The sequence below is a fragment of the Corvus kubaryi genome, unplaced genomic scaffold (assembly GCF_017639235.1).
Source record: "Corvus kubaryi isolate FWS band 111438036 unplaced genomic scaffold, C.kubaryi_AGA036_p1.0 37385, whole genome shotgun sequence".
Classification (NCBI taxonomy): domain Eukaryota; kingdom Metazoa; phylum Chordata; class Aves; order Passeriformes; family Corvidae; genus Corvus; species Corvus kubaryi.
The window spans coordinates 21,340,611-21,412,699 of record NW_024581127.1 but is presented as its reverse complement, the minus strand read 5'-3'; the positions used below and the strand labels follow the sequence as shown (position 1 = coordinate 21,412,699).

At 36.3% G+C, this 72,089-nt stretch overlaps 1 long non-coding RNA gene across 1 annotated transcript; it reads right to left on the bottom strand.

The window, feature by feature from the left end:
• Positions 1–17,355: 17,355 nt before the first annotated feature.
• LOC121668515 lies at positions 17,356–45,095 on the bottom strand. The gene is made up of 3 exons (XR_006017418.1): positions 45,084–45,095; positions 39,590–39,593; positions 17,356–17,435 (listed from the first exon to the last, which is right to left on the bottom strand). It is a non-coding gene; the product is annotated as an uncharacterized LOC121668515 (long non-coding RNA).
• Between the last annotated feature and the right edge of the window lie 26,994 nt (positions 45,096–72,089).

Sequence of the window (72,089 nt, the reverse complement as noted above, 5' to 3'; positions counted from 1 at the left end):
AGGTGAAGATGACTATCAGAGAGTTTAGACTATTTTGGGTATTACATTGAGACTTTAGAAATTAAGCATGATTGAGCTGGAAAAGATATATAGAAATGGCATGAGAATGCACAAAGTTTTAAGTTGTAAAATTTGTGAGGGAGAGATCTAGAAGTACAAACAGCAGTTATCAAAATCCCTTTATGCACTGCTAGAAATCTCCGAATGACATCAGGACCTCTGCCTTGGCCAGCCAGAGGCATCAGATGCCATGACAACTTGAATCCTGTCATGCATGGGTGAATATGTCCTCACTGGGAACAGCACAGGTACACATAAAGATGGAACACCCACATCTCCCACAGATGGTGTGCGCAAGTGGGACAACCCGTATGTTCAGGAGAGGGGGTGTTTGTGGCTTCTGTGAGAGAATGTGTGTGCAGTTCTATATATGCATGTGCATGGGTGTGAGGCTACATTTGGAATTGACTGTAAGGAGTGTTTCTTAGAGTTTTTTAAGCTTCTAACATGTAGGTTTATATATTGTACTGCTGATATCAAGCCTAAATGAATCACTGATTGACTACCAATTATGAATCATTAATAAATCAATAAATCATTTAGATCGTGATTTGGTTTAAAACACATGAACTGAGCAGTTTTTCGTAATGACAATTTTCATTATGCTGTTTGCATCAATACTACAATAATTTCATTGACTCTTATGATCATTAAGAAAATGCATGTGTATTTTTATATATAACATATTTCATCAGTTATATGGATGATCCTTTATGGAAGGATCAAAAATTGTGCAACAATTGCGTATTTGCTTTACATCTGATTTACAAAAGGAATAAATGTCTTAAAAAACACCCAACAAGAAATATAAAAAGGCATGGTGACAGTTACTTGTGTCCTAGTTTAACTATTAGGGTTTATGTTACTCTAAGAGCTGCAGGAAATACATTTCCTTATTAAATTTTCAAACTCTAAGATAGGAGTGTGATCTTTTAATTTGATTGTGGGTCTCATTTGTTTGGAATTTTTTTGCTTTGTTTTTAGGACATTGCCTAATATTCTGAGGGAAATTTACCACAATTTTAGGCATTCCTGCATTACAAATAAACAGCAATAAAAATATTAAACCTAAAAATATATATAAAATGTGATAAGGTTTAATTCCAAATTTGGTAACTTTCAAGTCAAAAGGTTAATTGAAGTCCAAATCTAATCAACCTAGGCACTATTGATTTTCATGACTCAAGTGAAAATTTTGTGTGGATAACAGAATTAATTTCTTCTTTTGCTGTAAATGCCGATAAAGTTCACTAAGATCTTAAAATATTCTGAAGGTAGCTCTAAATATGAAGACAAAGCATTTAACACTTTCCCTCAGATCACCAAGAATTTGAATAACCATGTACTTGATCTATAGGACCCCTCAGAGTGTCTGTTTTATATATGTGCCAGGAGGGGTAAAATATGTCCCATCCTTGTCACAGGAAGTCATAGAATCATGAAATATCCTGAATTTGAAGGGACTGACAAGGATCAGCTAAAGACAACTCCTGGCCCTGTACAGGACACCTAAAGATTCACTCCATGTGCCAGAGAGCATTGTCCAAGCACTTCTTGAACTGTCAGGCTTGGTGCTGACCACACCCTGAGGAAGGCTCCAGTGCCCAACCAGCCTCTGGGTGCAGAAACTTTACCTAATATCAAACCTAAACCTCTCCTGACTCAGCTTCAGGCCTTAGGTCCTGTCACTGCTCACCAGAGAGAAGAGATCTGTACCTGCCCCTCTGCTTCGCCTCAGGATGAAGTTGGAGACTGCAATGAAGTCTCCCCTCAGTCTCCACTTTCCTAGGCTGAATAGGCCAACTGACCACAGCTGCAACTTGTATGGTTCCCTTCTAGACTCTTCAGCATCTTTACTGCCCTCCTTTGGACACTCTCAAATAGCTTCATGTGTTTCCTATATTGCGGTGGCCAAAACTGTGCACAGGACTCAAGGTGAGGCTGTCCCAGTGCAGAGCAGAGCAGGACAATCCCTCCGTTGCCCAGCTGGTGATGCTGTGCCTGATGCCTCCCAGGACACGCTTGGCCCTCCTGGCTGCCAGGGCACTGCTGACTCACATTCAGCTTGCCATTGACCAGGACCCCCAGGTCCCTTTTGGTGGTTCTGTTCTCCAGCCTCTCATTCCCAGCTCTGTACAACAAAAAATCCCTGCTCCTCTCTCCCCTGCAAAAACACCCCATACCCCCAAAACAAATAAACAAAAAAAAACCCAAAATGCCAAACAAGCAAACTACAAAAATCCAACCCAACCCAAACAAAAAATACCACCAAAACCAAAACAACCCCCCCCCCGAAACAATAAAAACCACAAGGAAACCCAAAACATCAAACAAAAAGTGCTAATCTCAAACCACCATAAAAATTTAGCCAAAGTAGTGGATCTTTCAAATGTCATATGGAGAAGTATCAAACAAGTGAGAAAAGTATGAAGGAAAATATAGGAATCAAAAACAAATCACCAACCTATAGATAAGTGACCCTTCCAAAAACAGTGTGGAAAAAACCTTGTAAGATTATCTGTGGCTTAGACAAAAGTTACCCAAACCAAGAATATACCCGTATCAGATAAGTGTCTCAACAAATTATTTTGTTCATACTACCAGGAAGACCTCTCTAATTTTCTTTTCCAGTCAGAGGAGTTAGTCTAATAAAATCTTTCCTCAGTTTGAAGCATCCTTTTTCACTGGTTCATTCAAATACTTTCATCTTTCTCACCTCTTAACTCTTTCGAAAACTTTATTGAACTAAATCAACTGAGACTCTGTGGTTCTAAAATAATTATCTTCTGATCCTTAGTGTAATGCAGTAATAAAAACTATATTTTGTACCTGTGTGCAAAAATGTGGAATTATAAACACAATACTTAACTTCCTTAATTGCTTAAGTGTTTGCTTCATAGTTTGGTTGCTTCTTTACTTGCCTCTGTTCTATCAGCCTAAATTGTTTTATGTATAGCAAATATATAGTATGTGGAGATACAGGAGAAATATAATCATTAGTTTTTCTCAAACTTCCCAAGAAATAAGAGTTTCATATGTTCAACGTATCTTTCTATTTCTGTACTTTTTTAGATAAACTGATAAGGCTTTAACACCTGACATCCAATATTTTGCTGTCTGTAAAATATAATTATAGCTTTGAAAAAACTTTTTTTGCAAACATCTTGTCATATGACACAACATACTGTAAACTTAGTGTTACCTTTCTTGATATAGCACTTCCACTGTATAAAGATGTGTGAGAAACTGTTGTGATTATTAGCTGATAGAGAATAGTGGTGGCTCGTATTTTGCTGGGATAGTCTACTAACACTTTTATAAATTTACTTCTGAGGACATGTCAGGAACATAAACCAGGCTTCAGGCTGACAACAGTAAAAGTCGTCACAAAAGAGCCTGCCATGTTAAGAATTTGATGAGCATTAGTGTTAATTGTGATTTAGAGATTTTCTGTCTTGGAGACAGGACCAACAAAAATACCAGTTTCATTCTGCTTGTTAATTATGTTTTTTGTAAATGTTCTGGAGCTATATTATTGCATACAATATGGAAAAGTTCTGGGGAATTTGCCTTTTACTGAATATTTTAGTTTGTTGCTTCCCATAAGATAAGAAGTAACTGATGAACCATTTGTTGATTTACACTAATAACAGTTTGAAGATGTCTTTTTTGATAGTATAATTTAAAAAAGCATTGTACCTTACAGATCACTTTTTTTTCATTCTTACACAAAACAGATCATTGTTTTTATGCTAATCATTAACTTTTTAGTGGAAAATAAAGGAAGAGAAAGGGAAGGAACAAGAAGAAGGGCAACAAATAATTCTGTGAGATGTTGTCGCTGAATATGTTATTTTCATAGATGAATGTTATATGTATGTATTGGCATGATAAATGAATACTCAATAGTTCATTGAATATATTGGAAAATTTATTCAATGTTGTGGTAGGAAAGATGAATAAAACTCAGGGTATAATTTTCTTAGAAAATGAAAATATGACTTGCTTAAAAATGAGAAAACAGTTAACTTGAAAAGAGAGTTTCCAGCATTGGAAGATCCAGGCTGAATAGGACAAAACACTTGGGCCCTTAGAATAATTAAGTTTCTAGGGAAATTCAGACTAACTAACTGGCCAAATAGAAAGAAAGTATCTGGACTCATTCATAAGCGGAAGCAGCTGTTAAACACGTACATTTCTGCCTACAGTCAAGATCAACACAGGGCTTTAGTAATTTCTTTCACATGTAAAGAATATTCCTACCCCTGTAGTGAAAAGGCCACAATGCACAGTGTAGATGAATTCTCATGATTTCTTAAATGCAGCTGTTATTTTCATATAAATATTATCAATCTCTTATTCATATGTAGTCACATACCTTACTCATCTCTTACTCATAAATTTAATATAAATCCCTCATATTTAACACTTGCTTTCTTCAGGTCAAAGGGTATTTTTTTTTTTTCATAAGGAACTTCAGGTCCACTGCAGTGCTCTTTCACAGCACATTTGTTTTCTGCATATTGAATGGCATACTGGATAATTCCTCTGGATCAGTAAACAAATTCTGAAGACAGCAGCATCTAATTCTAAATTTCCTGACAATTACAGGGCAGAAAAACTTCATGAGAAAAATGAACCCTTGCAAGAATGTGTGGGAGGACTGATACACAATAAAGAGACGGTAAGATCACAGCTAATAGGGAGAGGCAAGTACTGTATTAGCATGAAGTGATTAACTTCCAGAAGATTAAAATGAGTAATACGACATTAGCAAAGAAAATACTGGTCTGTAATTTATATTGAGTCAAAATATGCTTGATGCCCCATAGATGGTTCTTAAAAAGGACACTTAGTGACCTATGCCAGATATGCTCTTATATATCATTAGGATAGGTAATTAGTATCAGTTTTTCTCTAATTGTTTTTGATTGAGAAATTGTGGAAAATAAGAAAATGGTATCTTTCTAAAAAGTTAGCTGAATTAAAGTTTTTAATCTTCCACTTCTGGTAGAGTTGTAAAAAGATCAGCTGTAATATTAAGAGATTTTGTAGAATCACTTGATATTTAAGAAAGGTTATGAGATAAAGTTTTGATAACATTAATTCATTGGGAACCTGTGGTGTAATTCAGTGAGATAATGAGGATGACATGAGGGGAAAGCCAAAGAGATTGCTATTTTTTTTTTTAAAGTAATGACCTACATTGTCCTTATATTCATTTTGTATCACTGCTCTGGAAAGAAGACAAGTCAAATTTCTTAAAGTAAAGCAGGATCCATCTTTTAATCATAAAAATTACTTAATACAGTTTCATTTTTATTTCTTGTGGTGAATTTTGTACTACCTTCTGGTATTATGTTTGCAATCAGTATGAAAATATTCTATGAATGAAATGGTGATGCTTTTGAGGGAGAAGATATTACTTAATATTTACTGTTATTTCTTTTTGTACTTATTTTGTTTAAGTTTGACTTAGCAGTTTCTCATTCCTCAGCTTCTTTCTGACTCCTCTTTTTAACATGACATGAGGTGAAAATAAGATGAAAAAGCTTGTGGGCCAAGATAAAGAGATCACTTACCAATTACTGTTATGGGCAAAAGCGATTCAACTTAGGGAAAATGAACTTAGTTTATTGCAAAGTGGAATAGTATGGTGAGAAACAAAAACAAAAAATAAAACACCTTTCCCCCACTCCCCTTTTTTCCCAGGCTCAACTTCATTTTTTTATTCTGACTCCCACCCTGACTGGCACTGGGGAGATCTGAGGAATGAGAGTTGTGGTTAAAGGAAGTTGGAAGGCTCTGACACCTTGCCATGATTTTGTTTGTGCAGAGAATTTTGTTTGGTGAGAAGCTATGGTGTAGTTGTGTTCTGTATTCCATCATGTTAGTGAAGCAGGCTTTTTAAGTTGAAAGGCTGGTTCCGGAAATATGTTAGAAGTTCCTGTGTATTCATGTATCTGTGAAGATTTTGAAGGCTATCCTTAGACTTACATGGATAAGCTGTGACGTGGTATGGAGTGTAAAAAGATTCACATGAGCAAGTTACAAGGCCTTTTGGAGTTATTTTGCTTTTTTTGCTTCCATTTTCCAACATATAACACCTAAATATTCTAAATAAATTCTTAATACATTAAATAAAGACAATTGTTAGTATTGTCTTGATGCCGAATAACTGATAATGATATTTTAATGGAAGCTATTTTTCTTTGAAATCTGTGTTGGAGCTAACACAGCTGTGTGTACATGCAAGTTCACACTGCATGTCATGCTGTGATCCTCCCCAGCTAAACATTTTTAGAGACACCACCAGAAGCATTAGCAATAATATTCTCTTTATCTGCTTAGGAAACAAATTTATATGATACATAAAATCTGCATGATTCATAAATACCGTGGTTCACACCAAATGATGACTCTATACTAAAACTAACAAAGGATTGTCAGAACTCTCTATAATCAAAAGAGAAGAAATATAGTTTATCATACTTCAGCCTACTATTGTGAAATTCTGCCAAAAGATAAGTAATATTTTCTGAGCGGCTGCAGAAACATTCAATATATGTGATAGTGATTAAGAACGTAACTGTGTGACCTGAATTGTCTCTAATACCATTCCACACCTAGAGTTGATATTCATTTGAGAAAGCCTAGGATCAGTGTTTAATAATATGAGAAAGAATTTATTTTAATTTCCTGCTAAGTTCGGGCTCTATAATTTTGACAGGTGATTCTAACAACAGTTCCATGACTCTGGTAGAAAAATACACAGACCTTAAATCTGGATTCAGTAAATGCATACTAAGAAAATTCCAGCATATCCCTAGCAAAATCATTTCATTAGTTAGCAGCGCTGATGTGACGACCCTAAATCTCACTGTATTAATTCTCATGAGAAATGTAGTTTTGGGGTTTTCTTTTTTTTTTCTTTTTTTTTTTCCACCCCAACTTCACCTTCCAGCTATTTTAAAAATCCTTTTTATTTTTATCAGAATGTTAAAGACCCAATTTTTCCTTGTCATCTGTGCTGTATTGACTCCAGCTGGCAGCTGAGCCCTCATCCAGTCTCCTGCTCACTCACTCTCCTGTGTTGAGATAAAGTTGAGATAAGGATAATGTAATAACTGTAGGGAAAGAAAAAAAAAGAAAAACCCCGGAAGTTATGCAAAGGCAGTCACTCACCAGCTTTCATCAGCAGTCTGATGCCCAGTCAGTCCCTGAGCAACAGCTACTTTGGGAAAAAACCCATCAACCTAAACTTGACACAGCTTTTTCATCATTGTGTTAGATGTCATGGTATATCTCTGTGGTTAGTTTGGGTCAGCTGCCCTCTCTGTGTGTCCTTCCAGCATCTTGCACATCCCCAGCCTACTCACTCTGGGGGCAGGGCGAGAAACAGGTCAGAAATCTAAAACACACAGCCCCATATGGGCTGCTATGGAAAAAGTAACTCCATCTGAGCCAGATATAATACACACCTCTCAAAATAAGTCTGCTAAACTGATCGAACTGACCATGTATGAGGCTATGAAAGGTGTCGAGTTGGGCTGCTGAAGAAGGGGCATTGTATGTAGTCCATTCTCCTGTTCCCATCCAGTTGCAGTTTTACCGAGTAATCCCATTCAATCAACCCTATAAACCAATCTTTCACACTCTTTGTAATCTCACTAGGAAGAACAATACTTTAAGTTTTCTTGCAGGAAACTACACTATTTTACTGAGTATGAAGATGCCCCTGTATTGATTTATTGCCTTATTGATTTGGTTGTTGCTAGAGAAATAAAAACAACCCCACACCCAAATTTCTGCTTTTTCTATGCTGCTCTAACTTCCCACTGAAGTTGCTCTGTAACTTGCTTAAATATGATTTATGCAGATAACATTTAATAAATTATGCTTATATTTGTACATGTTCTACCTGAAAAATGGCTCTTTAAATTAGCGTATTAGTTTACATACGCATGAATGTGTAAATTTATATATACATAAATATACACACATATATATAGATGTAAATATATATATATATAATATCATTACAGGACCCATGTTCATAGCTATTTTTAGGCTGTCCACATCATGTAGTTGACAAATGTTCTTGAATTATGAGCAGAAAAATCAAAACAAGAAAATTAAAGGCATTTTAAAATCAATTTACTAATCAGATCATATAACTTAAAATATTTTGTCAGTATTTGTGAAGAGAAAGATAGCCATTTAAATTTTTTTCTATTAGCGTTCAATGTTTGCAGTACATTACTTAGTCTTTAATGTCTTTTCTGACTGTTTTCAGATTTATTTCAGTTGTTTTCTGCCTGAGCTGTTCCAGGGTTGATAGACGGTCCTCTGATGAGCAATTTGAGAGCCTGCCAAATAAAGACTTGACTTAGCCACTGTTATCTTTCATAAAATTATTTACCATATCATGGCTTTAATAAGATTAAGAAATTCAATATATCTGATTTGCATTTCCATGTTCAAATTTTATTTTTTTGAGAATGGTGTTTGAGAAAGAAGAAACAGATAAGAAAGAAAAGAGAAAATGGAGACTTATCAGTCTGACATTTACCATAGAAACTGGAAAGTCTTTTCAAAGATTAATATTAATAATCATACGTGCATGTCATTGTAGAAAATGTTTTATACAAGTAAGTTAACAATAGTTATGCCTTTAATTATGTGAAAAAATTAAACTACAGTATACAGAAATGTACCTGAGGCTTTCCAGCATTAAGCAGATTTTTTAAAAATACTAAGAGAGAAGAAAATTGAACAAATTATAATTTATGCTTTATAGGTTTTTTAAGAGCAGTTAAAAACTAAAATATGTGAACTCAACTTATTTGACCTTGATGAGGAGTTCTGGTAAGTTGAAGTGGTTGAGATCAACAATAAACCATTTAGCAGCTTTGAATTTTTTTTTGGTCATTAATTTGGAGAAGGTTTCATCTAGACAGATATTACTGAATTTTTGTTTGCATGAATAGTTTAAAATAGTGCTTTTCCTGAGTGAAAACAAGATCTTACACACAGTTTTGTAATGAAAGTAGACTGTACTTTTGTGCAGTCATTAAAAAATATGCAGTCATTAATTAATGTGGTTGACTAGCATTAAAATACGCTAGCACCTCAGGCAGTTCACGAAAGTCTTATGATTGAGAGATCACACAGAGGAACAGAAATAGCATCACCTCTAATCTCTATCAAAGGGTTCTTTACGATCTTGAATGAGTCACTTAAGTTACCTCTGCACCAAGCAGTACCATGTCATAACAGAACTACCATGAAAAACAAAATTGACAAAGCTTTTAAGGTCATGTTGGTAATTAGCTGTAGTAAGTGTTGCACTGTAAGGCTATATTAGCTACACCTCTGTACAAAAATACTTTTTGTTATGGGAATGCACCCAGCAATGACTTTACCATGACTAAGGCCATTTTTCATACGTGTGCTACTGTGGCACACTTAGAGATGCAGTCACACCACTACATATCTTTCTTGTCTTCATTTTTCCTATACTCCTCATTTAAGTTTAAATAGCATCTTTTCTCATCAGCTAATTTACCACTAACTTTTAAATAGCCCATCACTGACAGAGGACTTTGCTGCAAGATGTAGACAGAATTAGTCACGCTGTTCCTTAACTGTAACAGTGGGAACACACAGACATTCTTCTCTCTTTTGCTCCTTTTTATCCTAATTATCAATTGATGAACTGTAATTTCTACAAATCGGTTTTTATTATGCAGACATCTTTGGATCTAATCTGCAGTGTAGATGGTCTATTGTGTGACAATGAAGACTAGAAAAGATACGAAGGCAGAAGTGGATATAAAATGCCCAGTGTTGAAAAAAATTGGCAAGAGTTTTCTAGATGGAGAACAGCACTGGCATAATTTTCCTTGAAAGACTTGGTATTGGATATGTACCCAAATAAAGAATTTCATAATCTTTTTCCCCAGAAGGTTTTCATATTCTTTACAAACTAATTAAATCACCTCAACATTACAGGTATAGCATCACAAATCTACATTTTGTCTAAGAATATGAAATAATATTTGTTCTTCAGATTTACTCTGAGAATTCTGAAGTGTGTCTGAAATCTCTGCATAGAGAATGGGAATAATCTTACCAAAGATTAGCCAAGCAAAACCATGATAGATGACTCTTTGGCCTTTCCCACACCATCATATAGATAGTACTTGCTTAAACTAGTCTACATTTTAGGTGGATAAGATTGGATGAGATTAATTTCATCCTGTGGTACTCTATGTCACACCAAGAATTACTTGGAGCTAAAGGTTAAAGAAAAATTAATCCTTTATTAGTTAAACAGGATGATAAAAATTTCTTTCATAATCCAGCTCTGGAAAACCCATTTCTGTATGGGCATCTTCTGTTAATCTCTTTATCTCCTCCTCATTCTGTCTCACAAGAGTTTTCCTTTCAGTCAATTTTTACTGTAATCCTTTTTCAAGTTTTCTTTTCTTTTTAAAAGATGACCCCTCCACTAGATCATGGTACACTCACCCCAAATTTTAGTGTACCACTGCCTGATGTTTCTCTTCATTCTCACTCCAGACAGTAAACACTGGAGTGTCCCTTAGACCACTTCTTATTGTCCACCTCCCCTCATCTTTTTTCTCTAGCTGCCCTCATCCTTTTTCTTCTATTTGATTATTTCACTCTTTTCTTTTTTCCTGACCATATTCTAGCTTTTCTACAGAGAAAATTCATATCCTTGAGCTTTAAGAACTAGGGTGGAATTCAACTATTTACTTACCGCTGTAAGAGTAAGTTAACAGGTTGTCTAAATAGTTAATAAAGATAAATAAAAATCTTCAGAAGGCAATTTTTTCCAAAAATAATTTTCTCAGTCTATAGTAAATGGGTCAGTTCTACTCAGATGCATTTGTCTGTTAGTAAAAGGCACCTAGACTCTTAACTTTAAATAGATGCCTTGATTTTAGACAGCTTCATCTCTCATGACTCCCTGTCAGGCTGACAGATGAGCATCTTAGTGCCCCTTAAAGGAGAGTCACTCAATACAAGCACTCATCATTCCTGTTAATGGTATCCACTGCATGCCCAGTTCTTGTTGGTGTTTCCCTGGCTCTGAGAATCCCCATCTGCCTCAATCTAGTGCTCAGATGCAGAATTTACCATTGTTGCCACTGCCTGCCTTGCTGAGTGCTGATTTTGTGTGTTCAAATACTGTTTTATGTGTGCATGTGTATATCTCTACATTGAAATGCTATGCCAATAGTATTTAAATATATGCAAACACGCCATATTTACATTTCCGAGTATATTTATGGATATATATAAGTATATAAATATTTTCATTAGCTTCAATCAATCTGGCCTGAATTTCAGTTCTTTATAACCTGACTGATATTTCAAATTCCTTGAGTATATGGAAAATTATTCTTAATAATAATTACTGATAGGAGCATCAACTTAGTAATTCAGAACATCCATGCCAATTACCTTATTACTATATTATTGTATTACTTAATTGTATTACTGCCAATTACTGCAATGATATTACCGAGCAGAGCTGATATTGTTCAGAGGAATTTAAAAGAATTTAGTTTAGCATAGCAACATTTATCATTAGCTCCTTATTAGGAAATTGTATTTCAAAATTAAAACAAACAGCTTTATATACAAGAAAATAAATGTCTGAAGAAAATAAATATTTAAGCACACTTTTTTGTATGACCTTTTTTCAGAAATGGTAGGGTAGACTGTTGCTGTAGGATTTATTGGAGGATTTGTTATTCATTCTAAACAGTTTCTAAGGCATATGACTCCTACTAATTACTGGCAAAATGTAAAGGTTTTGAGGGCTCACTTGTGGATATGCTTGGCACCTGCACTCAACTTCTAGCTAACAGTAAAAGCAGGTGTTTTTTGTCAGCTCCTGTTAGCTCAGAGTGGATATCCACCTCTGCATTTAGTATCATCTCGTGCTGTTCTTCAATGTTTCAGCTTTCCAGTGTTTATGGTCACTGGAACTGAAGGAAGTGAGACTGGTGTGTCCTCATTCTTTTTTACTAACCAAAGATTAATTCAGGCTGGAGTACAGTAAAAGGACGGTTACTAAAATGGTCAGTTAAATAGATGACTTATTTTTTTGAAGAACACTAAAAGAAATACATATATCTTGGTTAGGAAAAGAAGATCAAGAGTGAATACAGCTGAATTTCTCATGACTTCTCCAGGATGCTAAACACAAAGACCAAAAAAACTGAAGAGATAATTATATATAAAATGATCAGGTTGAAATTTAAGATGGAAGATATTTCACCACCAAGGTGGCAGTCTAGGACAGCATTCTACCAGGAACAGAATGAATGAAATCACTGTAGGATCAAGTTTGATCTACAAAAGAGATGATACTTAAATGTTGGCTGCCACAATAGAGAAATGAGCTTGGCATGATCTTCCATCTCTTGAATAAATTTTCTTCAGTTATGCTATTGAGATATTTTCAATTTCAGTGAATTCATTTCTTACTCATGGCAGTGAAAGTAAATTCATATGCAATATTCTTCTTGTGCTTGTACAAGCACAAGGGAAGGTGCTGATGCAAGCTCTCCCTCATCTTCCAACTTGACTACCCCAGTATCAGGATTCCTTCCAGAAAAGTTTTAGAAATAATATATTTTTATGTCTTTACCTGAGCATTCATGTAGAATATCTGGACTAGCAAAATAGTGAGGTTTAAAATATGGCAGTACTGTAATTGGTGAAGAGCAAATGAGAAGTGTTAACACTTCCCACCTGCTCCTTATGAAATAAAATTCTAGAAGTAATGCAAAAATATATCATGAATCAAATATTTTCATAATTTTATAAAATATAATTATTTTATTGTGCAAAAGATAACTGCATGACTCAACTTTTTTCTTCTAGCAATGCCAGACTTCTGGGCTGAAGTTGGTCTGCAGTGTAAGAATTATATAAAACTTAAAACAATGATAACTGCTCCAGCTAGTGTGTTGGTAGGTGTTTCCTTTTCTGTAGGCAATGATGTTCATAACTGAATAAGTTTTTGAAACGCTATGATATAGATGGGAATTGACAAGAACAGTACATTTTGGAGACAGAAAAGCCAAAAGCTTCTTTTCCCATATTTAAGTGAAATTGCATACAAGTAGACAAGAAGAAATACAGCAGTAAAAAAAAAAAAAGAACAACCCAAACCAAAAACCTCCCCAGAAAACCCAAAAAACCCCAAGAACTGATGAACACAAGGCAAAGGAGGGGGAGGGGGAAAACTCTAAAACCTTAGATCTTTGAAGTCTTCCTTACAATTCAAGTTTTTCAGATCTTGAGGTAACTGAAAATTTTCTCAGCATCTTTTATTTTTCTTTAATTGCAATCACATTTTTATTTAGCCACAAAGTATAGATGCATGAGGCCTGTTAACTGCACTGGCCTGCAGTGTGTGATCCTGACACACAGCCTCTGGTGACTATCCTGAGTAAACGTGTATGTATAGATAACATGGGAGCTTCTAACCAACACAACTGCCTTTGAGTTTGGTTCCTAAAACAGAATGATAAAAAAAGCAAAGGGAGGGAAATCGTTCAGTTGCTGTGTTACACTAATGTGGAATGTCAGGTAGGAATGAACTGTATCATAACTTGGTAGGAAACTTTAAAGCCTAGGGATATGACGTGAAGCAGAGTCTGTTGGCCTGGTCCAACATATCATTTAACCAGCTTTATCTGAATTCCTACTGAACCATAAATGCCTACCTTCCCAACAATACAAATTAGATCATATAAATGTATTATAGTCATATTTATCCACAGACCCACAGATTGTGTAAATATACAATTCATTTCATTTAGCTAAATGTAGAATTAGTTCTCAGTCAATGAAAAAATATTAGATTAATAATTATTTTCTAATTTTTTTTCTTTTTCCTTAAAATACAAATTATCTTGACAAGCTTCCCTAAAACTTCATGAGAAACCAGTACCTCCTCTGAAGTCATCTTATTCTCTTTCCCAATGTCAGTGTTCGGCCTTCTTGCAAAATGATAGAATCATAGAATCATTTAGGCTGTAAAAGACCCTTAAGACCATGATTCACTCCTGGCAGGATCTCTCTGCGAAGGTTACTTTGTGACTTGTATTTAAGAAGAGTAGTTTTCTGGCAATAAGCACAGATTGCTCAGTGCTTCTCTACTTCTAGATTCAGGTCTTGAAATCTCTGAGGTTTCTAAGATACAATGTACCATGAATAGAGAGTCAAGTAGTGAGGTACTAATATGATGCAATGCTGAAAAACAGGCTGTAACACAAAACAAATTAAGATACTGCAATTTTCAAGGAGATACTGATTTTCCACTGAATAGTTGATTTGCTTCTACATTTTGTTGTATGGTTTCCTTTAGCTAGTACATGTGAGTTATAATCACTGGTGGGTGAAAGTTCAGAGCAGATTTTATTTTATCCAAATTGTTAATACGTTTTTCTACCAATAATTTTCAAAAGAGGTGCTGGATATCCCAATATCCCACAATAGGAATATATGGTAGAAATGAAGGATTTACAGATCTCTTAACAGATACATTTAACAACAAAGTGATAATATTTTCCTTTAAAAATAAAATAAAAATAAAAATATAAATAAAAATAAATTTTTTGAAGTATTTGAACGTGTATCAATCAGGAGGTTAATAAGCATAAATCCTTAAAACCAGCAGAATTTAAGCAAACATTCGAGGCACATTTCAGGCTAAATAAAGTCCTTCCATTAGGGGTGTTTTAGCCACTTGGATATATTTTACAAGAACAATCAATTTTTCAGTTAGGAAAATCAAAATATTAACTGCTTCTCTTTACTATCCTTGCTGAGCTAGGACATGCTGGATATGGAATGTCACAGAAGAACTGTGCCCCAAAGTATATTCTGCTTTATGAATATGAATTGCATGTTCCTGGGCTTTTATTCTTTATAACTATAATGACACAACTTAAAGAAGTCTGTAAAAAAGTGGTTTTTTTCTTGCAGACTACACAGGGCAAGAAAAACACAAAACTCAACTGAGCACGGCTCACAACATCAAAGTTAAGTGGCAGTTACCTTGGATAAGGGATTCAAAAGAAAACCTTAGAAGGAGTCTCAAAAGGAAGAGGCACGAAGTAGATCAGAATTGCTGATGATCCATATGATTAAATTCTTGATTCCACTGATCATAGGACACACATGCAGCAACAACCTCTAATCACCAAATTCAGATTCAAAGAAACAAAGACATTCAGAAAGTACTTATGTTTGACATGCAAGCAACATTATTGCTAAATCATAAAGAACATTAACTGTTTCATATTTTCCCATAATTGTTTAGTTCTGATTTTGAAACAGGTTTTTGCTCCAGTCCCATCAATATTCAAGCCAATACAACATGTCCTTATTCCTAGTTCTGAGATAATTTGGATGTGCAACTCCTACAGGAAAAGCAAATTGAATTTTCTCTTTGATGAAGAAGCTGTCCATCAAGAAGAGCTGTTTTATCTAAAACTTCCTGTTTTTGAGAGAATATGTCAAATTTTGACAATATGATTTACAGGAAAGAAATTACATGATATATAGCTCATAGATTATATGAACAAAATCAAAATATTTTACTCCAATATTATTAGAACTTTTTACTTCAATTTATGTTCCAATTCTGATGATTTATACTACACTGTAACAAAATAAAGGCATTTGAGATTTCAAAACCACATTAAAATATATAATCTCTTCTGAAATAGCTAAAGATTTTTGCTGTGCTTCTAGTGTAAGCAAGAGACAAAGCACAAAATAATTTTCCAGGATGAAATTAAATGAAAAACTTCTTTCAGAACAAGAATGTTTTCCTTCATTCATCTCCTCTTCCTTGATTTGATGTAACTTTTAGTTCCTCAGCTATGAATCTTCCTTTCATTTGAAGGCCCTAAATCAGACAACCATGCAATCATAGATTCAAGGAATGGTTTGTATTGGAGTGGACCCGACATCATTTAGTTCCAGGCCCCCTGTCATGTGCAGGGACATCTTCCACTAGACAAGGTTTCTCAGAATCCTATCTAACCTGGCCTTAAACACTTCCAGGGACATGGACTCCACAATTTCTCTGGGAATCCTATTTCTACGCCTCACCACCCTCACAGCAGGGAATTTCTTCCTGATATCTAAGCCAAACCTATCTTTCAGTTTAGAGCTATGCCCTCCTGTCCTATCACTACAAGCTCTTGTAAAAAGTCCCTTTCCATCTTTTCTGTAGACCCCTTTAGGTACTGGAAGGCCCTTACAAGGTCTCCCCAGAGCCTTCTCTTTTCCAGGCTGTAGAGACTCAGCCTGTCTTCATTGGAGAGGTGCTCCAGCCCTCTGATCATGGCCCTCCTCTGAGCTGACTCCTACAGGCATGTGGCCTTCTTATACTGGAGTCCCCAGGGCTGGATGAAGTAAATCAGATAGGGTCTCAGGAGAAGAGAATAGAGAGGCAGAACCCTTCCTGGGCATGATGGCCATGTTTCTTTTGATTAGCAGCCCAGGACACAGTTGGCTTTCTGGACTGCAAGGGCACAATGTCGGGTCACATTGAGTTTCTCCTCCACCAATAGCCCCAAGTCCCTCTCTTCATGTCTGCTGTCAATCCATTCTTCTCCCAGCCTCTATTCTTGCTTTTGGTTGCCCCAGCCAGGAGCAGGACCTTACACTCAGCCCTGCTGAACTTCATGATGTTTGCACAGGCGCATCTCTCAAACTGGAAGATAACATTGTAAGACAAAATTTGATTCCATCTTCTATATCTTACACCTCTTTTACCTTTTGTATTTTGTTTATTCCCCACCTTCCCCATCATTTTCACACGCATGTTGCATTTTGACTATTTGGTAATCTTCATCCAGCCCTCTTGTTAAAGAAATTGTTTAGACAGTTTAATCAAACCCTGATGTCGTAGGTTAGCAAGCATAGTCCTGGAAGGGATGTCCTTGCTAAGGGGTGCTTACAGCTTCCTCTGGGACCTGATAGAACCTATCAGCTGGCCAGTTTGAATATGGACAATTCTCTAAGCCACTTAAAGTTGTGACCGCCTCTGTGATCCACATTTAAGAATAGACAAATTCCCCACAGCTCTGTCTCTCGTTTCCGGCGCTGGGACAGGTGGCTGCGGGCCCCGTGTGGGGGCCAGCGGGCCTGGCCAGGCCCTGCTCAGGCCAGGCTGGGCTGGGCCATGGCCTCCCTGGAGCCGATGGACCTGTTCCAGCCGTGGAACCCCCCCCACTGCCTTGCCGTGGGCAGCCGGAGCAGCTCGGTTCTCCCCCCTCTCTACTGTGATAAGCAAAATTCCAGATGCAAGGCTGAGGTGAGATTAACCCTTTTAGTGCTGTGAAGAGCTGGAAACCTGAGGGAAGAGAAAGAGGAGATGCTTAAAGCTGAAATTCTGTTGCGAAGCCATGATATATCAGAGTATCCCGTTGTAATTTCATGAAGATATGGGGGGTGGAGTGTTCAGCTCGTGAGCAAAAGCACCTGCGCTGAGATAGGCAGATGCTGACGCAGCTGTAATTTCATGAGAAGTTTGAACTTTGATGGAAGTTTGATGGAAGTGATGAGGACTTTTGCTCCAAATGGGAAAGGAGAAAACCTCAGTTCCTAGAGATGCTCCCAGAGATAGTCCTAACGATGAAGATGAGGGAGACCCTTTGCTCCCAGGGAAGGAGGAGGGCCTCTGTTCTTGTTTCTAAATGGCTCAACCTTAAAATTGTACCCCAAAAAACTTCAAGAGTGGACCCTCGAAAGCAGTTGCGGGAAAAGCTGCAAGTCGGGGGAAAGGACTCACACGCAGGCAGAGAGACTCCTCTTCCTAAATGGACTGAACAATATTTGGAAGTGGGTGGCTGTCTCGTTGTGATAATGTTTTCATAGCATGAGCAAGAAGAGACTTCTCTTTCTAAATGGACTGAACAAGGTTATTATGGAAGTGGTAAACAGACTGAACATCTTAAGGGTTGTCTTTTTACATTGTCAGTGGGAGAAGGGAGGAAGGTGGGGGGAGGAGGAGAGTTCTGAAGGTATGGTATAATTTTTTTCCCCCCTCTTTTAGGTCTGTTAATAAACTTCTTTATATTCTTTCAATGCCTGCTTTGCATTTCTCCTAATTCTTATCTCACAGAAGATAAACAGTAATGAGTATTTTGGGCCAAACCACTACACCTGATTATCCCACTTCAACTGGGACTTGTTAGTATTTAGTCTTGATTACTGTATGGGCTCCCAGGTCTTTGATATGAGTTATACTACTGGTTTGCTACAGGAAACATAAAAATCTAGGTAGCTTTATGAAAGCAGTATGAATCTAAGTTATGTGAGAGTTTATTAGAGCCCATATGATTAGGTTGCAGTTAAATGGTAATTGTTAAAATGTTTATGTCTCATAAATGCTGGATGATGGAACCTAAAAGACTTCAGTTTCAGGAATGCAGTCATCTGAACTCTATTTACTTAAAATTGTCAGGAAACAAACAAGCACAAACCATTCTAAGTGGGGAAAAAAAATTATACAAAGTAATGATTATTTTAATTTCAATTTTTTTTTTAGTGAATAATTTCAATAGAGAAATATACATAAAATATATATGAACATTTTAGCTATTCAAGATTCAAAGAATAATTCTATCTAGCTTAGAGCTGGGAATATGCATGACAGAAAGAAATACCAACTCTCTTACCAAAATTCAATTTATTCGCTGAATAATATGAATCACAGAAAGCTAACAAATAGGCAAAGGCAGTCACAGGTTATGGTGATCTTGTTTTCCTTAGCCTTTAAGAGCCAAAACAGATACCACATTTGGGGATTCATTTCTAATAATGTCTCTTCCAGTGAAGTGACTGTGCTCTCCAGGCTCTCTCAGAACCCTTACTGTGAAGCATGGATATGACAGGGCTGAGCTGCCTTTTCTAATTTATTAATGAAAGTAAATAAGATATGGTAGGTGGAGACATGCAGAACATGCACAGATAGATACGATCCATCAGTCAGCTACAGCCTGTGGAGGAAATGAGGACATCATTGTTCCCTTGAACGTATGCACTGTGCTCTGCAAGGATATGGCCAGAGGTAGGAAGGAATATGGATCTACTGTCAGTCACTCTGCAGAATGTTGAGAACTGCATACTCCTTGAGAGCTCCCTGCTGAAGGTACTGTCTGAAGGAGAATGTCTCCGGCAACCCTTGGCTTTAATAAATCAAAGGCTCTCCAAATGCTGTCACTGGTCTTCGAGAATGTAAGGCAAGATTTTTTTTTCCATGCAGCAAGAAGCAACCTGACTACCAAATAAAGTAAGATGGATGTAGTCAGCTTCCAGATGTCTCTGCTTCAACCAGACCTTCCCAACTATGCCTGTGATTTGTGCAGTCATTCCCCTGTGTTGTTACCTTATCTATGCATCATGTGACTTTACTTTGCATTTAAACTTTGAATTTGAATGGAATTTTTTTCCTTCCTTTACTATGTTTCCTGAAGGAATATTTTCATACCTCTTCTTTGTGATAGATTGTAGAAACAAATGTTATATGCATATAATAATGAGAGCTTCTTTTGTTTTGAAAGAATATTAATATATTCTGTTTTAGCAGTAGTTAAAAACTAAATGTCCATTATTTTGCATATTGCCATAAGTCTTCAGTAAGCCTAAGTGAAAATCCTTACTTATAATAGACTACTGAAGTTATCTTAAATATTTATAATGGTTGCAAATATAATTAAACTGAAACACCAACATGCATATTTTTGAATTCTTGATAGCTTGCGAAATATGCTAACAGTTTCTATAAATTCGCAGACTTAGGACTGCTTTGTAGCAGACCCTTGCTACTTTGCTCACAATATCACAGATTCACTGTTCCATATCTTTATACAAAAGGTATGAAATAAAGATACTATCAGTCATACTGTTATATTTAGCTTTATTGGCCTCACAGTTTCACAGAGAACACAATATACCCAGTGATAGCTGCAGAGTAAACAAATTAATTACTGTTAGACCTCTACTTTGAACTTATTCTGATGTCTTTACTTAAGTAAGAATTCAAAATTTTGGAAATTTCAACCTCATATTTTGATGGCTGTACAATTCAAGACAATGTTATGCTGGTTCTCTGCAAGAAATTGTATATATAACATAATAAATATTGAGACATTTTTGCATGGTGCATTTGTTATAATTTCAAAGACCAAAATATATCTTTAGTTCAGTGAAGTTTAGTAGGTGGTATCTCAAGCCTTTCAGCTTGAGAAAAGAAAAGTTGCAAATTATGAGGATAAGTAGATTTAAGAAATAAAAGTAACTTGGAGAGGAATGATTTTTTGTATCTGTGTAGATTAAACTAAGGGGATGTCTGTGGGGCCTTTATACTCACTAGTGTGACCCTACAAAGTTCTGCATGGTACGGTGGGCTTGAAATGTCTGGATACAAGCCAGATTCAGTCTGGAAGAAATATAGCTTCATTCACACAATCCTGCACAAAAAATAATAAATCTTATCTCTCCAGACTGCAGTGCTTATGCAGCTATACTGGCTCTCATCTTTACAAGCCTTGGAAACTACATTGTGTTCCATTGTATGGTCTAAATTCACCCTCAGAATTTGACTTCAGGGCAAGTGTAGGCACATTCCTTTTCAGCACACTTCAAAGACAGAAGCTGTGTATATACTGCTTATTGTGTTAGGGGCATTTACTGGAAATGACACAACTAGGCACCAATACTTTTCAGATTTGATTGTGTTTGTTTTCAGAAACCTGCATTTTAATGAACTGAACTTTTGTGGTACACATCTAGAAACTGTAATTCTTTGCTAATGAAGCACTGGTATTTTTCACTTCCAGTTAATTTCTTCAGGGATTTTTGTTTGATTTGGCTTTTATTGAATTCAGACATTTTTCTTGTAGGAGACGTTAGCTGTTTACATAGTTAATGTTATCAGCTGGGTTGAAGTTGAGATACAGCCATAACTAGATTCTGGATGCAAAATGACTTCTTAATATTTTCCCCTAACCTGAACACATATGTATAAAAGGCTATGTTATGCTTATGGTAGAAATGAACCAACAATACACCCCTGCTGCAAAGGCAAATGGTTGCATCACACTCAGGATTGCCAGGAGGTTGAGGGAGGTGATCCTTCACCTCGACTCAGTGCTGGTGAGGCCACACTAAAAGTACTTTATCCAGGTCTGAGATCTTCAGCACAAGAGAGATAAGGCCACATTGGAGACAGTCCAGAAAAAGGCCACAAGAATGGCCTAGGCAATCATTAACTGTATGAAGTTTAACAAAGTGCTGGATCCTGCACCTGGAAAGGGGCAACTCTGTATGGACGTTCAGACTGGGGAATGAGAGGCCCTTGGAAAGGAATCTGGGGGTTCTGGTCAATGGCAAGTTGAATGTGAGTCAGCAGTGCCCTGGCAGCCAGGAGGGCCAAGAGTGTCCTGGGGGGCATCAGGCACAGCATCACCAGCTGGGCACGGGAGGGGATTGTCCCTCTCTGCTCTGCACTGGGGTGGCACCACCTTGAATATTGTGTGCAGTTTTTGGCACCACAATATGAGAAAGATATTAAACTATTAGAGAGAGTCCAAAGTAGAGCAACAAAGATGGTCTTGAGGGTAAGTGATTGAGATCATTTGGTCTGCTCAACCTGGAGAAGAGGAGACTGAGGTAGAGTACAGGTTTCTTGTGAGGAAAAGAGGAGGGGCAGACACTTCTTTGTGGTGACCAGTGACAGGATCCAAGGGAATGGCCTGAAACTGTGTCAGGGGAGGTTTAGGTTAGATATTATAAAAAGTTTCTGCACTCAGAGGGTGGCTGGGCACTGGAACAGACTCCTCAGGTAAGTAGTCACAGCACCAAGTCTGACAGTTTAAGAAGTGTTTGGACAATGCTCTCAGGTACATGGTGTGACTCTTGGTGTGGTCCTATGAACAGCCAGGAGTTGGACTTATATGATCCTTGTCAGTCCCTTCCAACACTGGATATTCTATGATTCCATGATCCTATGATTAAGGATCTGGTGCATCTCTCCTTTGAGGAAAGGCTGAAAGCATAGGGACTGTTGAGCCTGGGGGAGAGAAGGCTGAGGGGGAAATCTTATTAATGTGTGCAAATACCTGAAGGAAGGATGCAAAGAGGACGGCGGCAGTCTCTTTTCAGTGGTGTCCAGTGACAGGACAAGAGCCAACAAGCACAAACTGCAAACAGGATGTTACCTCTGAATATGAAGAAACACTTCTTCACTTTCAGGGTGACTGAACACTGGCACAGGTTGCCCAGGGATGTTGTGGAGTCTCCCTCCTTGGAGATACCCAAAAGTTGTCTGCACTTGGTCCTGGTCAGCTGGTTCTATGTAGCTGTACTTGAGCAGATAACCCTTAGAAGTTCTATCCAACATCAACCATCCTGTGGTTATATGAAATCACTTTCTATTACCTACTCATGGAGTGCAAAGAGGAAATGATGATTATATTAGCCATGATCCATTATCTCTCCAAGACCTAATTTCCACATTGTGTGTTTAGATTGAATGGATCTTGTATGAGGTGGTGCTTCTGGGCATGCACAACTTATGAGGGAGCCAGTTGCTGGAACTCTTTGGGTCTGTTTTGCTGGGGAGTGCTCTGGAGGTGCACAAATGAGCGACTTTTGAACATGACATCGAATGCCTTGCAAGCACTCATGACTGTATACCACAGGACACTCAAACAGAAAAATTTACATCAAAAAGAACACCTTACACTAATTTGTTAATGTGGAGCAAACAGCCTAATCTGTATCCCAAATCAATGGCAGTAGTTACAATAAATTATGAATATGAGTTAAGACAGTTCTGTTTATTTCTTTTTCCATTTGCCTCTTCCTGAAAATCAAACCGTATTTGTCAATATTTCCAATTTATTCTAATTTTATTTATTCTGATCACCCAGAAAGTCAACATATTTGAAATCATACTAATGTATGAAGAGTGCTCTTTGCTGTATGACACCCTTTCTACTCTATAACACTTTCTTTTCTGAGCTTAACCTGGCTGGACTTCCTGCCTTTGCTGCAGCCGGACTAAGTCTTATACCCTGTGTTGCTCCTCTACCCACAACCAGTTCCTCTACTCCTTGTATGAATCACGTCTCAGCTTTGCATTTGAACATTTAGACCTTTTGAATTTCAAATTACTTTTGACCTGGTTGCTGATGGTAGCTTTCCACAACCCTTGTTTGACTTCCAGAGTTTGGGAGAAGAAGAAAAGGCCCATGTCCTGGGGATCCCTAGAACCCATGAGGATATTCATCTTGTGTGACATGAAGGAAAAGCAGTTCAGCTGCAGCCAGGAAGCCAATTTTCTCTCACAAACCTGGTAATGCTTACTGATACATTCTGAATCTTTTCTTCAGTGACATGTTAAAAAATTTGCCAATGGAAAAATTAATAACCAGAACACACTGAAATAACTGTGTTGTGACAAGGATTTGTGGTCCAGTCAGTGACATGGACAGAATGTACCGCGTCAGCCACTGCTGACCTTCAGAAATACTGTGTATCCAGAGTCCTATGTCAAATGACCTGCTCAGGATACTTAGTTTTATCTTGCTTATGAAATACATCAAGTTTCAATGGAATCCAAATAAAAAATTTGCTATTACTACAATAAAGAACTCAGTAAGATTTTCAGCTCAATAAAATCATTCCAGAGAGATGAAGACACTCTGAAATCACAGATCCAAAAAATGTGACACCATCTGTATAATTTTATGCATTCCCTGTATATTTGAGCACATACATCTACTTATCACACAGAAGTACAGGACTTACTAAGTAGATAGAGAGGGAAAATCGGACCCCTAACACTGAAAAAATACAGGAAAAAACCCCAAACCTTTGAAGAGGGCATATGTACCTTCCAGTTTTCCTTGTCCTGCTACATTCTTCATGCACATGTGAAGGAAGAAGCCTGTTCTGGAAGGAGATTGAAAGAGCTGCAGGAAAAATGCATTCCTTGAATTCTTTAGGAGGGACAGGTTTTATTTACACTGTACACAAAAAAAGCTACTTCACACCTCCTTAAGGTACCTAATATTTTCAAATGCTAGTAGTTTTGGTAGTTAAAATATATTTCTGCAAATCAGTCTCTCCTTACACAGAATAATCTATCTGATTTTTAAGACTACATGTGCATGCAGCAAGAGCTGTGCCTTGATTGTTTAACACTATAATTTTAAATTCCACTTTCTCAGAAAAATAGTGCAATGCAAAAGCCAGTGGGGGTCTGATCTTAAACAGTGTCAGCCTAAGGTTTGAGGAAGAATCTACTGACCTCTAAAAAAGCTGTTTATTTTTCTCTTACCAAATTCCTGTATTTCACGAACCTTTTACCTAGACTTAGCATATTGAATCTGTGCACTCTTAACTTCCAAAAAATTCCAAGATGACCTGTAGGTACAAAAATGCTGTTAGTGAGGATCTTCTTGTTATTTTTCTAAGTCGGTGAGAGACTTTTCTCTCTCACAGAAGAGGTAGCAGGGAATGTAAACAACCAAGCCACCTGCAACCTTGGAAAGTCTTGTTTATGGTATAGTAGAAAATATTTTGATAATGGATGTTTTAGGATTTTGGCCAATCACCCCCAAGGGGTGGCTGGTCCTTTGTCCAATTAGACTATGGAGAAAAAAGTCTATAAAAGAGTTTGTAAAATAATTAAATAAATCAATCTTGCTGCACAATTCCTGCCTGCTGGATCTTCTCCTCCTCCTCCTCCCTACAGCTGCAGGACATGGTGATATACCGTAGGAACCAGGCCTGCGGTAATAATGACCCAAACTTGAAGAGCACCAGGTGGTGCTAAGAAGACTGGCCCTTAAGTCACAGGTGTGCGGGGCTCTGCTCCTGTACACCACTGGTGTCCAGGAACTTTTCATTTCTGAACCCATCCCAAGGACAGCAAAGCAACTTTTTGGCAAACCCAACTCTGTTGCCAGCCTGGGCCTTTTTCAGAGGTTTAGGGTCTGGTCAGAAAGTTTAATGATTTTTGTTTGTTTGTTTTGGTTAGAGTAGAAAAACCTACCTCATATAAATGACACAGAACTAATTTTTATGGGAAAATAGAGAATAAGTTCTTGAAAAAATTTCCAGGGAAACTGTACCTAAAAATTGATTAAGCTGAGGGCCACTTATTTTGTCTCTAGTCAATGTTGTACTCTCCATCATAAATATTGTAAAGGCTGTAGATGTACTTGGTCAGATTGGGAACTTACTGTGCAAGCACTGTGTAGGTATAGGCAGGAACTGGTCATTGGATAGAATGAAAAGTCTTTGGGAAACAATTTTCTTTTTTATTTTCAGGTTACAAAGCATAAGAAAATTCTAATAGAGTGATATGTTTAAGGGAAACAGCAGGGTTTTAACTAAGAAATATTGTTGGCATGGGACACATCACATCTGAGAACCCACTGGTGTTATTGTATCATCTGCTGATTGTGCTGCTACTTCAGAAAACAATGCATGACGGCTGGCTAAATTGTTTTTGAAATATCATCTTGGAGACAGTTTTCCTCTCTTTAGACCCCAAGTGGCAAAAGCAATTGAAGGCAATATAACACAATCAAATAGAGGTAATAGAAAGGCAAATAGGCAGGAGAACTGATAGTTTTCTCTCCAAAACAGCAGGAGATGGTAAAAGATTGCAGGAAAGGAAGAAAATAAGTGAAACAGAGGTGTAATAAAAAGTCCTGGATTCACTAACATGACTTTTAATTGCAAATCATAGAGCAGTGGGACAAAATCAAGGACCAATTTTCCAGAAACCAAGAAATGAAACTGTTTTTCCTTTCATAAATATTTTGTAACTTTGCAATATTCTTTTAAATAAGTAAAACATGTAAAAAAATTAAAAAGTTTGTGACTTGCTCAAGACCATAGTTTCTACTGCAAATTACTGTGATATATGCTACCAAACTGGTAAAAAAAGTTAGAAATTCAAGTATTTTTAAGCATATGGGGCATTTCTTACATACTGTTTATTTCCTCTCATATCTTGTTTTCCTTTCACTCTTTTAAATTCCTTTTTTCCCTTCCATGAGTCTTCTTTTGAAGGTTTTGTTTTTCCTTAATAGAATTTATTTGAATATATTTAGCAAAAGAAGTAAGAATATTTCTTCTGGGAGTTCTTTTTAAATGTTTGGTATTCCTTTGGGATAAAAATTTTGATGTACAATGGAGATTTTGACATTGTGTATGTCAGTTTCTCATGGAAGCGCTGGCTACTATGACTAGTAGGCAATGAGTGGAGGCTACACCCTGTGGAAAGAATAGAGGTTTTATATGTAATGCGTGGCACATAATTAAAAAGAAAAAATAAGCTAACTGAATAAAAACTACTACTCTAAAATAAGAATGAGCAGTAAATTTAACAGACATAATGGTACAACATTCTCACCCGTTCTTATTTGTGAAACATCATCATAAAGTTGTGAAATTTGATCATAAAAAGTAGCATTTTCTAAATAAATTTCAAGTTTCATCCACACTCATTCTCGCTATTGCATTAATGAATTAGAGACCTGCTCTGTTTTCTCTGAAATCAGTGGAAAATTGATTTTAATGGGTAACAGAAAACCTCTCAGAATTCAGATGTTCTTCCGGTGCTTAACTGAAAACTTTAACTGGGTGAAAATCTGCTAGTGATAACAAAAATTAAATCAGAAGAAAACTCACACATTACCCTAAATGAATATGGAAAAATGAAATCTTTTGTTCTGTAGGTAAGAGCTGCTCTTACTCATATATCTCAGGGCAAAATAGAACATACTTGCATTAGCAAGCACGTTCTGTATCATACTGATGATCCTTTCCATTTGTAGAGGAAGTGATTATTTGGGAGTTAACTTACTTATTCCACTTTTACCCAGACTTCTATAGCATAATAGAGATATCAGCTCATAATCAATGAGCATGTTACCTAATTACATTCCACATACCTTTTTTCTGACTGTTCAAAGGACATTCTGGGGTTTTTGGGATGGTGCGACCATAGAGCAATAGCATTTTCTGCTTATAGTGACAAAACTGCAAAGGGTTTAAGGGTAGAATGTTTAAAAATAGTAGCATGAAAATCAGCCATTTTTTATTACTGCTCTGCAATGTCAGTTCCTAATGACAAGAAGTATGCAGTTATCATCAGTTTTGCTAAAAGAAATCAAGACAGAAAAGAAAGCAGGCTGTAAAGTTAAGAATGCTAGAGACAAACTGTTCAGCTCTGGAGAATTATGTGACAAACACAAGGTCTCTGGAAAAATGACTTTGCTAGACACTGTGATCACAACTCCTGCCCAGAGAAGCTTGAAAGTTACATTGCTAACTAGGCAAGAAATTGTGCTGACCTTTTTACTGTATTACAAGCATACTGTTATAATGTGATTGTTATTGAAATTGATTTTGGTAGCAGCACAGACAACTCATTTTTGTTGTTCATTGTGTGTTTGTTTTCTTAACAGTTTAAACTCATCATGGTGCTGTGTAGCAATATACCTTTCCTCAAACAGAATAAATTATATTGATTAATCATGACCTTAAGTGCATGTACAGAAAACCAAAAAACAAATCCCTCCTGAAAAAATTACGTAAGGTTCATGGCTCAGTCTAAAATTCATAATACCATTCTTTTAATATGACAATGGAGCAATTCTTTAAAAACCAAATAAACAAGAAAGGATTATATTCTTAAAGCCTTTTCAAACAGCTCTAAGTATAATGGTAACTGCAAATTATGCAGAGGTAACTAATCATACAAGTAACTATTGAAAGAAGACAATCTCCCTGTCCTGACGGGAGTTTGGATTACTCCCATTAATTAAATGTAATTGTTGCATGTAGTTCTATAATAAGTAATGTGGTAGCCTGGTGACATACTACTATACTCTATATTTGTTTATTGTGGATGCAAATATGCTGCTAGCAAGAATTTCTCTTCCTTTTTCCAGTCCCGTGAGATATTTTTATCTCTCACTGAAGATATTAGAGTTCTAGAAACTATGAACACCTGTGACTTTGCAAACCTTTGTTTATAGTACAGTAGAAAAATATTTTGACAATATTTTGACCCAAGGGATGGCTGATCCTTTGACCAATTAGACTATGAAGAAACTAGTCTATAAAATAGTTATAAAATAATTAAATAGGGGAATCTTGCTCCACAATGCCTGCCTGTTGGATGTCTCTTCTCCTCCCTACCACTGCAGGACACCGTGATAGTTTATTATAAAGATAACTAAGAACACCTTTATAGTGTGGGAATTTTGTATTTCTAATGTAGGGGTAAAATACAAATATTGATGAAATTTAATTCAGCATCTGACTGCATCTGTGTTTTCATCTTTTGTGTGTAACAGAATGAATAAAATATATAGTGCTGAGGAAACCCCTTGAAAGTTTCACATTTTAAAGCCTTCTCATGAGAAAATTCACATCTCCCAGTGAAAAAGACCTCTCAGTCTCATTCATAACCTCCCATTCCAGCAACCCCTACCCTGATGGATCCTCAAAAATAGAACAATTATTTAGTCTTTTTATCTTAAGAGCACCTATAGAAGCCTGAGGATGAAAGCAAAGTTAAGTGCTAACCTTTTTTGCATTATTAAGAGATAAGGTGTGATATGGTGTTGAATGAATATTTCTGAGACTCTCTTGCTATTCATCTTAAATTGTGTAGTGCAACTGTACCAGATTATTATGTATTCACTGTGGAGTCATCTATTATCATATATTTAATTCATGGTGTTACAGTCAGGAAGAAAAATAATTCAGATTACAAACTTGAATACTGAAACATAACAGTAGCTCAAGATAAAACCTACATATGGATTTTGCCATTAGCACAAGAGATAAATTCTTATGCTATGAGACTAATGGGCTTGGTTCTGGTAGTATACTAAATTATTAGCAGTACATGATGGCTAATAAGTTTTACAAAGCATTAAACTGCCCTAAGACATTCACATATCAGGAGATACCTGGATTATTTCCACAAAGAGAAATGTATCTGCCTATGCAATCACAGAGATGTGGAAAAACAGAAAATGATATTAGTAGGGATGAAGAAAGTAAATACTTAGTGACCTTGCAAAAATTATACACTAATATTAATTTTTATCATTGGTTTTCACTCAGATCTTGCTTGCTACTATCCCTATAATTATTTGATTTGACAAGGACAGTCATCATTGTCCCAAATTACAATAATAGAATGGGCGTATTAGGCGTTAGTGACAGAATAATTTATGAATCAAGTAAGAGCTTATAAGAAAGTAAGACCAACACTATTTAATTTGCAGTGATGGAAACCAAGAGCTGGCAACAGCTGCTATCTTAGCTATAGGGTGAAATTCCCTACAGCCTTCTTTAAGGAAGCATCCGGGGAAAAAACACATAAAAATGGAAAATAACAAAGAGTTTGATCCTTCTCTCCACTGGAAAAAAAAAGATCTTCTCGTTAATTGCAAAAGAAGTCATAAATGTGCTCTTCAGATAGTTGTTGATGTTTTAGCATAGGATAAAAAGAAAATTCAGAATCTCAGTTTATAAATTTAAATTTTGTTAAGAAAAAAATAAATGGTGGTAATGCTGACTATATTAAGTCAAATGGCTCCAAGAAGCCTAAATTTTATGACATGTAATTTAAATATTTTGTAGGTAACAAACACTTGGCTTATGTTAGGAATTTTAATAATAATAATTGACACACGACTCTCTACAGATTAAGGAAGGATATTTCAAAGTTCTTATGTTGGCAAAACATACCCAGGAAGAGGGCTGTTCTTATTCTGAACATGTAGAGTTGAATATAGTAACTGCAACTCAGTTTTGACAGCAACAGAGAAAATAAGAGAATATATTTATCTTTGCATCAAGTCTTAGCTTTTGCAGATAGAAAACTACACCTATATGGATTTGCCAAAATAATAACTTGATCTTGGGGCAACTGTATGTTCCTTGCAATTGTCAGTCTCTGTTTACAAATTGTGAGCCTACAATGTATTTGCCATTTACTATCAGCAAAAATATGCAATGCCTTTCTGGATACAGAATTTTATTAGAAATAAAAATTAGTCTTTCTGTCAGAAACTTGAGGAAACCCTGCAATCAAGATTTCTTTCTCCTAACCTAGACAAACCATACCAAACCGTGCTAAAAGAAACAGTCTCAACCTGTATGAAGAAGCAAAATGATGCATTTAAAATGGCCATTTTAAAATTTACTGAACTTACTGGCTTCCTCTTGTAGGTCTTATTGCTTTTGTACTCAATGGAATTTTTACCTGTGCACTAAGAGGACAAAGGGAAATGTTTGTATTGCTCTATAACTGATTTCAGTTGATAGAAAGTGAATAAATGTGGACTTGTAATAAAAAAAAGACATTTTAAACAATGAGTCAGACCATGAATTAACTGTTTAAGATACTATATAGGCTACAAGGGTTTTTTTTAAATTTTTTTTTAATTGTTTGGTTTTGGTTTTCCCAGGCCCTCTGCTCTAATATCCAAAACAATGTACCATTAGATTTTGAAACATACTTCTAAAAAATTGAATTATTTAGATTCCTATCCTAATCCCATTGCAATCAACCAAAGAAGTCATAGTGATTTGGCAGCTGAATAAGATTGTAATTAAATATAAATCAAGGTGAAAACATATGTGCTGACCTTCACTATAAGCTGGTTTATACCACTGGACTTCATTTTGAAATACTCAAAGAGAAGTTCTATCTTCACAACACATTTGCAAGGGAATTAAATATTGTTCTCCACATACCTTTCTAAAGAGCAGAATTTTAACCTTTTTTAGTCATATAATTTTGGAGGGGGGGGGTGGTGGTGTTCAGGTTTTTTTATTCTCTAACTGATTGTAATCCTGACAATTTTCTTTTTGTGTTAAAGTTTTTAAACTTTTTTTAACTCTTAGAAAAAAAGAACACTTTTTAAGGAAATGAGTAAAGATACCCAGATCATTCTAATTCATCTGTAACACAATAAGAGAGTCAAATTCTGACAGTTAAGTTGCATGCAGCAGAAGTAAGTGTAGTTTAGATTCTGTAAGAACGTTTTGTATTTTTATTACACGTTCAGTTAAAACAATTCTGAAAAGATTTATATGCATTTCCTGATTACCAGGCTTACCAGAAATTACTTTTTTTCAGTTGTTCTTATATCTCATTTTTGCTTTATTGAAATGTATAATCCAGTTTAAAGGTATAAAAAACTCCAACAATAACAACCAGATCCCAAAATAGTAATGAAAAATAAATTCTGTTTATGCATGACTTATGAGACACTTAGGGCCTATTCCACACCTAATGTCAGTCAGTCCTTAGTAGATCAGAACTTGATGAGAGATTTTGTTAACTTCTAATTCATTAGATTCCATTTAGGAATATCTTTTTTTTTTAAAAATGGATAACTATAATTAGTATCCCCCCCCACTCAAAAAAACAAACAAAACCAGCAGAAAAGAAGTAACTTTCTCAGATTCTTATCCTCCCCTATTAATCAAAACAAAACATAACCACAAGATATTATCATTATAAACTGCAATATGAGATAGGAAGTGACAAAAGAAAAATCTATCTGATGATATTGAGAGTGTTAGCCAAATGTGGTTATCCAAGCTGCACTTTAACCATGACCCTACGGTAGTGATTAATGAAGTGTTCTGGTTTATTTTCAAATCCATGAAAGTCTTGGGTGTACATAAGCCAGCTTTCATCTCCAAAAAATTTAGCAGTAGATAACAATAGTTTAAGTTGCTTCACTCTTTTGCTCTTCAGCTGATTGTAATCCTGGCTGCCTGGAAAAAAATTCAAAGAACAGAATTCTCAACTCTAGATGATTTCTTTTTTTTGTGTTCTAATCTTCTCTCCTTCTTGAGTCAAATCTAAAGAAATATTTTTCTTTAAATTTAAAATCACAGTGTGAAAATATTAATGATTTTAAATTAAAGGATTAATGTTTTTCAAAAAAAATCTGTCGATTTCAGATAAATAGTTACCTTATATAAGTTCAGATAACAATTTTTTTTTTCTTTCTAGGAAAATGGTGGTAGCAGGAAAGTAGTTTAATTAATGTAAGAAAAAACATAGTAAGAACACCACGGTTTCCTCTTGAGTCATCAGCACAATGGTTTGCATCCATATCTAGGTTGTGGAAAACTTTTACTTTTCTCTAGTGTCTGAAGGGATTTGAAGGAATTTATGCCACTTCTTTGAAGAGTGCTGTGCATCTGCATATCACTCTTTTGAGAAGGGATTCTCTCAATCCCTCTTGTTAAAGAGTTTAATTTAGTCTGTAATATTTAAATATTCATGTAGTAAGCAAAAGTGGAGAAACCAAAGACTGTAGTTAGTTTGGGGCAGTTACTTGCTGTCAGAGACCGAAATGTTATGGTCAATGGCTTAAACATTGTTAGGAGGGAGTTTTGCCCATTATGGCAAAACTGTATAAACAAGCTTCGACCACCAAAGCCCAACACTGCCTGAATATGTTTGACTGGAACTTTGGACTGTGAGTTGAGACACCTAAGGGAACTTGAGATAAGATAAAGGTGACACTATTGTCCAATTATCTCAGGTCTAGGGAGAAATAAACAAAGCTGAGGGAGAAGAATGCATTCACACGAAAGCCAAACCCAGTTCTGAAAATCATCTGTGGCTGGGTTGGGGGTGGGGGAGGCCATAGCCCACAGATTCTTCTGCTGAGGCCAGGTTTACACACGCTCCTCCCCAACCAAGGAGGAAGGTGGGGAGTTTTGGGGTGTGTGGCGTAACCTCTCATCAGAGGTATAGAACACCCATCCTCCCTCACAAAAACTGGCTCAGCTGTAAAGCCCCTCACCCCAAGAAGGCCACATCTATGGGACATTCATGTGAGAGGCAGCTTAGGGGGTGTCATAAACCATCAAAGACCCCCAAAGTGCTCCCCAGACTCATTCCTGAGGTTTTGCGTCACAGCATTGCACATGATGCAAAGTGATGCAACAGATCTAGAGTCTGTTAGACTCTGTCTGCAAGAGACAGTGTCAAACTTCCCCCACATCCCAGGGGAGGTACCTGGGCATTCGGCATTCCTACCTGGCCCAGGAAGACCAGATGGAGAGGATCAACAGGACGCCCTTGGGATCCACAGCGTGGTGATATTTTCTACTTAATCTACCACACTTTCTCTCTCTTCTTCTCTCTCTCTCTGATTTCCTGGTACATAACATCCATACTATTGACTTTGGCATATGGTATCATTTGCACCTTAATTCAGGCAAAGGCATCTCTCTAAACATTTTAATAACCAGCTCTTAACACTTGCCCCAGTGAAAAACTCAAATTGAAACCTTCTAAAAGCAGTGATGGAAATGTATGATTCCTATAACTAGGTCAACACAAACCCAGTGAAACAGATTTAATTTTTAGTGAAACAAAATATTCAGTTCTTTCCTTTTTTTCATTTTTTTTTCCAAGAAAAAAAGTTCTGTTAGATACATTAAAAAAGCTGCCTCTGAATATGGACTAGGACTTCTAACATAGGAAGACACAGAAGATGGTTGCCAGTTTCCTCTTTTCTTTGCTCTTTTTGAATGAGTAAAAGACATTATATAGCTTTCAGCAGTTGAAAAAATACATTAATTGATTGAAAGAGCTCTCTGCCTGAGATATAGTTCAAAAAACTATTGATTATGATAATTTCATTATAAGAAGATAATTTCATACAAGAATGTTGTCTGTGAATCCCAGTTTAGCATAAAATTTACATTATCTACCAGTCCACAATAAATGAAAAGGAAACAGTCATTGAAATACACAAACACTTATCCACAAGAGCTTTTCCTTGATCAGTATCAAGAGGGGTATTTCTTAAATGAGATTTAAGATCATCTTAATGGTTAATAAAAGGTGACTGTAAGAAAAAAAAGACAAAATAAGAGATTTTGGTTTTAGTACTGAAGGCACATATGGATAGAATGCAGTAGTGCTAAAACTTTGGGAAGAATAAACATACTGGAAATCAAGTATGCTAATAGCAATATTTTGTTCTGAAGCTCTGACACAGCATTACATATTTCTTGTTCTTGCTTTGAGAGTGCCTCTGGTGTGCAAGAGAAATCACATTTCATGATACGGGCCCAAAATACATCCCTGGTATATATTCCCCAATACATGCTCCAATTACTCACATTTCTCAGCACAGGAGTGTAACAGAAAAGTGGTGCAGTAATGCAACAGGAATTTTATTAAACTCATTCAAATATGCATCTGCACTCATTGATGTAAATGAGATGAATAAGCCCAGGCAGAAATAATCAGGCTCAGTGCAATATTAAATATGAACATTAAAAATTTGTCTTTGTTGACATCCATAATTTTCAAACTAATGATGGTGTTTTAATTTTTTCCCCATCCTGATCAGAAATTCTTCATTAAGTTAAAATTCATTGTAAATACATTTAAATTATTTCAAGGCAGAATTTGAAAGTCAAAAATATACAACAAGTGCCTGAAACTTAGGACATTTGAAAATCCCCATCGTTATTTGTTTCAGGTACATTGGTACAGATGGTTAGAAGGAGTCTTATATTTGCAGGCTCTGGTCCTCATAAAACTGAGAAAAATAACATATTGAAATGAGATTTATTTTACAAATCAGTTAAACCAGATAAATCAAGATCAATTAAAGCCCTGCCAACATTTGAATACAGACTTGTGACCTCAGATAGAGTTGACACTACTCAACTGATTTACGATTTCTACAGGTTTTAGGTTCTCCAGAATCCACTCACCCAGCAAGACAAGGGTTTTCAACCTCAAGGAATTGCCTTAGGTAATACCTTAGGTAACCTGAGCCATGGGGAAGGTCCTCAACTGCAGGCCCAATGCTCCAAGGAGGAACTGACTCAACTGATCTTTCTGCAAGACTTCATTTATAGCCCATTCAAACCTGATCTTTGGTCAAATATGGGCTGGACTATGAGATCTTCAGAGCTCTCTGATGGACTCAGCTGTTCAATGATAGAAGACCTATCCTCTGTTCTCCAACTAAAAACCCTCTATATCATTAGTAGATAAAAGTGGATATTGCCATTGACAGAACATTGATGGTGATAAAATAGTGAAAGATATTCTGTCTCTCCTGGGGAAAAGAAAAAAATTAAAAGCAGTAGTGCCTTTGGTAGCCTGAAAATTTCTGATTCACTAGTGTGAGAGACTGGAAAGGTTGATGACTTGAGACATTTTGAGATGCATGTGTGTGCTGGAAGGGGCAGGTCAGGCCTTGCCCTTGTGAGGCAGTACCCTGCCCCACAACCCCTACCCCTAGAGCCTGTATCCCAATCCAGTAGAGCTGCCAATCATGGCATACTGGAGGCAGTGCTCCACACTCCCCATACCCAGCTCCTGAGTGGCCAAATGACCAGAAGTCCCACCTGGGAGAAGGGCCCAGGAAGGCCAAGGGGTATTTAAGGCCAAACACGAGAGCATCACTATTTGGACCTCTTGAATTTGTTGCTGTTCCCAATCCTGTAAGATCTTGCTTTTCATTCACTCAGGAAGATGCCTGTCTTTGTAGCTGAGGAAGAGGTTTTAAGAAGAAAATGTCCAGCAGATTATCTGCTATTATCCCCACACCCTTTAAAAATCTTCACATTCTGAAATGTCCCATAGTATTTGTACTTAGATAAGTGAATTATATGTGCCCACAGTAAAATATGTATTATTTGTTGATTTATAAATCTATGCCTGGCACCATTTGGTTTCATGTTTAATATTTATCAGTCCCCAGGCATTGGACCAGCTGAATATTTTACTAGTGATTCTAACATTTATATAAAAGAAATAGCTAGAATCAAAGGAAATTCTGGGATCCATCTAGGAATAACATTCAGTAAGTGATAATTCCCTATTTATAAATATTTTTGAGAATTTAACAAATCTAGCATATTATTTTTGTATTGTTTTAGGGATTTTTATATAGGTATATACATATTTAATTCATACATAATCTCATTGCTGCATCAGTGTTGAAATATAAAATCATCTACATCCATTTAAATCTGGACCATCTATTGTTTAGTCAGAGCAACATGAAGGGTTTCTTGTCTCCTTTATGATATATGGCAATTACTGAAATAAATGTTTGACTTGTTTTCTCTATCTCAATAACGAATACGGAGAAGAGAATCAGTTCTACCTCTATCCTTGCACCCTTTCTTGTGTAAGCATAATTTGGCTTTCACCCATGTTTATAATATAGGTTGCAACAAGCAGGACCTTGGCAGCAGTTCTTTCTTCTCATAAATGCAGCCTGACTGCACCACAACCTTCAGAAAAAAAAAAATAAAATCCATTTCTTAATTAAACTAGCAAATAAACAAATCTTTCTCCTTTTCCTTCCTGACCTTGTAGTCTCTCCAACTGTCACTTCCTTCTCTCAATCAAGGAAGTAGAAAGTACTGTCATATAACTATTTAGGACAGAGAAAGTAACGTAATTAGAGTTTAAGGTCATTCATCAGTGTTGGTTTTGAACTTCACAGTGATTCTGTGTCTCTTTTAAAAGGTTCATGAACTTCTATGTGTTAATCAGTTAATGTGTGGAAGCTTATTAACAGGCATATTTCAGATTTCTATACAAGATGCAGACGGCAGAGCAGATGCTATTGGCAATCCTTGAGATCTGAAAAGTACAAAGGCAGATTAAACAAAAGCAGGAGACAACATATACACAGAAGTTGCAGTCATTTAGCTGTCAGTCCATTTTATCATGAGTCCACATATGTTCTGAAGTACAAGCAATGACCTCAGTTCAGCACAGAACTTAACCATCTGCTTAACTTTTATCATTCTTAGAATTTAAAGGAAACAGAGAAGTGCTTAAGCTTAAACAGAGATTTGAATCTTTTGGACATCTACATGTTCTTATTGGACACATTTAATAACAGAGGATAGACATACCATTTTTTTCAGATTTCAGAAAATTATTTGAGTTACCAGCATTCAGTAGAAAAAAAGATATTCAGCAAAATTATAATTCAGACACGAATTAAGATACCTAAAACTAGTGAGTACTTCTGCAGTGAACGTCTAAAACTTGGCTGTTGTCAGTAGAGACCTGTAGAGTACAGTCAAAAGAGCCAGCAGAACAATTTTGCTCAGTCTATTGTCCATCCAGTGAGAAAGACCTCCAAGTGCTGTTGACTTCACTGCCTAAAACAAACGTTTTTTTGAAATCTGCCTCACTTACAAACTCCTACATATTCACACATAAAGTTCTTCACCTCCAACTGAGTATCATTGTTAAACTCTATTTAGATGAAACCCAGTCTAGATCTCTCATTATAAACATAAAATTTAGTAATATGCTCTGCCCACAGAAGCTTAAGAATTTACAGTGTCTAAAATTGAAGCTAAGCAAATTCAGCTCAATAATAGGACTTTCAAATTTAAATTATGAGAAAAATTAGCTACCAGACTAGCTTGTAGAGAGTTCTAATTGTGCATCAGACAGAATATTAAAAATTAGATGGGTTGTTTCATTAGTACACATTGTCACTTGAGAATGCTAATCCTAGCTTTTACTGTAGGTCACATTTTGTATCTTTTGGCATTTTACTCTACGATATTTGATTTATCATAGGACTCACAGATTCGCCTCAGCAGAATTTAGAGTCCAGCACTGTTTTTTAATGCCCAATAACAACCTACTTTGCAAAATGGTGTTGATTGTTTTGTTTTGGTTTTATTTTTGAAAAACATTAAATTTACACTTTAAACTTTAAGATGCTGACTTACTGCCTTATAAAGAACAACCCATGCAAACTACAAATGTCTATTTCAAACAATGCACCAGGTACCCATTCACAGCATTTGCAACACACGATTTTAATTTTATGCATAGATCAGAGTCATTAGTGCAGTTTTGAGACAAGACTTAATGTCATTAAATGAGCAATCAGTTGTGCAAGCTTCTAGCATGAAGCGAATTATTATATTAATAAATCTAGGCAACAAAAACCAACACTTTCCTTCGATTTTTTTTTTTTGTTTATCTGGGTAGTAGTCTTTTTTCACTTCTGTTTTTTCAGATGTGATTGACGCTCTGAAGAAGGGGAACTGAGAAAGGCTATCAGACTGACTGTCAGTTTTCTCACCTTTAATCTTTTGATTTTTTCCCTGATCCCACTGGGGAGAGTGGGTGAGTGGCTGTATGGGACTTAGCTGCTGACTGAGGTTAAACCACAACAGTTGCATACAACACCTTCCCTAGACACTCAGATACTTTATGAATATAGTGGTATTGGCTTTGTTTATAGTTTAGAGGAGGAGTTACATACCAGGAAAATTTAGTTTCCTTTGTATCTCCTTTTTACTCTTGAAGACTCTTAGAGGAAAATATTTTTTAATACTGACTACCTTTTATATTTAATGAACATAACACTTCCCCTTCTCAAGGTGTCTTGAAAACCAAATGTATGGGTGCTTCTGTAATTTGGGTATGTTCAGTAATTTTTCTAAAATAGAGGGACAGGGAGGAAAGGAATTAATGAGACAGAAAAGTTTAAGATATATTAACTTTCAGTAAAAAGTCCTCTGTGTTGCCAGTGTTTTGCCTATGCATTACCATTAATCTTTCTGTACTAAACACTGAAAAGTTTATCTGCAATGCAATAAAATTAATTTTAAAATTACTCCTACTCAGGGATGGGAGTGATGTCACTTTTATTGGCAATGAATGTTAGCACAATGAAAATAGGTTGTAAAATCTGCACATTGTTAGAACTTGTATGTTTAGTTCAAAATGTTATCACATTGTTTATCGAAGTACTAAACTTGGTCTTGGACTTGGTCTGAATTCTCAAATCTCTTGAAAAAAACTTTATAATCACTTAATGAAATTTGTTCCAAAAGTAAAATTTGGCCAAATGCTGTGTTATTCTCTTCCCAAAATGGTTATTATTTTTTTATCTATCTGAAATTATAATTTCTACTTCAATGTTACCAATGGTTTGAAGACCATAAATTTGGGGAGGGAATTGTCAGAAAGGATAAATCCCTTTTTTATTAAAAATTCTATTTTAAGTTGCAGCATTTCTAATGAAATTATTAGGGAAAGAAAGCCCAGACTCTACAATTAACATGCATACTACAGGAAGCAGAACAGATTTTCTTGACAGTTATCAAAGCTTCAAATACAGGCAAGTCTGTGACTACCATCACAGTAACACCTGTGGAATTAAAAAACATGAATATACTTGCCACCACAGTACTAATAAAAGCTACCAAAAACCATTGCATTCTACACTTAGAAACTGATTTTCACACAAATACATGGAATTTCAAGAAAATAAAATATAAAGCTGGCTTAGTTCTCCTAATCTTTGCCATACAGCTTTAGATGTTATGTGAGTTTACCTATGTCTATTATAGCATTCACTGCACTTTGGTGGATTGAGGGACAATTCTGTTCTGGTTCCTACATTGGGTACATTTTTGCTTACATGAAGATATTTCTAAAATATACTCACAATGCAGTGAGACACCAGATGAAGGACTATATTATGCAACAGTATTTCTGCAGGACAGATTGCAATAATGAAAGTAAGCAAATAAATTTTTAAAAAGCCTCAATATAACTTCTACTTCCTTTTAAAAACTTATTTTCTGATACAGGGCACCAACTCTGAAGAACTACTTTCTGGAGGGACAGTTTTGGTATTTAACTCTTCAGGGTTCATACTCTGCTTGTTATTTCTTGTAAACATCTTATTTTTTCCTATGTTGCCACTCTTTATTACTTTCTTCCCATCCTTTCTTTTTTTTTTTTTTTTATTTGCCTTGACTTTCTTTTTAACTATTATGGTCATGTTTTAAGCCTAGATGATCTGTTCCAGCTAAGTAATTTTTTCCTATAGAAAAAGTTGGCTGTATGAAAAGACGACCTAAACCTCTATTACTTTTTCTGTTACTTCCACTTATCTGAGATGAGGAGGAAAAGCTGGAGACAAACTGTTCCATAACATAATCATAAACATATGTTCCAAAAGAAATTAAAAGCAACTTATCCATTCCTTTATGTAACCATTTTCAGTTGGGAAATAAGGTAATAAACCATTCTCAAGTTAAAATGTCAAGCTGTGGTACTATTTGTGTGTGATGATTGAGGCACAAACTACAGTATGTTTGGGAAAAGTCCCAAACAGTAAAATAGTAATGAACTTAAAAATTGATTTCAATATGGGTCCCTGAGGCCAGGATTGACAAATTTCCTGACATGCTACTTTGCTACTCACCCAGTGTGGAAGGGGTTTTGAGATTTGATTTCACCCTGCTGTGAAGTGGTAGCTAGAACATCCACTTTGAATGTTTCAGAACACACAGTAAATTACAGGAGGAAATTGTCTGATGAAATTTACTTATGATTTCAATCTGTTAATTTTCTCTCATGATTCCTTTCACATTCTACTTCTGAGACAGAATTACTGTTCTAACTCAGAGCTGCCCAGACAATTCTGATCTGAGGAATTTTATTTGGATTTTCTAACCAGAAGAACCCCACAGATTAGAAATCACAATATAATGAGAAGGGGTCAGGTTTTCTTGGGTTTTGTTTGTTTGTTTTTCCTTTGTCACCCTCATAAACACTGTGGTCACAAACCCTGATCCATCCTGTGCTTTTTCCTGTTCTTATTACAATCTTTGTCAGTGAAATGAAACATCAGAGAATTTTAATACCCAGTATAATCTCTGAAAGACAGTAATATACTGTGTAACTCTGACCTTTTCAGTATTCTGTAATTCGATTGGCAGGAAGCCATTCTAGTTCTCTGTTACATTTTTGGCAATCTAAATCTCAAAAGAGAGGCTGTATGACTAACCAGTCAAAATGCGAAGTATGTCAGATGCAGTGAGTAAAGATCAGTAATGTAATTTACAGATTACATTAGACTGATACCTTGAGGTGGCCACCTAAAACACAGAGGCTAGACAAAATTAAGAGAATAAAAGTAGGCATTTATTTGAAGGGCCTTCAAAGGTACACCCTGGGCAGTCAAAAGCCTACACCCAAGATGGACCCTGGGGCACGGGTTCTTCACACTTTTATAAGTGTGGTCCATTTGCATATCAGGGTTAATTCTCCAATTATAACCTCAGCTCATTATGTAATTACCCCAAGTTTGCCCTCCCTTTAGAGGATTTAGTTTACACATTTTGTGGCCTGGTGTCCTTGAAGAGCAAACCTAGAGAGCCTTGTTATGTCTAACCAACATGAGAGAACAGCAGCTCACAGGCCACCTGAAACTTCAGAGTTACACACAGTAGGCAGTACAGGATTTGAAAAATATAAAATTTAAAACCTAAGGCATCAACACCACTGAGAAATGAGATTCTTGTCACTGGTCAATTATTGTATGATAATAGTGTTGATAAACGGCCAAAAAGAATAAAGAATTTCTAAAAAATGGGTCAAAAATGCTTTTTTCCCTTTGGATACTGATGAGAAGGATACTAGGATTAAGGAGAGTGGAGAAATGCCCATACGGACAAAAGATATATATAACACAATATAATCCTTAATATTTTATAAATACTTTTCTAAAGATCTCTGACTGTAATTTTGATCCTCTTTGTTCTGGCATAAAAGGAAAATAAGGAAAAAAAAAAAAGGAAGGAGAAAAAAAGTCAAAAGTTGTGTGAAAATTAAATGCAAAAGAAAGAAAAGCAACTATTCTCTTGCTAATGATTATTACAGGAGACAAAGCCGGTAAAGTCTAAAATCTAAAGACTTTGTATTCTCTGACAGCACATCAAAGCTGGTATCCAGAACTTAAAAGACTGAGGTACAGATAGAAAATAAGATGTGTAAAATCTTGGCATCTAAGACTGAACCAGTCACTCCTGGATCTCTTTCTAATCAGGGTAACACTTGCTTTGGCTCACTCTTAGACAGATCAGATGCATTTCCTTCTAAAGGTGCCTACTTCCATCCACTGTTTACAAAGTGAAGCCCAGTGAGAGGAGCAACAGCTCAGATACTTAACTTTCAGCAAGGTGAGTTGACCTTATCTTGATGCCAGATGCCCACCCAGCTTCTTTTCTCAACAGCACAGGGGGAAAAAGGAAAGAGCTTGTGGGTCTAGATAAAGAGAAGGAGATCATTTATCAATTACCATCACAGGAAAAACAGACTTGACTTGGGGAAAATTAATTTCATTCATTTTCAATTAAAATAGATTTGGATATTGAAAAATAAAGACAAAAACCAAAATACCTCCGACTCCACTTTTTTTTCCAGACGATGTCATTCCTTCATTCCTAACTCATCCATCTCCCCTCACCCTGAGAAGTGCATTGGGGGTGGGAAGTAGGAGATTGCAGTGAATCCATTAAAACATCCTGATGCTCCTTCCTCCTCAAACTTTTCCCCTCCTCCAATGTGATTCTTTCCCATTGGCCACTTTTAAGAACTGCTCCAGCCTCAGTCCTCTCCGCAGGCTGCAGTCCTCCAGGACCTGATGCAGAGTGTGCTTTCTACCAGCAGCAGTTCCTGTCAGGAGAACCTGTTCCAGGGCTCTTCATGACATACAGATTTTTCCAGAAATAGCCACCCACTTTGGCATGGTCGTCTCCATTGTCTGCAGGGAGATAACCTGCTCTGTTGTGGTCTCCTCCACAAGCTGCAGGGGAGTCTCTGCTCTGGCACCTGGAGCACCACTGCCTCTCCTTGTACTCTCATCTTGGTGCCTTCAGGGCTGTTTCTCATCCTTTTTCCTCTTCCTCTCACATTGTTGCACAGTTTTGCCCTATATTTTTTGCTGATGTGTTCAGCTTTGTCCTGTGGTGGGTCTGCTGCAGAGATGGCTGGAATTGGCTGGAACCAGCTGCATCCAACGTGGTCACCTGTGGCTCCACCTCACAGAGTGAGGTGACCCACTGCCAAAATAGTAGCATGGACACCCAATGGGAAACAGCATAGATACACTACCTGAGACTTCAGAAAGAAACAACCTTGAACTCTGGATACAGAATTTGTACCACTATCTGTGGTTTAAAGCATAACTTGTGGTTCGTCCATTTACCTGCAGGGTAACTTCAGACTGTGAACATACATATGATACATTTTTAAATTAAAATATTGTTTTTCAAATAAGATAAATACCTCCACCTTCCAGCATATGTGATTTAAATGTTATTTATCAATATAACTGTTCTTTTCAGCTGTGGAAGAATCACATAATATTTTATGCAAATATTTGTAGCCACAGTAAAGACAAAGATCCTTCCAAACCTCTTAGATAGAGAAAGCTGGAAGGTAGATTTGCTTTGCTCATAAAGAAATGTTAGAGAACAGTAAATATTTCCTTTCTACTTCTCTTCTTTTCCCATTTCAATTACGTTTGTACCATGTTTCACTGAAGAGGGATAGTTCCTGTGTACAGCTACAAGACACTTGCTCCAAATGGCAATGATGAGTAAGAAGCCCAAGGCTCTATCCTTCTGTATGACAAGCACAGATGCTGTACTTCCTTGAGCAGTATTAATGAGCGTAGCCCCAGTGCCTACATGTCAACATTTTATAGTACTAGAAACCGACACTGGCAATAGTGGAGAAAGTGAAAGCTGCAGGTCCTCTTGCCTTTGTTAAATGAGCAGACTTATCTCCCTGGTATCAGTGAATCTGCTTGTCAGCCTGGTTAAATGGAGGAAGCATTTAGAGCAACATGCAGGTGGATAGTGGCTGAAAAAATTGAAGTCACTGTCTCAAACCAAAGTTCAATAAAACACCTGAGAAATTCAGAATAAGTTCATTGGAACTGTCTGAAATATGTGGGGGCTCTAGCACTTGTATTTTACCTGTATAATGGTGTGTGTTTGTATGTGAAAGGATGCCAAAGGCAACAGGGAGTCAGAAGAAACGAAAGATTGATAGGAACCAAAACAACTGTGGACTAGTGCTTGTACTAACTGAAAAGGCTGGTTAGAAAACTGAGAATGTGCAAATTGATTCCTCTGGCATTATAAGGCCATTTGACTTGCCTGTGAAAATCAACAGAACTGTACATTAAATAACTAAGTATCATTAGCAATTTTTCTTAACAATGGAAACTACTCAGACTATTGGCTACCTGCTCAAGGGAAAAAAATAAAAATAAATTGAACCCACCCAAACCCCCTGAAAAACCAAATGCCAAAAGTCCATTTAGGTTATTAAAAGAAGAAGAAATAATATACTATATCATTCCTCAAAATTATTTTGAATATGTGTTGTACAAATTAACTGTGTACTTCCTTCTAAATGCTGCTTTCTCCATTAATAAGAATTTCTTGCTGCTGCAGTCACAGTTACATATTCCCTATTCTCTCCTCCCGCCCCCAAATCTGTCTGCTATAAACTATGGAAATATATATATATATATATGGGTATATATATATATTTCAAATATATTTTCAAAGAAAATTTGCCTTGGTTATAGTCTGGTAGGGGAAGAGACTGTCTCTAAACAAATATAGCACAAAAATCTAAAATATTACAATTAATCTGACTTTGAAATTAACATTTTAATGAGACTGACATAATCCTGATTTGCTTAAATTCCTTTTAACATTTCAGTCAGCTAGAAAACACTTCTTGTTCTTTCCAACATACTAAATCAAAATCACAAATATTTCTGAGGCATTGAGAATTGCCAGAGAGTCTAAAAAAAATCTCCTGTTAAGTCATAACAACACCATACCAGCCATAGTCCTCATACAAAAGAAATCTTCTTCACCTCTTGGATTTATAAGATATTGTTAAATTGTGCATAGTGGTATCTGGATGAAAGACCACAGTTCTGTAACTATGTTTCCTTTACTATGTTCTGTGAGAGACGAATGCTTAATGACTTAAACATTTCTAAAATCATCAGACGACTTTTGCCCACTATAACAAGCTGCAAAGCAGCTGTTCATTTGTGACCACTGAAGTCCACCCCTCTCCAAATAAGCCATCTAATTGGAATTTGGACTGTGACAGGAACTTGAGGTAAGATAAAGGGGATAGTATTATATCCAATCATCCCAGGTCTGGGGAGAAGAATGTATCCACAGGTGATACTGGAAGAGACTGGAATGCTGATGGTTCAAACATTCAGGGAACAAGCTGCTGATGTGCAAAGTACCCACCTCAGTCTATAGCTGGTGATGACTGAGATAAGAAAAAGGCAAACCCTTCGAGGCAGGTACTGTCTCTTTGTCCTTATACAGGTGAATCCAGCTGTGATAAGTCCCCTGGTAGGGAAGTACATTCACACACAGGCTGAAGGTCGATACCCCAGAGGGCTGTGAGCCTTTCAGAAGAACCTTGACAGGTTGGAGAGATGAGCAGAGAAGAACTGTCTGAAATTCAACAAAGGCAAATGTAGGGTTCTGTGCGTGGGGAGGAATAACCCTATGGACCAGTACAGGCTGGGGCTGACCTGCTGGGAAGCAGTTCTGTGGAGAAGGACCTGGGGATCCATGAGCCAGCAGTGCCCTTGTGGCCATGAAGGTCAATGTTATCCTGGGGTGCATAAGGACAAGCATTGCCAGCAGGTTGAGGGAGGTGGTTCTTCCCCTCTACTCAGCCACAGTGTGGCACATCTGGAATGCTTGTCCAGTTCTGGTCTCCTCAGTACAAGAGAGACACGGATCTCCTGGAGCAGGTCCAGAGGAGGGTGACAAAGATGATTAAGGGACAGGAGCATCTCTTAAAAGAACAGGCTGAGGGAGTTGGGCCTGTTCAGCCTTGAGAAAGAACAACTGAGAGGGGCTTTCATCATCGTCTACAAGTATCTGAAGGGAGGGTGTCAAGAGGATGGATCCAGGCTCTACTTGGTGGTGCCAAACAATAGTACAAGAGGGTATAGGCAGAAACTGATGCACAGGAAGTTCTGATGCACCTGCACATGAGAAAGAACTTCTTTACTGTGAGCCCTCACACACTCACTGCACACCAGAACAGACTGCCCAGAGAGACTGTAGAGTCTCCTTCTCTGGATATATTCAAAAGCCATCTGGATGCAATCCTGAGCAGTGTCCTCTAAGATGACTCTTGATCAGTGAGGTTGGACTAGATAACCTCCAGTGGTGCCATCCAATCTTACCCATCCTGTGATTCTGTGATTCTGCAAGTCAGAAAATCAGGGGGAAAAATCTCCTTTTTTACTCCCTTAACAAGGGACAAGGTTTTTGAGGCTGAAGCATGGGAAGTGTCATGTTATATGAGGTGTTTGATGGCTGTTAGATAACATCTTGCACTCATCTGTTGTTATTTAATTAAATATTTCAGAGTCTTTTCTCTTTTTTTCTTCTATTCCAATTACACAGGACATTTTTATTAGATTATCAGTTAAATAAACTCGTTAACTTTCACCTACAACTGGTATAATTACATTTATGCAAAATTTCACTACATTTCTTATATGCTGTCTATGCTTCATTTCTGAGAGCAAGAAAACATATTTTATGTCAGTTTCTAGAGGGAAAAAGCCTGAAAGATCACACTGCTGTAGAATGCAATACAAGAATCTGGAAAAACCTTTAATAATGGAGGTGTGGTGGTATGAATCGAGTCATCATACATCTTCATGTTAAAACATCTGCACTTTTCACTGACACAAAGACCTTTCCATTAGCTGAGGGCTCTTCACCCACCTAATCCATCTGAATTCATTCTTTGATCCTTGAAAAAACTTTGTTTGACTTATTAATGCTATTCAGGCTCTAAAAGAGTATCACAAACAAAATCTTTTGGAAAAAAAAATAAAGAACTTATGACACTGAGTCTATGGTCAAAAGTAAAATGACCTATTTTCTTTGATTTTCTACAGATATAATTAAATCATGAATATATATATATATATATATTAAGAGAAAGAGCCATTAGCAAAATTCCAAGGATTTAAGAAAATATCCGTAGTACAGCTATAAACTTCTTCTAAGGGGTTCAAATAACCTTTTAAGGCCCGAGTCAAATAGGAAAGGATTTTGTAGGATGAAAAATCCCTTGATATTTGTAAATTCCTAATAAATATCAACAAATGTCAACCAGCAGTTGATTTGAAAAAGAGAATTCCAAATATTTGTGGGATATTTTCATACAGGCCTGAGAATCAAGGACACCTTACTGTCTCAGGCCCCAAGAAATGTAAACAAAAGTGAGTTGGGGGGAGCAAACTTGGAGTAAATGACATCATTACCTGAAGCTGCAATCGGAGGATTAACCCCTGGTATGCAAATGGGCCAGACTTATAAAAGTATGAAAACCCATGATCCGGTCGTCCATTTTTGAGTGTAGCCCCTGGGGGGCTTCATCTGTCCTAAATGTACCTGAATACCCTTCAATAAACATAACTACTTTTTATTTTCTTAATTTTGTCTAGCCTCTGTTTTTAGGTAATCCCTCAAGGCATCAATATGTCTTCTCAAGGGTGTCAGAGCATATAATATTAGTACTGAAATCTAATGTCAATATAAAGGTTGGCCAACCAAGCTACATATAAGTGAAGAAACCTGAAAAAAAGTAAGAGAGAGAAACCAAATTTAAAAAACAGGCCAACAAGAGCACATTTGAACAATTTGCACCTGTGAGGGAGTGCCTCTTTTTAAGACACTCTGACAAGTACAGAAAATATTTTAGGAAATTAGGCTTTTACCTGTAATCAAAGAGCTCAGCATGGTGCAAGGCTGTTGGATCAAAATCTTTTGGAGACCTGAATTATCTTATGATTTCTCAAGGAACTTTATTTTCTCTTTCCATGCTTTTCTTTGTCCACAGCATTTCTGCTTAGGCATTTTTCAATACAAGTTACAACTCAACTATATGGAGAAATCATTGTAATTAAAAAATAAGTAAGGCACCAAACAAGACTAAGCATGAAACATTATGGATATTCTCTGTGATTGTTATCTTCTACAAAAACTGTGTTGGACTTGGAGGTCCTGTCAAATGGAATGAAAAAATCGTAAGAATATGTAAAGAGTATGTATACATACTCTTCACAATTGTCAGGCTAACATATCCAGTTTTAAAACATGTGGCTTGTTTTATACTGTTTTCCATGCATTTTTATAACATTAAAATACTTTTAATTGTATAACCAGATGGGAGAGAGAAAAGAATACTTAAAAAAAAAAAAATAGAAAGAGAGAGAGGTTTAAAAAAAGACAAAAAAGCAGGATATAAAACATTAAGGGTAAGAAAATCAGAAAGAGCAATGATTAACACTTTTTGGGACTGATTTTCATTTTCCTGAAGTCAGTCATAAACATGAGAATAACAGGAATCAGGTCAGACCCTTAATCAGGTAATTGACTTGTTCTGAGTTCACTGGGATTTTTTACTTCTCTGTAGGCACTAACAGGCTGACAGTCTTGGGCTGTAGAATTGCTGTAACTCTGCATTTTTCAAAAAATCCTGTAAAACTATTTACTATCCTCTGAGGATTTGACCTATTGTTTAGAAATCCCATAGTTACAGAATTAAAGATGATGAAAAAAACAAACAGAAAAACCTGAATGCCTCTGAGTTTCCACTGTGTCAGTGAACTGTATCTTTGAAAATCCCAGGCAGGGTGAGACAAACAAGCTTAGTGAGGGATCCCAGTGGAGCACTCTCCCTAGCAACAAGAGTCATGTAAAACGAGTTTCTGCATCCTCTTCTTGTTCATGTAGCTATCCCTGGCTCAGAAACATTCAAAAGCTACACTCAGAGTAATTTTTGAGTCAATTGGTATCGGTAAAGATATATATGAGGAAAAAAGAATTATACAATACTGGGTTTTCTGCTAGAGCATACTCTAAAAAAGGAGTCTGTATTACTCTGCATATAGGAATTTTCTCAATTTTTAATATTTCCATCATAGTAATTTAGATTATTATATTCTGGTACAAGTATTAAAGATTAGAAAACTGATGTATTTTCGTATGCTTACTTAGGGGTAGTTTTCAGGTCAAATTTCTGACTAGTTCAAGTCCTACTCATGCTTCTTACACACAGGGTTTTTTTTTTTTGCATTATAATAAGTTCCTATGGCATTTGATTCTTTCATTTTAGCCAGCCCTAAGAGATAAATAAATGACCTTTGTGTTGTACCAAATTCAGGTTATTCTGAAATTCTTAAATCTTGGAATCAGTGTATGTATGGCAAGGAGAGGAGGTTGCATCCAAAGTGGATGAATGTGATTAATGGCAAGAGCTGAAGGGAAAAATATCAGCAATGGAAAAAGTATGAAAATTAATCAATCCTGGACTAAAAGCTCCAGAATGCACTAACTTGGAATTCACTTTCAGTAAAGGCTATTTTTCTTATTCAATTTCTTGATCTATTTGTTATCCAAAACATGCAGGAATAAATTCTATAAAATTACAGTGCACCATGTGAAAGAAACTATTATTTTTTTAAAAAAGCTAATATTAGGTAATTCAATTCACTCCTTTATTTTTTTATAAGAAAAAAAGGATAATTCCCTAGTTGCATCTCTATGTCATTCACAATTTTATATGGAGCACATTTTTGTGAGTTTAAATCTTATTTGGTCTTCTATGCTTCTGATCTCTTACAGCCTACCCTAGAACATTTTCTACTTCCACTATTGCTTCACCTTTTTGAGGAAGTTCGATCAATAATGTTCAAGGAACACTATGGACTCATGTATTGGCCTAATTACATTTTCTGTTTTGTTTTCACTCCCCTTCCTAGTATTTCCTAGCTTGCCCTTTTTTTTCACATATTAACAGACTTCATCCTCTCTTTGACAGAGCCCTGTCATTTCTGCTACATGCCGGAAAGCATGTCCTAACACTCAAGTCCCCGTAACAGCTGCTGTACATGCTTGGGTGCACTTGGCTGTGGAGGATTCATGATGCTTTTTAATGGCCTGGGATCTGCCTGCACAAATATCCTGTGCCCAGAGCTGAGAAAGTAGAATTATTCCATTTTGAAAAATGGAACAAGGAGCTACTTTCCTGAATGTTATCTGTACTTGTTTCTATCTAGAAAATGCTATCATATTTATTTTTCTAAATGCTGCTCCTCAAAGTTCTTAAAAACTAGCCCATTCTCATTACATTGTGGGCTACTGCACTGAATTATAGTATTTCAGGATCAGTGACCCACATATGCATTTCATTACTTCATTAAATATTGGTTCCTGATTTCCAGTTATTTCTGTACTTTACTCTTTTTCTGCTGCTTGAATATTCTCAGGCTTTTGATAGATTTTTGTAAAGCCAATTGCTGGCCTCCTCTTTTCTCCTATGGCCTGGATATATTTCTAATGGCCATCAGTATTTTAAGGGAGTTTTTCAGAATCAAATCATAGCTGAAGAAGGCAGCACTAGGTCTTTCCAGATTCAGTTTGACCTAAAATGCTTTCTGAAAAGTTGCTTAATGCAGTTATATCCCCACACCATTGTTAAGGCTTGCCTCTTTAACTTTTTTTAGTAAGAATAGCATCTGTTATAATTATCTGTTATAATCCTTGTACTTCTCTTCAAAGCCTAGTTTACTTTATGTCAGTATTGACTTGCAGGCTCTGTTCAGACCCAAAGCCCTTTGTACCCAACAATACTTGTCAAGAGGCATGAGAAACACTGCCAAGCTGTTCCAATGACACTGATACTTTGCATGTAGAAATACACACAGTCAGCAGTTTAATCTGGTAAATCATCTAGAGTGTCTTCAATAGCTGGCAAAGATTAGTCATTCTTTTTCCTTGCTTTGTTGGGAGGTCTTGTACAAATTAGTCTGAACACTTTCTCATGGTACTGAATTTATGTTTTTATCTATGCCAGTTGGGGCTGGGATATTGAAGCTGGGATATTGAAGAGGTATTGTGGGGTTTTATTTGTTTGGTTGGTTTTTTAGAAGTTTTTCAGTTCATCCTTTTGCATGACAAAATCTTAATTTTGCATATACCATTATATATGCTGATACTTTCTTTTTTGCTATAATTTTATCTACAATCCCTAATGAGTGTTTTCCTTCCTTCCCCATTCTGAGTATAGCTTCAAATTATCTTCTGGTCATATCCATTTATGGCATTGCTTTGTTGCCCAGCAATTATATCTCAGAGTACAAGGTTCTTGTGCGTGCTTCTTAATAGACATTTTACATTTGCAAGATTTGTCCTCACTATTAGAATCATTATGAGATATCAGAAACATTTTTTCCACTATTTGGTTCAAACTAATACTACTAGTTTTCAACATTGATTGGATTAGAGGTCTAACTGAATTAGCCACCTATACAACAGCCTAGCTACAGAGGTAGCATTTGAGTGGGTTTTGCAATATGTGTTCACTAAGGATCTCAGGATAGGCTCTTTATAGGCTATACTCTCTTCTCCAAAAGAGCTCTGAAACTATTCAGCCAACACCTGGACTTCAGATGACTAAGTGGCAGTGGACATAGATGAGACTCAGGTCACTAAATACCTTCTTTGCCTAAGTCTTCATCACTGGGGGCTCTAAGGCCCCTGTGATCAGTGAAAAGGTTCAAGGTTGAGAGCTCCCAGCTGTGAATAAGAGCTGAGTCAGGGATTACTTGGGAGGGTTGAACCTCTACATGTATGTGGAAATAAAAGGCTATATCCGGTGGTGCTGGGAGATCTGGCTGCTCTCATCTTTAACAGGTCATGAAGAGAGAGGGAGTATTCCCAATAACAGGAGAAATGCACATAATGTACCTATCTTCCAAAAAGTCCAAAAGAACAGTCTGGGGAATTACAGATCAGTCATAATTTGCTCCCTGTGAAAATCATAGAACAAGGCATGTTGGAACTGCTTTTCCTCAGACTGTTTTATGTATTTTTACATTGGACGAGAGAGCTGACTGTCTTTGTCATTTCTCTGGTTTTCTTTTGCCTAAAGCTGCACAGAATGCTGCAGTAGTATCAATTGTTTGAGTTAAAGAAACAATTTTTAATGAATTAAAATAATTTAAAATTATTTTTATATGAATACATTTTAATATTAAAATTATAAAAATATATACAATTCTGCTGTCTTTATAAGTTGAATGACTTTCTATGTGACCCCTTCATACAGTCTCTAGAGACTCTATTCTACTTCAGTTACTGCCCACAATCACACCTTTAGGTTTAGTTCACAGCTGTATCTCTATGTTCCATTAGCAGGTGTTCCTTTTTTCCCACTACCTTCTAAAATTATTATTTTCCTTTCTGTGGACATCCTGGTAGTCCCAGTGCTGTCACTACTTCACTGCTTCTCATTATTTATGAGAGATTCCATGATACATCTACAAGACATAAGTTAGCTCCAAATATTCAGTTATGCCTACATGGAGTAACATAGCAGCTGTGGAAGAACTATTTCAGATTATCACTTATCCCCAGCCTGGTTTCTCAGCAAGATTATTGATTACTCAGTTGATGTAAAGCACTGCACTGACTCAGCCGTAGCATACCTAGTTATGGGACTAGCATATATTTAACTAATTTAAATGTATCTGAATAGTTGCTATGCTACTTGGAGCAAATATTTCCTACATATCTAAAACTAAACAGGTTTTATATAAAAACAAACAAAACAAAACACTTAAGGAGCGTGTAAACCATGCAAATAACATCAAAACCACAGTAGATAGTATAGATAGTTTTAGAAAAGTAAAGCAAGAAATAAAATAACCATACACTGTCATTCATAAAGAAATATCAGCATTTCACTTGGTGACACTAAAAATGACTCTATTTGTCTTTCATTAGCAGTATGGTTGGAATTTTTAAAAGTAATATTCTTTAAATCACATGAATTAAGATATATTAAAATCACTATTCAATGAGAGAAGCATTTAAAAATATACTCCATTCTGTTCCCTATTCTATACCTTCATTCCTGTGTTAGACCCATTTTACTGTTTTCCAGTGAATTCACAAATCTTGAAACAATAAGTAGAGTCATGTATTAAAAAATATAGAAATTTCTGTATAGAGTAGCTCAAAATAGCTCACAGTATGGGGTGTCTATTTTTTGTTTCTTCATTACTACCAACACTTTTTCCCCATGGAATTGTGTAAGTAAAATGTAACAGAATAGCAAGAGAGTTTCCAAAATGTACAGTAATTAATTAAAAGCAGGCAAGTCCTGCAGCATTTAGGCCGGGAGTGAAGATGATTCCATGTTTCAGTTTCAGCTATGGCAGTCACTGACTTTGGACAACTTTGCTGACTTTTTCTCCTTGTTCCTTATTCAGCTCAGCTGCACAGCTGAGTAAAAAGCAAGTCACAGTGACAGCTGCTGTGCCTAACCCATACTGTCTGGGGAAATAAATTGAAAAGGAATAGGGAGGGAAGAGAACACACAAAGCCACCTACTATCTCAAACCAGATAATTGCAGAGACCAAAAAAGTGTCTAAATAATGTGCACAATCTGAAAGTCCTTACTGAGCATCACCAAGATCCTTCTTGTTGAAGAGGCTTTTAACCTCATAAAAAGATACTCTTGCTGACATTTTATTGTGAGGTGACAAAGCACTGTTTAATACCTGGCACTTGTATTCTACCTTCTGTAAACCCTGGTTTCTGCTTATTATAATAAACATGTTTTATTTAAAATTTTATCAGGGCAATGCTAAACACAGCTAGTGCTTGACAGCCTATGTGTAGTCGATGAACTACGAGCAGTAAAAGTTTGTAACAATGTAAAACCTTGCTAAATTCCCACTGTCTCTCTAATCAGAATTGATTCAAACACTGTGAGAGCAGTTTCAGTGCTCCATCACTGAGCAATGTCAGGATTGAGACATAACTGGTACAGCAGTGTGGAAAGCACAGCAGTGCTGATATCCCTTTTGCAGCAGACACCATTTCAGCTTCGGTAACATACTCATCATCAGATTGGCCTCACAAACAGTGGCAGCTTGTGTGTTTACCAGTGGGTTAATACCACCTATTTTGAGTTTTGTGCAGAATGAGAAGGAAGTGCAGTCTGCGGTTTGAAACTTTAGGTATACATATGATTTCAAGCAAATAAATAAATTTAGTTAGATGCCTAAAATTTGGAATCTGAATTACTAGTTAATAAATGACTACTCAGTGTGATGTTTTTCTCCAAGAGAAGGTAAAACCCCCAAATCTGTTACAAAAAGCAAGAAAGCTTTGTTTTGTTCTGTTTTACTTGGTACAGTTTATTTCTCAGCCCATGGTGAGTCTGTTTAGCAGAGAGAACAAGCATAAGGTACCCATGAATGAAGGGCAGTAGGCAGTTTCTCTCATAGTGTGCCCTGCAAATGTTCACAGATTTCACGCTCCTCTTAGTCTTTAGCTTAGTCCTCAATGACAGGTCACAACCATAAGGACATCTGTACTTCAACTTGGTCCCTAGATCAAGTCTCAAATTTTTTTTTTTTTTTTCACTGCCATACTTGCTAGCAGTGCCATTCTGGCATTATGCCCAACTACACAATGTTTGTTTACAAAGTAGTTTTTAGAATAACCAAAGGTAAGTAGCACACTTGCCCTTTATCACAACCTGCTTTATAGCACTATATGTAATTGTGAGCAGTTTATTGCAGAATTATTAATCCTACTTAAGACAGCAGAAGACAACATACTGCTGTGAGGCATCTTGCCAGAGACTGGTGATTTAAATGCTGTGATGTCAACACATTTTAAAGTTCACAGTTTAAGTGTCATTGTTATCTAACCTTTATTTATATCTTATGACTGGCAAACACCGAGGTACAGAACAAAACTCTGCATGATACAGATACAGCTGAAAATATAACACAGCCCAAATATTGTCATTTCTGAATGAACTATAAACCTGATTTATTAAATGTACTCTATCAAGGCTACACCAGGAACAGAGTGGTTACAGAACCTCTTACATTGTAAGAGTGTATAATTATGATTCCTCCTTAAGAAGAAAGGGGATTTTTTTATAACATACTTAGTATTTTTCAACGTGCTGGGCTGTGTAAAACTGATAATGAGTTGAAAATTAAGACTGTCAGCAGTACATTTTACAAAAGAGCACATAAGCCAGTCAAATCCAGAAGCTGTAATGAACATTTTGTTTGGGTTCTGGGAGGGAAATGGGCTGAGCTGAGCGATTTGGTTTTGGGGTTTTGTTCCCTTGTTTGGGAGGAGGACCAAAAAGGAGAAGCTCATGGGGAAAGGATATTGACCACCTTGTTACAGCTTTACAAAACAACACTTGAATTTCTATGACAGAAAAAAATTTTGTCATTATCTTGCAATTTAAACTACTATAATAAACATCAATATTCAATAAACGATACTCTTACGATATATTCAATATTCAATAATATTCAATAAACAATAATCAATATGCTTTAGCCCTCCATCAGCTCAAATTCCCAATGGACTCAATGGTAACTTTGCATTTGTGAGGACAGATTATGGCGTACGCCTCTCTGAAGGAGGCCAACACAAACTTTATGCAGCACTAAAATCTATCATATGTGTTATTTTGAAGGCTTATGTCCTATTTAGATGATATGAATATTTTTTTAATCTCAACCTGAAACCTGCAAGTTTTTCTCAGAAATTATACTTACCACTCTCGCTGTAGTAATCATCACCTTCTCATAGGTTTTTTAGTATGGCATGGCACCACATATGCCTCCCTTACTGTGATAGCAGTCTCATTTGACATAACCTGCTAATTTAACATGAAATCACTTGGGCTATGTTAATGTAAAACAGGTACGAGAACACTCATTTTGATAGGATAATTATATTAATGAACAGTGAAAGATTTCACCCATTCATTAATTAGTAATAATAAAATGAAAGTCAGTTTTACAGAGATAACTGCAACAAAATACATGTTCTTGGCATTAAGCACAGATATCCAACTACGTTTTAAGAAAAAAAATCATAAGTGTTTTCTAGATCCATCTGCAAATGTAAATTATGTTAACACTCATTTTAATGATTTTCAATTTTTAGCTACTCAAATATTTATCAAATATTTTCTTTAATAACTGGCAGCATGTTCTACTGAGGTCATATTCTGTATCAGTTACTGGACAAATTCTCTATGCACATTTTACTTGCATTGAGCTGGACATCTTGAGGAGTAAGATGCTATTCGATGACATGAATAAGATGTTAGAACATGTCTGCAAATGCTCAGGTAAATTAGAATTTGGTCACAGTTTAGCAGTAAATATTTTCAGAGAAATGATAAATAATCATGCAACTTTCATTTTATACTTTTATTCATCTCAGATGCAGCGCATTATTCTGAGTGAGGTTGGGGGAATACTAAGCAAAGAAAACTAAGTACCAGAGGTAAAGAAAAAAAATCACTCCTCTACAAAGGATCAGAGTATTAGGCCTGGACTTTTGATTCAATCTGTAAGTGATTAATACATATTATCAGGGAGATAGGTAGAAGCAATATGGTAACATGAACAGGGAATCTGAACTGATCTGAACTGGACAGATGAGTACTCTAAAAGCTTTTGACAATAGCTGCATGTGAAGATTTTTTATTTTCAAAGATATGGGAAGAATCATGCAGATTGCTGGGTAAGGGGGACAATTAAATAAGAATATACAAAGAACATTGTGAAAACAATGAGATTTGGGAAATCAATCAATATGGGAGATTCACTATAAAGAGAAATACATGGAAAAAGATTGTCAACAAGAAAATGTTTACACCAAAAAGGCAAAGTAGGTAGCAAGGTCTTAACTCATGTACCACCTTATTATCAGGATATTCATATTTTGGGGGAAAAAAGCAAAATTAAGTGAACAATTTATCTGCATGAACATCTGAAAGAAAAAAATGCTCACTCTTACCTACTTATTAATTCTAAATGCCCAAACAAGAAAGACCTCCAACTTGAATGTATAAAAGAAGTACGAGTGGGATTCAATACATTATGTTCATAGACTCATCATCTTCCTTCTCATAATAAATTTTTTTAATCTGTTCTTATTTAGAGCTTCAGCTGCTGTCATATATGTTGTAATCATAGTGTGAGAGATACTCATGTGTAGCAATAAATTGTTTGTTAAAACATGCAGGGCAGTTTCTTTTATATCAGTGGGCATGTTTGTAGAAATGACAGATAAAAAGTTATATTAGAAATAAAGATATTAGAATAAAGAAATCATCAGCAGAACAGGAGAAGCAAACAATGTTCCGACAGAAGTCTAATACTTTCAAAATTAAAGACTGAAATGGATAAACATGATAGTTGAATGTTAGATACTCATAAGGTTCATATTTCTTCAGTGAAAATATTATCTCCCAGTCCCTTGCAGCTCTAGCAGTGTACAGCTGAGAATGATGTTCATATTTTGGTTTTTAGTTCACTATAACTTTGTTAATCTATGAACACTTGGGTTTGTTTTCAACTTAACATCTACAACAAGATGCAAAATGAAACACTGAACTGATGACTAGATAAACACATATGACAAAGGATATGGTTGGTGTAATATTAGTGTATCACACCAAAATTATTACTCCACAGAAATATTAGACCCACTGCATTCAACTTACGAAGCAACTTTCTGTTGCTCATTCAACCAGAAGAGCATATTTATATTTTTCTTATTTAACACATTCTTAAATTAGCATTGTAAAAGTGTAAAGAACTCATAGAATGGAAATCATTGACAAAAAATGTTACCAGCTTTCAAATGTAGCATGTAGAAATAAGCCTTATGTTGGTGTTTACAAACAATTTCATACAATTATTCTAAGCCAATCACCACAACAGAGTTCACAGCTGCACAGAGATCACAATTTTTACCTTGAACCTTGCCTCCACAGCTCAAAGCTGTGAGCACTTTGTATGGCTGTCTTTCTGAAGTCAAATGGAATTTGGCAACCTGGTATATTTCCAGCTTTTATTTCGATGTACTAAAGATGAGTTCTTTTGACACTTTGCTTCTTAGTCCCTTAAGTATGCATTAACAGCATACCATGATTTAGAGGAGCTACAAATTATGAAATAAAGCTGCTTATGACATCAGTGTAAGTCAGCCTGTGAGTGTGAAAGATATTGGAACTTACAGTCTTTGAATCTTTTTTCAATTTAGTAGTTTATTTATTTATTTCCATGCATATCTATTTTTATAACCTTGGATGAATAAATACATGTGCATACTAGTATGTCTGAAGCTTATTTGAAGCATTTTGAAGCTTATTATTAATGGGATTTGTAGACAAGCATCTCTGTCACTTGCTGTTAAAGGAGAGATTGCTCAAACTATGTATCTTCCAAGGAGAGGATACACATATAAATCCTTCCTTTTACTCATGTACTGATGTTAGTAGTGGAAGAGATTTTCTAGAGATGCATCTCATAACTATTAATATTCTCTGTCATAGTATAAAATTATAAATAGTTCTATTTATGTTATACAGATAAGGGGGTGTTTTTGTGTAAACCAAGACAGCCATTGACTCAAATTTCAAACCACTTACATTAAAGAAGACAGCTTTCTATTCGGACAGTCTTATGGCAAAACCTACAGAATTTAAGTTACAGTTGTGGAATAAAAGGTTTTTGGGATGCCTATGTATGCATCCACTGCACTTGGTTATTTATTATTATAAACTAGGAGTTTCCCACTTTGTCTGCATAGAAGAGCCAACAAACCGGCCTGAGACAAAGGACTCATCTGCAACAACCTGAGATTCAGGCAGTCATAAAGATTCCCCCAGCAGCTCGTGCTGCATCTGCACAGACTGAAAGACATTGTTTGTGTGGTTGATTAACCCTCTGGATGGAGAATGTGGCCAGAGACAGCCATGGGCCATTCCTGATATAAAACTCTTGGAAATTGTATATAAAAAGGGTTCTTGTAAATAGCCAGTAGAAACTGTGCTTGCAGATACAAAATGTTCACATAAGACAATCCTCTTCACATGGATGAGATAGTTCAGAGATGTTTTGCACAAAGTTTAATACAAATAATAGAAATTAATCATGCTGAGGGGGTTGTGTGGGACCACGGCCCAGATGGACATAAGAACAGAGTAGATCAGCGGTTTGAGGAGCCCTGTTCAATCCAGCTGGATGTCATTGCAAGGACTCTTGCACCAAAGACTCCCATCACCCTCTGGACTGTGACCAACCATCCTGTCACAGAAATTCAATTCCCATTATAGTATTCAAAAGATCCCAACAAATTAGCTTTTGTTTGTTTGTTGTTTTGGGGTGTTTTTTTTTGTTTAATAGGCATTCTGACCATGAGTGAAACAGTGTTCAAATCTGTGAAAAACATAAAAAGGAGAACACTGATGTAATACACATGCAAACAACACGGACATGGAAATTCTTGTACAACCTTTTCTTATGCTGACACATTTTCTGCTTCACTTCCTACCTGTGCTCAGAGCAGTAACTAGTGTTAAAGTAAATGGCAAATAGTGAACAGCAGATAAAAAAAAGGCGTGAAATTAGCATCAACTCTCCTTAAAGTAGAAGGTTTAACATCATCTTTAGAAAAAAGACCTGTACTTCTCTTTTATTCCTTTTATGAGGAAAAAGTAATGATCAACTGTGCATCTGAATTAGTAGACTTTTTGCAGTGAACTTTATACAAATAGCTAGTGCTATCACAGGTCTTTGTGATGATTCCTTTAGAAAGATAATACAGATGAAAAATTCAGCAGATGAAGTGAAGTGAAGGTGAGGTAATTGTCAGAGTCTTCTCTAGGAGCTATTTCAAACTCAAGATCAGTAAAATAACAAGCAGTAGTCCAGGAAAATTATATCTACATTTCTGGAATAAGTTATGATCATTATTCAATATCTAGTCACACTTCAAGGTAAAGCTGAAAAATCATACCACCATATTGTGCAGGAATAATATCTATCAGTCTATCAAACAGTATAATAAGATCACTATATCACATAATTACCCACTTGTAAATTCATTGCATCTATTTCTTATCTTGTTTTTCCTTTGAAAAGCCATAATGAATGAAAAGTAAAAATTGAGAATCCTTATTTTTAATTTAATATTGTACAATATATTCTATTTTCTTCCACGGAGAAAATCCCAGTAAAACTAATGGATTTGAATGGATCCAGTAATTTCATATCATAGCCTTATCTATCATAAGTTGTATTTTTAGATATGCAGTCCAGGAGCTGTAAAATTTCTCTTTTCTTGTAGGAAATTTTCCATCTGAAGAACAATCCAAAATAAAGCTTGGAGTATTTTACTCTTGTGAGATGCCTGGAATTTTTTGTTCCTGGTGCAGCATATCTTACAGCTGTCAAGACTTTTATCCTAAAATTTCTGTGTTGCATTTAAAAGCACTTTCCATTTTGTGAGTGCAAATGTAGGCAAAGAGGACCCAAAGCTCTTGTGTTTTTATAGGTTTTATCTTTATATCAAGGAGAGAAAGAATGAAATTTATTAAGAATCAGACTGAATTACTGATTTAAAAAATAAGACATGGGGAGTGAGGGTGTTCCAGTTCAATATACCGATCATAAAATGAATGTGAGCACTTCAGGGATGAAATATGCTTGAACATACAGAGAAGTGACAAATAGAAACTTACAGTCACATTCAGAATTAAATTAATAATTCTCACCTGAAGTCCTCATCCTCTATTTTGCCTTCTAAGCACCTATAAAAGGTACAGTATGCTAGTCAAAGGTTCCACATATACCAAATTTGTTGTCTAGCTCCTGTTGGTACCTAGGGGGTTATCTACTTGACATCTTGGTATGCAACACCTTGGTGTATTTTTCTATTACTCCATCAACATGGTATCTTTTAAATTTTGCTTTTTCTATATGTCTGTCTCCTCACTAAATTGATTTATTTTATTGATTGGGTGTAAGCAATTGGTACAATTTTGGTTTATATAGTTTCTTTGCCATATTCTGTCATTTAGCCTGGTTATTATCTATTTACATTTTTTTATTAAACATTTCACGTATGCTAGTGTCAGTGTGTTCCTTTCTTTCAGAATCTTATTTCCTTGTCAACAGGTCTTTGCTTGGACTTCTATTTTCTAAAGTATACAGGCAAATCCTTCTTTGTAATTCAGACTTGCAGACCTGGATCATTTTGTTTGCCCCCTTTCAATTTCAACAATGTATTCCTTATATTGAGAAGAATAAAATTGAATGTGTTATAAAAAAAAATCAATTCAATTTTTAAACCATTATCTGGGGAGCAACATAAAGTGCATTATTAGCAGTGTATTTTTTCTTTGAAATCAGAATCTGTTGTGAGATGAATTTAGGTCTCCCTGACTGCAATAAAAGTAAATGGAATATAATGGGCCAAAGTGTTATACAGCACAAGCCTTTTCAAGCTAAATTTTGTCTCACTGTCAAGTGAGCCTGATATGTTACCACAGGCATTAGTACATCTAAATTTATAGTAAATGCAAACTCTAATGGGAGATAGGGTGCCAAATCAAAAGAATCTGTGCAAAACTGAAGTAAATCATTTTAGGTATCTATTGTAGTCTCCAGCTGGAGCTTTGTGTCATCATTAATATCAGGTTTTGAAGGTATCACATATATACAAGGTGTTTCATGGAACAAATTAAGTTAGGAAAGTCTAAATTTTATGATTATTCTGTGGCTTCAATTATATAGATCCTTGGAGTTGAAATTTATGTTGTGCATTAGAGTAGTGAAGTAACATTCAGAATTTTAGAGAAGGATGCAATGTAAAAGAGAATAAAAAAAGGATGATGAAGGAAATGACAATGAGCATCCTACCACTGTTCTTATTTAATTTTTGTATTGAAGTCTTACTGTTTCACTAAAATAGCAGAATTTAAGTTGATGATTAATTAATCCAATGAGAAAACAATATAAAGATTGGATCACTTCCTCTCTACCCTTCTCTACTTGCTGAACAAATTGATGGCTGCATTCCAACACGGTGATGTAATTCATTTGTATCTTAAAATGAAATCTTCGATATGACCCACACTGTTGGGTTTTTTTCATCTGAGACAACAGTACCATTAGATGGCACTCTGGGTAAAGTTGAAAAATTACTTTGTAAGGCTGTTGCAACTCAAGTGTTTAACAAAAGCACAATAAAAGAGAAAATAGCAAAATTTTAATCAAATGAGAATATATTCATATTCATTATACTTTCAAAAGTCTATGTTGAATGTCAAAGAATTATTTGGATATTATATTTGAAAACAACATTTTTATCACCTTTTTTTTCTTTTAAATGAGAGGTAGTGAATGCTTCCTGTAAGGAAGATATATTAAGTTGTTCTTTTTTAATCTCATTTTCAGACTTCCAGAGGAGATCTTAAAGGCAAAGGAAAGAATGTCAATATCTAATTATGTAAGACAAGTATCTCACAACATGAACATTTCACAGTATTATCACAGGGATTGAAAAAGTAAGTTACCTCTCAGATATATGTGATTATCTCATGCATATTTTATCTGAAAGTGAAAGCCTGATTTTTTTTTACTAATACTAAGTTTGGCTTTCCCTCTCTTTGTATGTATAAGTATTAGAGTACAATAAAAACATGATTTTTAAGGATGTTTCAAGATTTTTTTTTTCTTGACAAAAGTCTCCATGTGAAAAAGAAGAAAGCAAAAATTCTGAAAGTCAAAGCAGTCAATTATTTAAGGGAAAAATTCCTCTCCTAGAACATCTAGACTAGTCTATCTTTTCATCTGTGTCTACCTGTACAGACATCCTACATCCTGGTAGAAACAAACCAAATAGAATATTTAAGTGATGATACACTAAATAAATATTTTAAATATTGTCCTTTAACTCCAAAATTGCCATTACTTAAACTCAAACAACCATGATTCCAGTGGAATGCTGTGCAGTTCCAAAAGTACACTTTTGGATGCAGAGCTGGGTGAAGGCCTTAGTAATTAAACTGTTACCTGGCTTGTTTCCTATGAAAAGTTGGATTGCCAGAGTTAGAAAACCTTACACTTCAGAGGTTCAATTCTACTTTCAAGCTGTTCTTAATAACTTGTTTTCAACCAGTATTCAAAAATGATTCACCAGATGTAATCTCTAGACACCTCTATCCCAAATAAAGCATCACATGTATTTCAAGCAAGTGCCATGAATTCCAAACTAGACTTTTTATCATGAACACCAGCTAATATGCTTCAGTCTGCTCTATTTTGTGAAGAAGAGCACATGAAAGTTAAAGAGCTGGAAATGTCCTCCATATGCTTTTGGGGAGCAAAACATCCTCTGTAGTCTTCTTGTGCTTTAGCCATGTGAAGCTAAGTTACTAGAAAATCACATTCTGGAGGCTCTCCAACTTTTTAGGGTCAAGTTGTCAAATAATTTATGCCATGGGGACTTCTGGGTGCTTAGAAGTTCCTTAGGAAATTTTGAATAATTTATGACGGGTGAGTGATACTGTCTCCTTAACATAAGATAAGGAAAAATTTAGGATGTATTAGTATCCACTAATAGCATGCATTTAGTAGTAGTATCCACTCACAATAGGACATGTAACAATATCATCTAATAGGAAGATTGATTGATATTTCAAAATTAATCCCTGTGTTTTATACCTTCTTCCTATCCCCAGTTTTGGTGAACATTAATTTCTTCTCCTTCCCATCCACTAGATAATTTCCACAAGAAGTCCCATTCTCCAGCAATGATGGTCTTACTTGATATTCAGACACAGGTGTGAAGCTGCCTTTCTTTCTGTGTGCAGACTTCAAAAATTAAGTTCCACTCTGTTACTTCTACAGGGAGAAATTGTACAATTCTGACACCACTAGGGCACTGTAGGCTAGATCTAAGTCTTCAGTCATTCCCAGATGATCCAACTGAGCTCTGTTAGTGCTGTTATTCACCTTGCAAGTCTGTATTAAGAAAGTATAGAAATTAAACTAAAAAAGAGGAAAGAATATTTCAAGAGGAAATCTTTTAAAATTGGAAATTTTTCATTCACTGCACAGAATTTTTTCCTAGACTTTGGAAAGTCTAGGAAAATATAACTTCTCAGAGACTTATTCTTTCTTCTTCCTTTGCAATAGTCCCTTTGATGTCTTTTCTGTGGAATTCTTTTCTTGCCCTTGACTATTCTCAGCACAGAAATGTTTGCCCAGAGGTAGTATTTCTCCAGCTATTTGTTTCTTCTTCATTTTTTATTCAACCAGTCAATTAAGGTAAACAAATTTATTCAATTCAGTAGGCATTTCAGCAACTGGATCCACAAAGATATTTGATTTAAATTTCTATATGAATTTTCAGTGCTTTCTTTACAATGGAAACTCTAGTCTCCAAATACATACAGTAATTTTTGTGATGCTTCAGGATTCCATCAATGCATGAATGAACTAATCGAACTATTACCAATGTAAATCTCTTTATGCCATTTGGATGCAAATTTCAACCTTGTGGAATATCAGTACTTTTAAAGATAAAATAAAAAAGCCAGCAGCACAACAGATTTTGCTTGTTTGGCTGGTTGGTTTTTTTCCAAGCCCTCTTTCTGTAGTGCAGGAGAAATGTGAATACAAAATGGCACAGAGAAAATGGAGCAGAGAGTTTTTTCTCTGCCTATCAGGACACAAAATACCATGTTATGCCCAGTTTGAGACAGAAAACTCTGCTGCAGTTCACCTAGTGGAAAAATCACTTTGCCACTCAGCAGACTAAAGAGGAAAGACCCATCACATCAGGAGAGATGCTGGAGCTGAGTAAGACAGACCCACCTGCTCCCCGTACAGCAACCATCACAACTAAGTAAAGCCAAGGTGATAGCAGCAGGTGGCTCTTCTGAGAAGGATGGAGGCATCCACCTGCTGGCCTGCTGCACTCTTCTCTAGTGGTGAGCTCCTTACCAGGGGCTTCTATCAGGGCTGTTACCAGGACCACTGCTGTTTCCTGTCGGTGCCAACCATAAACCCATGAGCAGCATGAAGAGTGTCAAGGATTACAGAGTCTTGTGAGCAGTGATATGGGACTCAGAAGCACAGGTAGTTTTTTCATCAGTATTCCTGGTTTAAGGGAAGGATGTTGAAAGGGACATTCATATTTGGAGAATAAACAATGGTTACAGGACTGATGGCACAGCCAGGGGTTAAGAACTTAGACCATGCTGCTTGCTTTGAGAAACCTGTTCTGCTGAGGGTAGAGGGAACCCATATGTCAGAGAGAGGGAAACACATCTTTGGTCACAGACTTGACAAGCTGGTCAAGAGGGCTTTAAGCAATAATTGGTGGATAAAGGGAACTTCATCCCACTCCTGTCAGTTTGATGCCAGTGACAGAATGAGATGCCCAGAGCCTAGAGCAGGGTTAAAGATTGTTCCATTTTGGCCAAATTTAGAAATATATCCTCTGAGAGAAGGCACAACCACCCCTCCCCCACCAGGTTCGAGAAAAAATAAATTTTCCTCAAAGGAAAGTGAAGGAGATAAAACTATTTATTTAACAAACACATGGTAAAAGGAAAATAATGCTAAATAATAAAATTTCGCTGTGGAGAAAAAACCTGGGAAAGTGTTAGAGTCCTCCCTTTGGTCTCCTCGGAGCTGGGGCTTGGCCCAGGGCCAGGCCCTCTGCACTCAGTGGAAAGTTCTCCTGATGTGTTCTAATATTGTAGCAGTCCAGTGGAAAAGGGAGAAAATCCAAAATTCCAAGGAAGGAAAAAAAAATTCAACTCTCAGTCTCTCTCCGGAGAAAAAGAAACTGGAAAAACTGGCCAAAAACTGACCTGGGTGCAGCAAGCCGGGTGCTTCCTCGCTCCCCTGCTGCAGCTGGAAAAAAAAATCTCTATCTCTGTGTGACCTTGAACAAGCTGCAAACTGCTTTGAAAAAGTTTTGCTCAGTTTTTTCCTTCCCCCTCTCAGGCTCAGTTTAGAGGCATAGAAAGGCACAAGAATTAATTTCTGGGCATAGGCAGTGATATGGGATACACATCATAAGGTCACCCCAAGACACAGATCAGCAGGAGAGCACCCAAAGAGCAACACAAAGGAATTCCAGCCACTCCAGACAATAAGGCAGCTTCTATGGGGGTCCAACTTAAATGTCTCTATGCAAATACACACAGAATGAAGAATAAACAGGAGGAGCTAGAGACATACACACATCTGCAGGGCTGTTATCTTATTGGAATCATGGAGATGTGGTAGTATGACTCTTATGACTGGAGTGCCAGAATGGAAGGATACAGGGTCTTTAGGAAGGACAGCTAGGTGAGACAAGGAAAGAGTGTTGCTCAGAATGATGGACACCATGGCAGGAAGGTTGGAACTAGATGATTTTTAATGTCTCTTCCAACCCAAATTATTGTATGATAACACAGAAAGCTAGAACACTGTGAGCCAAATGTCTCCTTAAGATTCTAGACGAAAGCGATCAGTAGAAAGACAGCTACACCACACATTTACATGAAAATATAACAGAAAGTGACACTGACTTTCACAGAGTGTACTGACTATGTCGTTGTCATTAAGGTGCCAGACAAAAACCTCCATAACTATGAAATTCTCCAAAGGTCTTTTATCTGGTGCCTACCTCTTTTATTGATCTCATACAACTGCAAATCCCTCTGTCAACCAAATAACACTGTGTGTCTTTATGTTCATATCTTTCCCCTATCCTTGTCCTTTCACTCATAGTAGGCTATGCAGGAAGACCTGCAAGAGACATAACAAGAAGTCTTCTGGTACCCTTAGCCTTTTGCATCACCTCCAGCAACCCCCAGAGCAGAGCAGCAACCATATCAGGAATGCTTTTCTACAAACCCCACAAAACTCTACATGCATATTCATACAAAGGTCAATTAGAAGCTTTTATTACTTTGCATAAATGAAAACACAGAGATATTAGCTAACCCCATATTAAGGAGAGTTTAAAATTGGCCAACAGGAACCAGATGGCATCCTGTCTTTGTGTTCAGGATGGAGTCTATCTATAGTTTACAATGTACAGCAGCGTAGTTTGTAGTACATACATTTCGAATTCCTGAGTGATGCTTAAAAAAAAGCATTCTGCTTTTGTTCTGTCTTTATTCAAACATCTTTACTCCTTTTTTTCTTCCAGGCTGATAGAGATATTAAAGGAAGTAATCAATATGCTAAATAATACCTTCTGGTATCTTAAAAAAAGAAGTGCAACATTTCATTATGTCTAATCATATGGAGTGAATGGCAAACTGACAAACTTTCTGGGGTTGTCACAAATCTTTACACCTACACTGCACAGGAATTCAAATATTGTAGCTTTTTTACAGTGAATTGTTAAAGTAAATATATTTCATTGTCTTTCTCATAATCTTCAATGAAACTGTAAGTCAATCGTCAAGTTTTGATGGACGTTTACTGTTTAACAATTATTTCTTAGGTAGGTGGCAAAATCATCATAATTATTATTAAATACTTATTATTATTATTATTTCATAGCCATAGGTATTTTTATTTAGTATTTCTGTAGTACCTATAACTAGACTTCCTCAAAAAGCAAGAACTTCATTTCATACAAAAAGTTAAGCTTTGGAATGCATTTTCATTTTGCATCAGGAAAAAAACAAACATATACAAACAACAACAACAAAAGAACCACCATAAATAAAAACCAACCAAACAAAAAAACCTCTACAGAAAATACCATGAGAGAAATACAAAAAGAGTCCAAAATGATAAAAAGACAGGAATTAATACATACCCAAACAAGCAGCTGGATTACTACTAGTGTTGCTTACTGTGTGAGACAGCTTCCCACCTAATTCCTGCAGTGCATCTTATCCCTTTCCTTTTCCTACATTACCACAAACAGGACAAAAGTTGTGGAAACAGTAATAGTGACGCAAGTTTATAATTGGAAAGAAGTACAGATGCTGATTGCTACTGCTGCTACCTCTTCTCAAAATAGTTTCAATACGTTGATTATGCAGCCAGCTGGGAGGAATACTGATGATGTTTGGTTAGTCAAAGACTTACGTAAACCCAGTGGAATGACCAGCAGGAATACATGGGTGGATGGACTAGCTTAGAGCTCCGAACTACATCCAAGCTCTCAAACAGCTGAACAGCACACACAGTCTCTTAGCCATTGGTGGGCCCAGAAATAACTGATAAACTGTATCCATGCACACTTTGTTATGTAACATAGAGACTGTTCCTCTATCTAATATGTGGAATGATGGAAAGAGATGTCAATAGACTGGGCAAAAGGAAGAGAGGGAGAAGAAAAAAAACTTAGGATATGTCAATATTAGAATTTAGTTTGGCACTTGAGTAAAAGATCTATACATCAAGACAGATGGTGTTGAAGATCCAATATTCAACATCTGCTTTTCAGAGGGCTTCTTCAGATTAGCTGTTGTCTGCTCCTAAAAGATGAATGTTCATTAATGCTAAGAATGCATTAGGTGTTCTCCTAGGATGCATTATCTTGTTTAGTTTCATCTAGAGGAATCTAGTTTGTGAGCTCCGAGCCTGCAATGTGATGCAATCTGAAATCCAATGACTGAGAACAGTAAGTAGATTTATTTTTCTTTCTTAATCTAAACAAATTGTAGACACACCCCTAGGCACTAGGAATTACTTCTTCATTTCTCTGGTTTTTGTCCAGTGTTTGCAGGCTGTATATAAACAGTGAACTGATTGTCAATGGGTATTTAGGATATTAGTAGGGACTAATGGAAATATTTTAATTCAAGGTACATCCATTAAGAATTAGCTTAGTAACTGATTTTTCATTCTATGACTAAGAACCCTGTAAGTGATAATACTCTATTTCTTGCTTCAAAGATACAGATTGTGAAAGAGTGACTGAAATGTTCCTTGAGCATCATCACCCTTTGTTTCCTCATGATGCATGGAGAAAAGTGTGAAAGATGTGCCCAGGTCCTCTAAACTTGCTGCATTTTTTCAGTGTGGCCATTTCCTCCCAGACAGACTAACTTTTGCTGACTAGGTCAAAAATTCTCAAAACCTTGCCAGCTTGTTGAAGTTATCTGAAATGATGTGAAGAGTGTTCAACCCTAAATTTCCCGAAATACTATAACAGTTCAGAACTACACAAGTGAATGAGGTGAGAATTGGCAACCTTATTTTATAGTTGGAGAAACATTATTTTATTTTACCTTTTTAACAGAAAAAAAAATCTATGTCAACATGTTTGAAAATTTCACTGAATTGCCCCTGACATGAGTGTCAGAGGTCAGTGCTGTGGGACTGTAACTCCTTGCAATATTTTGCAAGAGGAGTGATAGAAAACTCCAAGAAGATCTTTAAGTTCCCAAGCACAGGATTCACTAACAACCCCTGAGATACAGAAGATGAATGGTGAGTGCTTTTCAAGTGCATTCTGTGAAAAAGATTTTTCACTTAACAACATGAGAATATGCAGCTTCAGAAATTTTAACCAAACAATGTTGAAAGCTGTTTAAAGCTGGCTAACAAAGAAATTTTAAAATAAACAATGTGATAATTTTTAATGTTCAAAAAATCTTTTTGATTTAATAAGATGAAGATCACCACTAATAGAGAATATACTCCCATAAGCATTTTACTGTACAATAAAAAGGGAGCATTATTCACATATTAATAGGGTAGAAATACATGCAAAGTAGTGACTTCTCTATGAGCAAAATGAGAAGATAGAAGCAGATAGATCATATTTAAATGTATTCTTACTCTGTTAGTTACCTCATAATTGGAATTAAAAGGTTGAATTGTACAAAACTAACGAAGTCACCAAAGATTTGAGTCTTAACAAATACAATATCAAGAGTTTGAATTATCTTTGTGCTGGAAAACAATCTTTTCCCAAACAAAAAAATCATTAGAAGAGATTGCTATCTGATATTTTCTAAATTTATTCATTTTTGGTATTAAAATGATCTTGGAAGTTTAATTGAGAAATATGTTTTCAAAATAGCATGCTAAACCATTCTGATTAATCCATCCTATCCAATGCTTAGGAAAGTCTTCTCCTTGCAAAAATAATAAAATAAACAAATGAGGAGTTTTTCTCAGGAACCTGACAAAATGTAGAAGGGAACAGAAATGACCTAAAATAATGTGGAGAAAATGAGTCAAGGAGAGTGTTTGATTTCTAGCCTGAAAACATTTATACTCTCTATTCAATATTTCAATTTAAGAAATACAGTCCTCTACCCAAGACACATATAAGCAAAATGTGATACAGACAATAGCTTACAGCTATTTGCAGTGCAGAATACTATATTCAAAAAAGTAAGATCACTCTTTTAATGCAACCACAGTGATCTGCTCTTTTACAATATTCGAATGGACGCTGGATTTTTACCAAGAGAAACACATATAGCTAATAACATTTTCAGGAGTGAATCAGGCAGAATGGAGAACACAAAGGATCAGTAGGAAAAAGGAAAACAGAGGATAGTATGCTGAGGTTGCAGATGGATTGTACGTGAAGACGTTTGATAGCCATATCTCATATTTCCTTCTCCAAACTTTGTCAGGCAGATGTGAGTTCTGAAATTTCCCTCCCAGTTTCAGTCTCCAGCACCAGCTCTACACACTCATTGAGGATGTTAATTTAATGAGATTAGTATAAGCAAAATTATGCATGTGAAGTTAAATATACTTGAAATAACTGTAAAAAACTTGGTATAAGAATTACTCTGGATGTATCAGTGCAATAGGTGTAAATTGAGAAGAGTAGCACAACCAAATAGGACTTTTTTTTAAAATTCTAAGTTAATTGATTTTTCTTTAACCCTAGCATCTCTATAGTACACTGCAGATTCCAAAGGAGTATGACACTGAGGTCCTGGACCCAGAGACACAAACCTTTTTTCTTGCAAAGATGTCCAAGATCACTCACAGAGAGGATCTAACTATTGAGATACATCTGGTAGTATCTGGCACTTTCAGCACTGGTTATACAAAATTAGCAAATCTACATACAAATTGTAGACAATATATATGTCTTCAGTTTCAGTTTTTAAAGGAATTTAAAATTCCTGTGAAATAAAAATAAGTAATCATTTCCATGTAGTCACACAGAGATAAGTGGTGCTAACACTGACTTGAATAGTTTCTTTTTCTGTAATAGTTTTCATGAATAGTACAATACTCACATACACAGTTATGACAGATTCCCTTTTCACGCATGGTGTTATAAATCAACTTTCATTCAATATTCAGAGTAACTTGTATAAACATTAACAGATATTCAAAAATTATTTTCACTTTTGTGTATTAGATGATAGTTGGGAAACAAAAGATCCAGAGAGTGGAGATACACTGGATTCTGCACCTGGAGCGAGGGAACCCTGGTAGTGTGTACAGCCTGGGGAATGAAAGGCTGGAGAGCAGTGCCATGGAAAGGGACCTGGGGGTCCCAGTTGATGGAAAGATTAACATGAGTCAGCAATGCCCTGGCAGCCAGGATGGCCAGCCGTGTCCTGGAAGGCATCAGGCACAGCATCACCAGCTAGGCAAGGGAGGGGATTGTCCCTCTCTGCTCTGCACTGGGGCAGCCTCACCTCAAGTCCTGCCTGCAGTTTTGGGTGGCACAATATAGAAGACATTAAGTTATTAGGGAGCATCCAAAGGAGGGCAACAAGGATGGTGAAGGAAGGGAAGCCCTATGCAGAACAGCTGAGGTCACTTGGTTCACTCCAGGTTCAGCCTGGAGAAGAGGAGACTGAGGTAAGACTTAATTGCAGCCTTCAACATTCCTCACAAGGAGCTCTTCTCTCCTGTGACCAGTGACAGGACTTGAGGAAATGGCATGATGCAGAATCAGGGAAGGTTTAGCTTGCATATCAGGAAAAGGTTTTTAACATTTTGGTGCCCACCCTTTGGCACCAGTGGCTGGGCACTGGAACAGGCTCCACAGAGAAGTGGTCACAGCACCAAGACAACCTGAGTTCAAGAAGTGTTTGGGCAGTAATCTCTGGCACATTAAGTGATTCTTGGGGAATTCAGTGCAGGGCTAGGAGTTGAACTCGATG